Below are 50,931 nucleotides of genomic sequence, written 5' to 3'. Positions count from 1 at the left end.
CTGAAAGAAAAGCCAGGACTGTGTCTCAGTAGGTCGGCTGTCATGTTGAGATTCAATGCTGGAGGCGGCAGAAACGCGTGCCCATCTGTGATTGAATCAGTGACCGGCTCGTCTCAGTTATCTAGATGTGTCAGAGAGAGCTGCTCTGGGTGGCTGTCTTGCTGATAAGGCAGGTCACAACTGCCACAAGAAACAAACACACCTCACAGGTGATGCCAATACTGATGGGATCCTCTCAGATTACAGGCCTTATCATTTGCTGTGATTATGTGTTCACTTTATTTATGACCATATAAGTTTAACATAATATACCAACTCCCTAACTAATATCAAATTAAAATGTTAAAGATATGAAGGATGAAATATCTTTAAAACTACACTGGATAAGCAATTGGATTTATTTACATGATCGGAATTGGTACATGTCGCCAGGCACAAATTAATGAATAAATCAGTATGAATCAAAGTATTTTATTAGTTCTCATTGGGCCAGTCTGCACATTACATGCTATGGAGTTTATTTTCTGTGTGCCACAAGCTGCAAAGATCTGTCTACTTTGCTCACTTGATATTGCACATTGACATTCATATTGTTTTGTGGTGGAGTTTTTAATCACATCGGTATGTTACTTGTCCCTTGTCATCCAGCTTTCATTTTCATTGCTTAATAGTGTTTCTACTTGTAGATGGAACATGGCCCACAGACACGCTGTATTTTGGGCTGTTTGTTTTTCTTGATGAATTCCCCCATGTCTGTCTCTTTTTCAGTCTCCTATAATTAAGCTTGCATTTGGGAAATCAAGAACTAAAACACTTTGGCATGAAGAGTAAATAAGAAGTGGATTTTCTTCACTGACAACACCAGCATCCACCAATTGGAAGTTCAGAGGTTGAGATATTTTGTCTGCCGGCTGTCTCTCATGTTAGATGTTAGTTGTTCATGTTGACTTCCTCTCTGTTCCTCTCTGCTGAACTCGTTTCACACCTTCTTGCCTTGCTGAGAGCTGTCTTTGTTATGCCCTGTCTCAATCGGCTAACCCTGTAAGACCTGATTTAAAATTTAAACATCACCTTTAGCTCTCCAAAAAAGACATTTGCAAATAAGATTTTTTTGAACGACCACATTCACATTACCAGTGGGTCCTATTGTCTTGCCTTGCAATGTTTTTGAATAAATGTAGTCTTAAAAAAAAAAAGACGTTGTAATTTTACAACAAGGGCTCTTACCTAAGTCTCTGTGTCGGGGTCGGTGGAGTTTAAAGAGGAGGCCAGCATCCTACGAGTGTGTGGCTGAAATGGGGAATCAGCTCTGAAATGTATCTAACCTTGTCCTGTACATTTTGAGCTTGATTACAACAAATGCTTCTGTACCGAATGTCACTAATATGTCAGATATTGCAGCTTTATCACCAAGCCTCTGGAACAGCAAATACAATTCTTACATAATCCTACTGGTTTTATTGTTACAGTTATTTTTGTTCAAATCTCCACACTGCTGCCCTTTGTCTGAAGCTATCTAAACGTTCAGATAGTGTGACTATTTACTAGATCAGTCCTGCAGACATTTGTAGTGCTTGAGGAAAGGGAGCTACTGTATACTTTACGTCATTCTGCGCTAACTGTGTTTGCATTCAAATTTAATAGTATTACTAAATTGTTCTACATTAAAACCACATTAGTCCTCTTCCCTATCCATACCCATGTCTTGCAAATCATTCTCCCTCCTCTCTGTCTGCTTCTGCCACAGTATGTCTCTCCCCTCCATCCTCTCAGCGGCTGTTTCGGAGATCTCTCTGGACCTGTTGAAATAGCAAGTCTATCTGTAGGCTTATCTTGTTCCGTCTGAGAGCAGTAAACTCTCATCTTTGTGCCTGTCAGTTTAGGGAAGGCATGCAGCCAAGTGTAACTGCACTGCAATATCTGCTTCATTCCAAACAGTGAAAATAGAGCTGGCTCCAAAACTGTTGAATAGAGTTTGCTTCGAAGCTATGAAATTGTTCTGTCTTCCCTGAGAACATTGCTTATATATCCTGCTAACACCTACAACTCATTGATTTCAGTGGTATTGTTATTTGTATAGGCCTGCATTTCTTGTCCTTGAAGTTTGTGAAAAATAAAAAAGAATATTCTCTGCACTTGTACCGTACTTGAAATGAAAATAAATGCCTTTGCTCGCTGCTATTGAATTCTTGAAGGGTGAATGGATAGAGATTGTCCTTGCTTTAGTTTCAAAACGTTGCCTTTGTGTTTTCTTGGACATGTCCAATTAAAGATAACCTTAGAACAAGAACATCCTTTTAAAAACGTTGATCTTGAAAGTGTCAGCCATAACTGACAAGGACATTTCTGTTTGTGTGTATACATATATGAACCGTATAGATATATTCTATATTTACTGTGACGTTGCTTAAGGATAAGATTTACTGTTGCTAAATTATTGATTTGATTACTTTTATCGACACTGTCAATTTTTGACACTGTCAATTTTTGAGCCCAGTTCAAATTAATAATAATAAGAACTGCAATGCTGTGGGTTGGTCTGGTAAGAATAGGATGGTGATCTCTTTGATTGAAGGGGGGTGGATGCAGCATGCAATCCATCAGGGATGCAGACCACAGGCAGCGGCAGCTGCAGCGACAAGGTCCTTGATCTTCCCTAAAGCTGCCAGGCAGTGATAGGTCCCATGACTCCATGGGTCCGCCCCCATATTTCTTAATCTAATTGGATTGTGAGCTGTCAGCAGCTCATTTGTAACACAGAGGTCCCTGTCTCCAGTATCCCTGCCTCATCTGCCATGTGTTCCACTCAGGGCTCCCTAGTTGGAGGAGACAGAACATTGAACAGAGGTCTCTCTCTCGCGCCCGTCTATCTGTCCCAATCCATCAATATTTTACCACCTCCTTCTACCAGTTCTTTTCTTTAGTTGTCTGCTTATTAGCAGCCTACGGTTCCTCTTTTTCTCTATATACATTCAACCTTTTTTGCCTCTCACCCCTTCATTTCTTCCTGTTCTGCTTCCTGTACCACTGAGCTCTCCCATCATGCCTCATCGGTCCAGTTGAGTTTGATGTTTCGCTAGCAGGTGCCCACTGTTGCCAAGATTCAGTTGGAGCAGAATGTCTCTGCTTGTTTGGTTTTGATGTCTAGACATACGATTGGTAGAGACGGAGTAGGATGGAGATTTAGAGAGACAAGTAAAGCTGTGACTGGACTCAGACATCCCACTGCACTGTGCCGTGACTGACAGACCACTCCAGCACCTCAAGAGGATCAGTTCAACCATGTGGGATTCAATCGGATATAGGAAGAATGAAGCTGAACAAGCTGTGACAGTCAAGCTGATATAGAGATCTAAATAGTGTGTGTGTGGGTGATGGGTTATTGGAATTGCTACAACTAAACTGGGGTACTAATTACATATTATATTTCATACATTGTAGTATGTAGAGTAATCTTAACCCTCATTTTGACTTAAAAAATGTCCCAGTAATAGCCCTAAAAAGTTTCCCTTTGCCAAAACCCTTCTCTGCATTCATTCACAACTGACAGAAATGTGCACAATGGGTGTCCATACATGGCTTCTATCTTGAAAGTAGGTCTACACATCCTATTCAATTCCACCCTAATCCTGTTTGTGTGTTTGTTTTGTGAGGCTGCAAAACCAGATGCTTCTATTATGAAGTGAACTGAGCCCATTCACAGCTTATAACCAAAAAGCCTTTATGCTGATGTGATGGTGGTGGGTTTTACAGCGCTGCCAGACATTGTCCCTTCACTGTCTCCATTCAACACAAACATGCTAGCATGAAGTCAGAAATGGCAGCTGTTCCACCTGGCTGATGTAAAAACATATGCATCCAAAACAATCATCCACATCATATCCTCCTTAAAGGTTCATGTTCTACACCTCAAGTGATAATGACAAAAACCTGCAATAGATGCTGTTCTGAACCCTAAAGATTCCTTTTCAGTTAATGCCAGCTGTTCAGCTGTCTTTATTCTTTATCCACGCCAGACTTTTAAAAAACTGTATTCAGTAACTTGGTCCTGACCTGTGGATGCATCACCTATGGCCCAACATGGACACCTGCTGTTATTCAAATGTATTGTCCTACTTGGTTAAGTCTGACATGGATTTAAAAGCAAGTGTTAGGTCATGTTTTGCTCGAGTTACTTTCATTGTACATCCTTGGGTAGAAACAAGCACAGGAAAGGTTGAAAAGGAATAATTTGGGGAGGTTACACGAGGAGCATCCTCCTGATTTGAGATTTGTTTCTATTTTCCCCTCTCAGGATAATGAGATAATGAGGCCTGCAAATGAGAAGCGTAATGTTATCCATGTCTCCTCCTGAGCCTCACACCAAGAGCATGATTAGACTGCAAAGTGCTTGTTGATGACTCCTTTCCTCTGATGCCAGTGGGTGGTGCAAAACCTGCTGCGTGATGTCAGGAAAACAAAAAGACTGAAAACATTTTTTTTTATATTGATGGATTTAAAAGATTGCAGTCATTTGTCGACTGTAGCACTTTTTCTTTTTGTCAACACACCAACCCAATTGTTGTAGTGTTGTAATTGTGTTGTCACGTACAGCAAGAAGGGGAAGGATACTTTTTTAAGAAGTTACACTTACTAGAATGTTGTAAAAATGTGTATGCTCTGTTACATGGTTAAGATAATTTATTGAAGTACAACCTCATTTTATTACACCAATGTATGCACTGCATAAATCACTGCCCTGTCATTTGGTGTGCTGTACACTTTATGGCATTGTTGAGTGGTAGGGCTGCCAAACAAACTCCCATCACCTCTATTCCAGAGGGAATTCATTTGTTCACAGTGGTCCGTGTGAGCCTCTTTGGCTGTGAACATGACAGGGCCTCCAGCGTGCAGTTCTGAGACGAGTCTCTGAATCCTTATTGATGATTGCCCACAGTGAGCTCTTGCAGGCCCTGCCTCTCAGCAGTTGGCACAGAGAGCGAGGAAAAACTGAAATGAAAGCATGTCTGGATTAGAGCTTGTTAAAGGGGGGAGAAGAGACTTTAATTGCTCTGGCGTTGTATTGCCTCACAAAGAGCCAGTAAAGCTAATCTGCAGCTCAGGGGTGAGTGTTTGTAGCAAACAAATAAGAACACATACTGTATCTGGGGTAAAAGGCATAACAGGGGAAGGATTTAGGAAGAAATGCTGTAGAATTGCAGGATTTCAATTAGAGAAGCTACTGAATGAAGTCGATTCTGAAATCCCATTAAGAAATTGAGGGTGTACGTTCCTTGCCATTACTGTATGTCTGAGCGGGGTCAAAGTGGAGTGAAAATCTGCTTACGAACACAATTATCAGTTCATCTAGGGAGCTGTACATGTTGGCTTCAGAAGGGATTATAAACCTTGTTTGACTGAGCCCAATAATGTAACCTCCCCTTTGAGACTATTGAACACAAGACAATTGTTTTTGAGAGTGACCGCTGTACTTTTGCCTGCATCCATTATACCTGGGTAGACTTCTCTGGTCCTGTGTTGAGGGAAAGCAGACTCACATCAGCAGAGTGCATCACTTGGCGCCTCTCAGCTACAGATCAATGCAGCTCCACTGATAGCCAGTGTCCCTGTATCGATCTGCCCTGCCTTCTCTTTGTCCCCGGTCATTATGGAGATGGTAAAGTGACCTTTTCCAAAGGCGTCTGACCGCAGGAAAGGGGGGTGGGGGGCAGGCAAACCAACATTCTTAAATTAGAATCTGGCTCCTTATCTCGAAGCTGCTCGTGTGAAGTTTTGCAGTGGAGCTTCCGTGTGATGCGTTTATTCCCCTTGCAGCAGTTTGGGACTGGTTTTCTGCCTGCTATTGCGAGGTCTCATCTCTCACTAACATTGGTAGTCCCACCACATTGCTATTATAAAGCTTCACATTTCATGATAGAAAAGAGTGGTCAATTATTGATGCGAAATAGTAGATAATCAAACTCACTTTTAGCCTGTGTGTATTGGCTTGGCAGGACTATATATAGAGGCATGTGCTATACTGTACAAATACAGAATAGATATTAAGCCCTTGGGGGTGGTGTGTGCTTACCTGATGTTCTTGGATGGAATCCCATGGCAATTGTTTGGGGGTTCTCAAAAGCGTAAAAAAAAGGTGTAGGGTTATTTTACTGTATTGATACTTCACTCAAGATAAGACTAATCCTGTCGTGGGTCTTAGAAAACCCAAGTGATTAACATCAAAGTACCCCTCAAGGAAATTCCCCTCTCTTTTTTCCTTTGTATCAGCAAGGTGGTGTGAAAAGGTGTGAACTTGAAGATTAGAAACTTAAAAAGAAACGTAAAACACTACAATACAGTATCAGTATTTAATATTGAGGCTGTTTAGTGCTACAGTCTGCTAGTCTGTCTGGAAGCCAGTCTGTTGACTGACTGCTTCTTTCCCCTGTCTTTCATGTGTCATTTGCATGAGTATGACTGACAAGTGTTAGTGCAGGTTTGATGTAATCCCAGCAGTTGAGTCAATCCTTTTTTAAACTCCTGCTTCCTTGGGAAGGATAGATAGGCTCCTTGCGATTGTGACACCTCACAGAACCAGGAAGAAATACAGTCAGTCAGTTCCGTTAAATTGGAGATATGATCTTTTTTCATGGTTTCCCATCGTGTCGGATGTCTTTCGTTGCACTGAACAATTTGTGCTGCCAAAATGAAGAGGTGCTGGGTAGAGAATGTGATGCTGGTACAATAAGCCCTGATTGTTTGAAGCAGATTGCTATTAGCTCTCAGAGAGGGGGGAGCTATTATTGTGGAAATGAAGCATTGTTGAAGAACACTTCCCAAGGTAGATGACACCCTCCTGAAGGGCCTCAGATTAGATTTTACCAGGTGTGGGTAGAAAGAAAGCCACCCTTTCTACCTACACACATTAAATTTGTTCATTAAATCTGCTCAGGATTGAGCATTAAGTCCCATTAACATGGATGGGGGTGGAGCAGGATCACTAAAATGAGCAATTACGGAGTGTCAAAGCCATTATTATTGGTACTACTGCCTGGGTTTCCAAAGGACGTCTCTCATAGCACCGGTTCCACATCGCTATCAGTGCTCTTAGTGCCTCCAGCACTGTTACTTTGTGTGGATTCCAATGATAATGTTACTGTTGATAGCAAGGTGTCTGGAACCCACTCGGGGCTCAGTGTTTGTAAGCAGCACCACCACTGCTTGGCTTATTGAATTTTTATCAGTGCCATGAAAATAAACAGTGGGAGCGACAGATGTACGGTCTGCAAAGGTTCGGGGTGAGGTTGTGAGGTTCCGGGTTCCTGGTTGTGACGCAAATCCGTTATCAGCCTACTGTGGTGTGCTGGCTCATAGCTTTCACTGCTCTGTTTGTGGTACGCACCTCCTGGGATGTATTCCATCATTCTAAACCGGTTTAAATGGGCCCCGTAAAACACTTATTGTTAGTGGTTTAACTTATGGATTTCTCAATTTGGCAATTAAAGCATTCAAAGAAAGACAGTAAATGAATTCTCACAGTCAAATAGATGAGTCAGCTTTATACACTTGAATGAACAGTTACTCAAACTCTGCTCTCGAAAAATCACAAAAGAAGAAAAACGATGAAAGAATTTTCATATAAAAATGTTACACATAGAAAAATATTCTATTGGTTGATATTACCGATGTGTCACTGATGTGTTTTTTTACTTGGGCTTTCTTACAGGCTCCCTGTCTGAAGATGGTGTACCCTACACCCAGAGTGGCCAGTCTCGGAGAGGTGCCAGGTCCTACCCAACCACACAGGACACAGAGAGAAATCACCAGCTTCTGACTACAGCCCCGCCGCTCAATGTCCCCAACCACCACCCTCTTTTTGATGGCTTCCTTGTGCACCAGCCCCAACAGGCTCAGACCATCAGTGAAAGGCAACATGACTTTGAGGACAGTGGGGGAGCGGTCCATGATCCCACAATGTCAGCCCTGAACAACCCCTTCACAAAGAACCCTCCTACTCATGATACACCGGTTTTCTCTAACGTTGCCACAACCGCCGTTACTACGGCATCTACAGCGACAAAACAAGTTGACCCCGGAGTTGAGAACGGGGTACTGTCCGATGGAAAACAGACCGGCCCGGTTAGAGGAGATGGCACCCTGGATATCCTGACCACCCAGGTCATGCACACATCTGCACCACCCCCACGCACCTTCACCCTCAACTTCGCCACTCCAATCGCATCTCAACAGTTAGACATCCCAACCACAACCCCCCCTGCTCCCTCTGCCATGACCACTCCAGCTGAGAAGGATGCAGTGAGTACGGTTCAATCATTGACAGAGCGTGAACTTATCCCATCTGACAACTGTACATCGGTGTCACCACGAATATCTGTCGATATGGATGAAGAAACCACTACAACCACTATAACTACAACCACCATTACCACCACCATACAGACCCCAGGTAAAACCACTCTGTCACCCTCAGTAATTTACTGGAGATATTTATGTGAGTATAAAAATGCTGTGCTCCTGAAAATGTACAATTGTGGCTTCACACTCCCCCTTTTACATCTCACGTTACTAAACAGCAAGGGGGACTGAAATTAATTCTAACATTGGTATTCCTGTTCCACACACTCAGACAAGAGCTCCTGGAGTGGTGAGGGGCTTAGGGCCCCAGATGGCTGCAAGAGATCTTCAGACACTTTGTTATTGCAAGGAGGCAGAGGAGGGAGAGAGGAAGAGTCCCAGCTTAATTTATGGCTAACCCACAGACACCCCCTCAGAATTGATTGGTTGTATCTCAAGATATCCTTTGCGGGGATATTTAATCATGCTTACATGCACACATCCCTGTTCAGGGTACAATGATGTCACCTTGATATTTGGTGATGCAGTAGTGGCCAGTCCCATGAGAGACTTGGCAAAGGGAGTGTGTGATCACTGGTCTAACAAGTTCTTCCTGTGAGGAAAGTCCCCAGTGTATTCTGCTTATCAGGAAGTGATAAAGAAAGACGGTCAAGCAGAAAAAAACTAAAGGTGACCCCCTTCACCTTATCTAATTCTATAGCCACACATCTGAGGGGAAATGTGTTGATCCTAACACAAAATTAGGAAATGTATAGAAAGAAAAGGAGATTGACGTTGTGTTGAAGTGTGTGTGTGTGTATGTGTGTTGTAACGCTGCTATGGGGGTGTGGGGTGGGGGAGGTCCGCCTTTGATTGGCTCAGAGAGTCAGACGTTGACAAGAGACCTTTTAGGGAAGCTTTTAGCGAGAATTGCTTTCATATTTATGTTTCTATTTGTGTTCTGTTATTGTCTTTGCAGTACCTTGCCACTTCAACCTGACAGCACCAGATGGCTACATAGAGACTCCGCAGTCACCGGGTTCCTGGTATTATTCCACTGAGGACTGCGTCTACACTGTTACTGTCTACATGGGCTATGGTGTGGAGATACAGGTCAGAGCCCATTCTAAATATCTAGTTCCATGGTAGTAGTAGACGGAATGAGCATCCTCTCTGAATCTCTAGAGGCTGTGGATTACTCACTTTCTTTGATGTTTGTTTCTTCATTTAATTATTACATAGTGTCACATGCTAACCCATTTACCAGATTTCCACCCGGTATTCACTGACAACAGGGTACCCGTTTCCTGGCCATTTCCTAAAATGTTCTCTTTCCTGCATTTCCTGTCATTCTGCACTATATTTGTCACAATACAGCTGAAAGCCCCCCCTCACACACACACACACACACACACACACACTCTCACACACTCTCTCACACACACACACACACACACACACTCTCTCACACACACACACACACACACACACAATCCCCCCACCTCCAATGAATTCATGGGCTGACAAAAAAACCAGGGCCAATTGCAACCATTCATCTGATATGAGGTGTTTTATATACAACGACTGTGCAGAGGAGCATCATTGAGCCGTAAATACCCAAGATGACGTTTTGTTGCTCTGATTGGTTGTGTCCAATTCTATCCAATTGCGTCCAGGGGCATTCAGGTCTGGGTCCATTGATAACACCCCTTGGAAATCATAAATGAACTGAGAGGTTCCAGACTAATACACATTTGCTAATTGGTCTGGCGATGCCAGACTATTAGAGCCTCTGCCCAGCACCACAAATTATTATGATCTCCCCTCCCCATCTGTACGCTATTTACTGTCATTGTACGGCAACTGACCTTTGGCAGGCTGGCTCAATGATTTAAAGAGTGAGTCTGTCTCTACCTGAATAAGCTCATCCTCAATGATTAAGTTCTGAGCAAGTCATTCTGCACTCATAAACTATACAATAGCCATTACCCTGCTGACCTTCCAGCTGCTCGGGCTAATATATTTTGCCTGAAAATTTATATGCAGCAGCAAATCATCCTCAATGATGCATCACAACGTTAATATTTTCAGTAAGGGGGGGAGGGATGAGCAAAGGGGTGGGTACCAAGGCATCCTCTCCTTACCATGGCTTGTTAATGCCAGGTACAATGTATCTGAATGCGTTCTTCTTCACTTCAATTATTCAAAGTGATGTACAGACAGCGCAGTTTCACCTCCTAATGAATTGTTTATGGATTACCCGTCTCCTTGCTTTTGTTTGTTTACAGGTCTTTTGAAATGCCCTTCTGTTGAACTGTCTCCCAAGTTCCTCTTTACCTAATTAAAGGAGCCTCATCATCATGCTGATTGACAAAATTCAGACAGAGAAGGACACTTAAAATGTTTTAAGACCTTAGTCTATAGTCAACAAATGTCCCTCTGCTTCTAGCATTCATGATACAAATTCTTCTTTTTCTGAAATGATCTGGAATAAAGTTCTTCAAAGGTTTTTGCTGGACCGGGGGGCTTGACAGAATCTTAGCAGAATCTTAAAGCCCTTCTTTGCAATCAAGTACATGAAAAAGGCTATTTCTTTTCTTAGACTGGGTTGGATTATTTTTTGAGCAGCATTTGTCTCTTTCTTAAGGAGCTTTATTGTATGGCCTCCAACACATGCTGCGGTGGCACAGTTGCTTTGGGCATCAGGGTATTTTATAATGACTGTACTTGGGGCAGGCAATAAAGAGGCCATGCTCATGCACCAAGTAGAAAAGTCTCAAGACTCAGAGTAATAACACAACTAATTTAAGCCTCACTTCAAATTCACACACAGACTTTTCCAGGAAATGTAGGTCTCAGCTTGGGGTGGACTGTGGCAAGGATTGTGCATGGGACCAGGTGTTCACACACTCTTGTCTTTCAAGATTTATAGGAAGGCAATAGAGAAAGAGAATGGGTAAAAGGTGTCGATGGAGAAAGGGAATTGGTTGAGAGGAGGTAGAGAAAAGAAATGGGGTGAAAAGGAGCCACACCAGGAGAGCGGGCTCAGCTTCAAGACAGGTGTGACCCTGAGGTGAGCCCTGATCTCCAGTCTTCCACCTGGGCACTTCTCTCTCTATTACTCTCTTTCTGTCTGGCAGTCTCCCTCTTTATATATATATATATATATATATATATATATATATATATATATATATATATATATATATATATATATATATATATATATATATATACATACATATATTCTCTCTATCTTTCTTACTCTCCAAGGGGGTATTTTATAATGGCATAGTGCTACTCATCAACACTACAGTAGCTGTGGTGCACTATAGCTGTCAAGACAGCCTAAGAATTTCCTGACTAATAAACTGTCTATGAAACAGATTGGGATGTATTTTTGTAATTTGGTTAATCTCTGGTCCCTGCTACTTTAAAAGGTTAAGATTTTGCAATGCGAAAATGTGAGTATTTTTTTTAATTATTTTTTTTATAAGCGTCTACATTTTTAGTGCAGCCTTGTCTGATTTTATTTTTTTCTCAGCATCATACACCTTTCAAGATGCCTTGAAGGGCTTATGCAGTAAGCACAGTGCTTTGACTCAGCTTACTGTGGGTTTTCACACTCAGTTCATCACTAAATCCACATCTTTTTTCTCTCTGAGGCTTTGGTTATTCCCTGAGATGGGCTTGGAAGTACATGGATTTTTATTGTGTTTCAGACTTAAAACCCTAAAGGGGGAGGTAACCAACACTTGAATCAGAACATAGCTGGAGAGAAAATCTATTCGTCTTCCCTGAAGCCAAGATGAAGATCCAACTAAACGTACCATAAAGTTTGAAATAACATTTCTGCCTGGATTAATATAATTTGTTTAGGAGGCTTTTGTATGTAGCTGTATGTTAAAGTGTTTTTTCAGAGAAGAGAGGCTTGTTTCACTTGGCATATATTTAGATGTGTTAAATGTCCGTAATTAAATGCATGTTCAAGAAAAAAAGGACTGTAAAATGTGATCAGCTGTACTGATGTCGATTAAAGAAGGTCACTAAGCGGAGGAAGCTAGAGATAACTGATTTGAATGAAGCTGCCCACTATGAGCATGACCATCATCCATGGGGATCATTCTTTGTCTATGGCCTTTGGCTCATTCATTAATGGGTCGTCTGAGACAGAGGATGACATTTATGTCTGCAGAGTCAACCATGGGGAGAGCTGGTCATACTTTACTGGATGCAAATGATGGTGTTGAAACCAAGTTCTAGATTAGAAAAGACCAGGGGCATGTTTGGTAGATTACATGATCAAAGCTCAAGACCTGATTACATCTCTAACACCGTAACACACAGCTCAAGTGGATTTATCTGTCTGATAGCCTGCCACAAGACACAGCCAGGTCTGTGTGCCTGTAGGTGTGTGTACCTCATGGAAATGTGTTTGTTGTCAGCTGCTACACAGTGATAAAAATAATGTTACCTATTCTGTGTGAGAACTACATCCAGTATATGATATCAGATTGCACTTTTATTTTGAAAATGCCTTTCTGTAAATGCAAAATCATTGTGTCAGTTATGACTTATATTTCCAAACACATGTAGACAATGACTTAATTATGATGTTTTAACATATCTTAAAACTGATAAATTATGTTCTTGTCATTGTTTCCCTCTCCTACCCTGAATACTGGATATCAGTCAAAGATGCGCAATGAAAGGTCCTTCAAATGAGTCACGCAGCTTAAAGCTCATTGCCTGAAACGACTATTAAAAGTGTCTTGCGCTCAGTGTTTGCCTCCCTGGAAAGGAATTCGAAGGTGGCAAAAGATTGTATCTGCGGATTAGAGCAAGATTAGATAGCAAGAGCTTGCCAGGATTTCACTGACCTTTGGAAGGAAGATGTTTTTGGGTTGTCCATGCAACAGTTCCACAAAAGTACTCGCTCTGTTTGTTTTCAAACAGCAAGTCATTTTTATGCCACACCAAAATTCTAATATTTTCTAAACCAAACAGTTAGATGGGTTACTCACAAAGACAACTTTTGGTTTTTGACATGTTTGCTTATTTCCTTGAAGGCCGTATTCTTATTTTAACGTTTAACAATAGGACAAATGAAAACCTAAACTATAACTGCATAAAAATTGAGCATTTTAACATTTGGATCTTAGTTCTCTCCCACACCAGGAAGTCTCAATACAGAGCAACTCTAACATAATACAACATAGACCACTAACCTCAATACAGTCACTAGCTAAAAAAGAACATCCCATAATATCCCATAAGCCCCAAGTAGGCTGCTGGAGGGTCCTGGTACTTTAGATGATGTTCCCTATCTCTGTCTAAAGTGTCGGGTAAGCCCTCTGCTATAATCCAGCAGAGCACCTGCATCTCTCTTCCCAAAATAAAATGCCTCTGCCTCTCCCTCATGACTAAGATGGACTCACTCAGCCAGGAACCACACACATTGAATGACAGCAGAGCCTCGCATCAACCCCATGCGGTCAAAGAAAGACAACCACTTTTGCTTTTCTTTTACATCTGTGTCTTGATGTCAGACAGACCTCACCCTCTCCCGGTCTTCCCTTTACAGCCAGCTGCTATTCCTGGCCTGAGAAACTTGCTCTTCTCCTCAATTTCATTGATTGATTTTCCCACCTGTCTGCTTTTTTTTCCGTCCGGTTTTGCTAGGAACAGAAACAAAGTTACAAGAAGTGAAATGACAACAGGTTCCCTCCAGAATCCTTGTTAACATCACACCAGGGAACAGAGAAACACACTTATGCACTTTGGATGGCATCAAGACCTCTCTGGTCACCATGTAATTGTCCACTTGTCAACACTACTCGCATCCCAATACTCAGAGCTCAGGCTTCTTCCCATTAGTCTCAAGTCTCAAGTCTTTATTTGTCAGGTACACAGAACCACACAAGGTCAGACTGGGCATTGAAATTCACAAGACAAGACAAGACAACGCAAGCACCTGCCATAACATAACGTACACAGAACATAATTAACATCTATGCTGAGCTTAAATAAGTGAAACTTTCTAAATATAAAGATAGCAATAAATAATCCACTATACTAACCCTAATACTAAAACTTCCCAAATATACAGATAACAATAATTAATACACTATACTAACTCTGAATGCACATACAATCTATTCAACCCATAACCTATTCTAACCTAGGTGGAGTACAGTACAATAGAGCAAAATTACAGATAGTGTAAAATTACAGATAGTGCAACCAGAGTGACAGTGTGTAAGTAACTAAGAGGATCTAACATGCAAGAGTAGTTTTTGACGCACACCACCGTGACTATGACCAATGCTGCTACTGTCTGACAGGCTATGACATATTAACGTGCTACTCAGTCTACATAGTTTGGGTAAAAATGGAGATCTCACTGATTGTACTAAATGGTTCTCGGTGCTTCTTGTTTCCTCGTCAGCATACGTGTCAGCATACATCCTGGGTGTCCTGCCACATTCTGCCATGTGTATAATGTGATGACTAGGGGCATAGGTACAGTAGCAGATGTGAGCACTGTGCTCTCTCACTGACACATATGACACCAAAGCCACCATTTTGGAATAGTTGTTGGCTTCATCATCCACCTTTATGGCATGCTGTCACACAGGGAGGAAAGGAGAGAGAAAGAAAGACAAAGAGAAATTGAAAGAGAAAGACAAAATTATTCTTTCCCCAACATGTGTCACTTTTCTATCCCTGTGCCTTGCACTTTTGTACTGCTTTATTGTAAGGAGCCACATGTGCAGTTATGGGTACTGCTGAGATAAAGGTTTTTAAATGATAAAGGAGACTGCGGCTACTCAGACTTTTGATGTGTGTTTTTTTTGTTTGAGGTTTTCGCCAGTCTTCAATCGTCACTTTTTGTAGACTCCCACTCTCATTTTGCTGAATGTAGTCTGAAATTTGAAATATGAGGAGGATGATAAAGAGAATTGAAAGAAATTAAATAAGTGGAGTCTACCTCAAGAAAGACTGAAATAACAGAAAGACTAGCTCCGTGTAAATAGAGCCTGCATCTGGATCCTACTTGAAAGGAGTTGTTCAATCAATATGTGTTTTCAGAATAATTAACCTCATTCCATTCAAAGCTATGTTGTTGGCTATTAACCTCTGTATGACAAAAAGGAAAAAAACTATTAGATCAATCTTAGGGGAAGTTGTTTTAGTTTTAAGTCTTGGAAAGGCTATGAGATCATCCAAATGTTTTTTTCTTTCTGGAAATAGAAGACTCAGGTTGTACACAATTTTTTTCAGTGCATTTGACCATAATGACACAGATACAGTACATAATGCAGACTCAGTAGATACTGGCAAGTGTAATGATGTTGATGAAGATGGTGATGGTGATAATGGTGACAAGGGGGGGGATGATGTAGTGGTGGTGGATAAAACCACACTTTATGTGTGTATTTTTATTATTATTGATAACTATAAGATAATTCAATACATTCTCATTTAACCAATTATCAGTCCTTCTTGTTACAATGCTGGTATAGTACAAACTTCAAATTTTATGGAACAGGCCACTTTGTCATACTGTATACTGCAGCACATCTAAATGTTTTTAATTTACCTTATATACCTTCTGTTGTTGTTTTACACTGCTAACTGTTCTTCCTCTGCAATTGTTCTTCCTTCACAATTCTCCAGCTTCACTCAGGCATATTGCATAAAACCAATTTTAGCGACTGGCGTGCAGAGATTGTGGCGATAATGAAAAAACCTAGGTGAGGTGACTGTTAAAATGAGTTAAATGGAGACAAGGAGAGCATGTGAATGTGTTGTGTCACAGGAGGAAACAAATGATGGGAAGAACAAAACTCTACCATATGGCTACTCTACCATTATGTTCTAGTTTAATCCCATTTATTTTTATGTGTATCTACAGAGCATATTTTGGCTTTCCTTTGCTCCATCTCACCGACTAGTAGAAATTTCACATACAATTTGAATTATCTGCAACTTCAAACTTTATCTTGCAAAATCCAGTCTTCACATATATCCTCTTTCATGACTGTGAGTGCAAAGTGTGTTCTTGCTTGCCATTCTGAGCTTCTTACTTTACATTTACATTACATTTACTTACAGATGTATAGTCCAACCACTTAGCTCTTGGCCTTCATTTTTAGTCTGGTACAGCCAGGATGACCTCCTGCAGATATACATTGAAGCTACCCCTGGAACAAGGATTACTCTTGTGTTGGAATACAAAAGTGCTCCAATAAAAGACCGACTCAGCTGAATCTGACACAATGTCCAATTTCATTTCAAAGAGGCCAAGTAATTAAAGTGCTTTCCTTTGTTGTTCATCTGGCTTCAGAGAGGGACTGTTTAGTACTTCAAGGACTACAGATGAATGCAAGATATTTTTCCCATCTCCAGTGTTTCCTTTTTGTATTCTCTGCCAAGAGAGTGGGCTGGCTGTGTTAAACATCATTTCCGACCTGTCTCCCTCTATCAGTAGATGTGGCATTAACACACCACTGAAATGGTCTATGATCCTCTCTGAAGTTGTACTATATACATCTAACCAGGAAACCTATTTTTTCCTTATCAGATACACTGATGTTTCACTTCCACAGGTCTCTCTTCGAATAGAATCTAGAATAGTATTGCTTCATCCAATGGTTCAGACATTTCCTTATTAGAAATACTGCGGATGATGATAGTTTCCCCACAGGCAGCCCCCTCTGTGGGGCCGGAGGGACCACGTCTGTGTTTCTTTCTATATCTGTCTCTGCTTACCATGGCCCCGCTCTTCTGTCTGGAACAGATGTTCTGTCTAGTGCTCCATCATTTCTTCACCTCCTCTTAATCAGTACTTTTAATTAGCAAGCCTCACATGCGTGCACACACATATATACTGTACTGTAGATACCCATACCAACACACACACACACACACACACACACACACACAGAAGTGGGCCACTAAGATAGGGGATGAGCCACCTAATTAGAGTAGACTCCATCTTGTTTTCTGTCTCTCTTTCCTGCAGCACTGCACACCATGGGTGCCTGAGAGGAGGACAAAGAACATTAGTTTGAGGCTGGGGGTGCTCTATGTTGCGACACGTTGTTGGCAGTATTTTCATGTACTTGGGTGTGTGTTTGTGTGTGGGAGGGGGAGAAGACAAAGGAACCTACTTTATTTATTGGTAGTGTCAGATTTACACACATGCATACAGAATTGAAGATGCTCTTCATCCATAAACATGTTATTAAAAACTGTGTTGTTATCAGTGGTATGAATTACGTAATTTAATTCTCTGTTCTCTTTGAAATAAAGTTTTTGAATCAATTGAATTGTATAAATCCAACTTAAGGTTAACATTGCTAAACTAAGTGGTTTAAATCACTTAATTGAGAAATATAATACATTTCATGGAGTAGTTTGATACATTTATTTGGGATTCTAATCAATTATTCTATTCAAATTAATACATTAAATAATTTAAAACCAATACATCTAATGACATTTCACATTTGACCTTGTTAAATATAACCAGAGCCGGGAAAACATTATTATTATTTAACATGTTTTGACTCCCTCTGTATACTGCATGTTACACATGCACAACACATGTCTGTCAGTAATACAGATTTTAGTTTTTCTTGACTTCAATGTCAAGCTAATTCAAATGTTATTCTGAGCAAGTTAAATAAGTAACTAGTTAAGTTATAACTACTCAACCACAGATCATTTATGAATCAAGTTATTTTAGCTAGCTGTAGTATTGCCATTCTGCCTATTTAGCCTTTATGGTTGTAATGTCAACTAGGGATGTTTTGGTTAGATACTGCAATTAGCCAGTGGCTTGAATCACAAAAAGTTGGGAAACAAATAAAATAAAATATGAACCCTTGCAGTCAATATGTGGATTCCATAATTCACTGTCACCTTCTCTTATGGTACAAGGTGTGGTTGTAGGGTACATGAATTTGGGTTCGACCAAAAAGTTCTGGAAAAAAAAGTATTTTGTTATATTGTTATACATTTTTTGTTATAGTTTTTTGTTACATTTTCCTTACAAGGTATGCCACACTGTTATGTTGAGTAAAATAAATAAATAGGCTATTCAATGACGGTGCCATTTTGTTTATACCTTGGTCAATTTAACATTAAGGTATAATTGGTCTTTTAAGGTGCGGTTGACCTTGTGATTGCATGTTAATTAAGCAATAACATTGTTGTGGTTGTTCTTATAGTCTGACGTGTGTATTCATCTTGGGGATTATGCATGTTTGAGGTACTGTGGGGGTTTGGGACTCATGCCAGCACAAATTGGATTAAGTCTCTCAATGTTATGGAATTGCTTTATTATCATGGGGTGCTCTGCATAATGTGATTACTCAGTGATGCCCCTTGTCTGGCTATGTATTACCCACTAGCCTGTTCATGAGTCCATTAACAGTCTGTTATGGGTTGGTGTTGTGCATGGCTCCATCTTGATATTTGGTAATGTACATGACACAGTGATGGTAGATACCAAATTAATGAAGAACATTGTCCCTGTTGCTTTGGACAAATAAACTCTGTTTATCTGTTTATCTGTAGTGCAATGGAAGTCTTTTAGTGTATTTTTGAGAAACAGCCATTGAGTGAGTGATGGCTACTGTCTGCTACCTGTCTGCGCAGACTTAATAAACCCATGTCGGACTGTCCCTCCTGTCGTCCTCGCTCACTGCAACCAGGCAGTTTGGACAGGGCATATTTCACATTCTTTGTTCTCCCATTTGACCCAGGTCAATCCAATTCTTCTCGTTCTGCTGGCTTTCATTTTCTTCGTTGCCCCAACTGCCATGTCAATTCCCCCGAGGAAAACCAGGCTGCACAAGGCAGTCGGATTCCTTCACTCACAGGTCAAGCCCAGGATCTGTCAACCGCACCACAAAGCAGTGCATCCTGATAGCCCAGACTCAGAACTTGCCAGATCTTTCATTCCCTAAAAACATAACCCTAACACTTTTTCACTTCCTCCGAGATGTAAAAGTGCCAAGTACTGAATAGCTACTCATACTGTATGTGTATCTTCAGCTGGGGACGGGCTAACTGATTCCATCTAGTGTGTGGTGAAAGAGACGAAGGGATATCTTTTAAGTGGTTTCACATGAGTGTTAACCCAGCGGAGAGACATGGAGCTATATCTATCAGAATGTGTGGCCCATATGATGGAAATCTTTGTGTGGGGGAGAGGTGTGCTCCTGTCACTAAGCTAAGCAACTTTAATCCCCATTATCTTGAGGTGAGAAAACAGACGGTTTATCACAACACATGGTACCGTTTGTTCTTATCACTTGTTGTCACTGATGTGCGTTCTGATACCATAAATATCTCTGTCGAAACGTTGGTTATTTGTCTTGGCGGACTGATTTCCTCAAATGCTGTACAGTATACAGCACGTCTACTTAGAACAGGGAATGGCTGTGTGTCAACACATACATATATTTATACATGTACAGACGTCCTCTAATATTGGCTTCTGATCGTCGTGCCCACCCAGCCCACCGCAAGTGTGTCTCCATTGCTGAACCAGTTCTCTCTCCCTTTCTCTGTTCTCTCTTTCTTTGCCTCTCTCACCCCCAGATTATGAACGTGAGTCTGTCCGAGGGTGACAGAGTGACATTTGAGGACCTGGGAGGAAGGGAGCCTGTCATGTTGGCCAACGAGTCCATCCTGATGAAGGGTCTGGTGGTACGGAGTCACAGCAACCAGATCTCCCTCCGTTTCCACAGCGCACGGCAGGACACCGCCGGGTCCCTCCTGCTACGCTACCAAGGTGTGTTCCAGAAAATGCATTCGTAATACGGCAACGATCACACGAATGCCATGTGGTTAGGCCTGCAACCAACAAGCAATGTCACAATACCTGCACTGCAAACAGATAAGCAGAACTGCTAGAATTGTGACAAGTCCAAAACCGAAACAGGGGTGTCAAGGGTGTTACAGTTTGGAGAAGGTGGAGATGAATGTCAGTTGAGTTTAGCTTAGACCATGCATAGGATACAAACACTACCAACACCAACAGTGGACCAGCTACCTTGATTGCTGGCGAGTCTTACTCCCTGCCTGTCACTAAAGGCAGATGGAAGAAACATAAATGACTTCTGTCCTCTGTGCGCCAATTCCATCTGCACATTGGCCCAACTCCTCCTCCACACCTGTTTTCTCTTGTCAACATAACGTGTTCATGTCAGCCTGAAAATGACAACGGTTGTCAATTGGCCGTGTAATTAGATGGGCAAAGTGCTGTGATAATCTGTTTCTAATTGTATTCAACCAGATATTTCAAAAGGAGAATTAATAGTCTTGGAAAGGTTATGAGCCTATTCCAACATTACTGTAATAACATGATTTTGTTTATTTTTTCTTAACCCAGATCTTTTTTGTCTTTAAGAACTAATGACGCGTGGTGTTATTGTAGTGCAAAGAGAACTTGTTGAATGCCATGCAAAATGTTTATGTTCCTGGTTTGTTCTCCATAGCCATAATGTCTACATATTTCTCCCTTCTCTTCATCTCTCCCCCAGGGAAGTGTGTGGGTGGCATATGCCACCTGTTGCAGAAAATGTGAGAGGTCCTCTATTAAAGAACATAGTCATGATACATACTGTAGTGTATTTGACAGAGTATGGCAACATATTGCCTGTAATAACTTCCTGTTTCTAAGCACAACCATTGATGGCTTCACCTCGCTCATGCAGAGGATAAATTAAGAGCATACGCAGTCTTGTGAGATAATGATGATTGCTATTAACCATGTCTGTTTGCCATGTGCCACTATGCAGCAATGCACCACAGTGTGCTGTAAAGTTTGGTAGTTTCAATTACATTTTCTGCAAATCATGTTTGTCATCATGCAAACCCTCTTTGAAGCCTGCTCAGAACATTCATGATGATCATGATTTAATCATGGATTGACATAACCTGTAGCAGCTAACTGAGATTAGATGCTGTGAGTTTGATTATAGCAGAAAACCTCCATCATAGACAGAAGTAATTGTAATCAGACTCCATGCAGGGAGAGAATCCCACAAGGCTCCTTTCCACTAAGGAGGAGCAGATTGACCCATCCACCAAATTGGACTGAACACCTTGAAACCAATGAAATGCTGACAAATACCAGATCCTGGCTAGACTTCTGTCTTTGTCAGACTGATTAGGAAATGACAAGTTAAGGACATTCTTGGATTACAACTTCTATATTTCCCTTTTTTTAACATTATCCCCCACTTTCCCTTTACTTATTTCCCGCTTTATTTATGTGTTCTCTTTCCACATCTCCCTTTCTCTCACCTCCCCCATCCTATGCCTGTACACTCTTCATGTCTTTCAAGTCAAACACAATATTATTACTCCACTGGGGTAAATGTGGTTTCAGATTATGTCTTTGTTATCTATATTCTCTTCCTTTTTCTCCTTGTCTCTTTCTGTCTAACTCTCTCCTTGTCACTTTCTCTCTTTCACTGTGTGATAGTGTCAATCTATGTAAACTCCTGCTCTGCCACTGAACAACTACTTCAAGCAATTTATATTTGTTCTCAGTACTGTTATTTTTGCAAGTCTATTTCTGGCGTATATATTTATTTGCAAAGAGACACAGTGATTAGAGTAGCTTGTCCTGCAGTTCTGGAAGCTGAAACATGCAGATGCTTTCAACTCATGGTTTAAACTTAAGTCAGAATTTATTACGGGCAAGGTTGTCTTTACCAGCAACCCTGGAAGAAAGAACTTTGAGGTGATAGAACTTTCTTAAAGCGCTTACTTTAACACATTTTTAAGATTTAAGTTGACAATTAAGAGCTTGTTCCAAAACCTCCTTTTGGCAGCTGTTCATTAGAAAATGCTTCAAACAAAAATAGCTCCTCTTACATTTCTGTTCTGCTTCACTTGAAAGCAGAACACTGGGATGTGATGTTCCACAGTGTTCTAAATTTCTCACCCTTGTGGTCTAAGTGAGTGAATGAATGTGTGACTGAGTGAGAGTGAGCAGAAACAAAAGGAGTGAGCGAGCGAGAGAGTGGGAGAGAGAAAGCCATTTGACGAAAAACAAGAATTAAGTCAAAACAATCATCCATCCCCATGAGTCTGTCACCCCCAGCAAGGTTTCAGTCTTGACAGTCACATCTGTGTGTGTCACCACCCCGTCTCAAAGCCCCACAGGCAGTCTCCAGCGCTGGGGAGCCAAGCTGCTGTCTCTGTCACACTTCAGTTTAATAGTAGGTACTTGTTTCCCCCGACTGAGACGGCAGTGCTTGTCCAGTGAGGGTCTGAATCAATGACAGAGTGAGGAACTATCCAAGACCTTTGTCAACACATGTAGGTGCATGCACGTACACATTAACACACACACACACAAGCTCGACATCTGTGTGTCATTGCCCTTTTGCCCTTGTGGATTGATCGGAAGGAATATAAAGCATCACCTCTCTCCCTTCCTCTCTCTGTCTCGAACGTCCGTCTTGCCCTGCCGTTTGTCAACTACCAGATGATGCTCTTTGTCTCTCTGCGTTTCCCGTCAGTAAATACATCTCAATTAATCCACGGATGAAATATGCTGGAGGGCATAGTCCATTGGAAAAGCAGTCGTAACTTGGCTCGATTTTAAAACCAGACCAATGTAAAAAAGAAAAGTGCTCTAGGATATTGGTATCAGTGTTAATAGTAGTAATGGGTTTTGCATGTCAGTGAAGGGCAATGTGAATTTCATACCAGGTTTCTGCAAGATGGTGGTCTCACCATAATCCTTATTGGATGAAAATCACTCAAATGTGAGAAATTGATTTCAAACTTGGATGTGTTTAATGACCTTTAAGACTCCTCTTCCAGTAATAGTGACCATCTCTACTATAGAAAAGTCATTACAGTTAAATGATTCTCCTTAAGCTAATTAGAGGAGACAGAATAGATTATTTACTCATTTAAATTACCACCATATTACACTTTAATAGGAAATATATTGCTTAAATTGCAGCAGCTGCAAACTGGATTAAGTAAGTAAGCGTGTCAGAAAAGAACAAGACATGGACCGCACCCTTCTCAGCCACGAGAAATGCTGATTGTCTATGAACTACAGGAAAAGGAATACATTGTGATCAGCAGGAGCTACAAGTCCAATTTTGTGAGTTTGATGAAAATCACTGGGTTTTTAAGCAACTCATTATATTTTGCTGGAATTGACCATGTGTTAGATTATACTGTGAATTAGAAGATTAAAGGTGACACAACACGTGATGAAACCACGGCTCGTGATGAAACCAGGGCTAGCCAAATTGTTACCTTTGTGTTTTGCCACTTTGTATAGCTGTTAAAATAGAAGGTGTTGATGTTATTTCCATGGAAACAAGGGTTTTTGCATCTCAGGAGAATGTATACAGCCTTGTTTGTGTTTATTGTTCAGTGCAATATGAGCCTCATCCAATCCTTACTTTAACTGTCTCCCATCATTAAATGTATGATGCTACATCAAAACAGCAGGAATACCCCCCAAAAGTCATATGACAAATGATATTTCTTACAATGTGACTTGATGTGTGATCGGTTGTGATACAGCTGAAACATTATCAACCTTTTGGGTAATGTTTTATGGAAGTGCCAACCAAACAACACATATGGATGATCAATGCTTTGTGTTTTGAAACATCATTATTTATATAGGTTTTTAGAGGCATTACTGCTTTTAAAAAATTATTGACAGACAGAGTAATTATGGAGATAACTGAAAACGTGGGAGAGAGAGAGAATTATATGTGGTGAAGGGCCTGGGCTGGATTTGAACCGAGGCCGCCGCAGACTAAATGGGGCGTGCATCAGTATCAATATCATCTATTTTAAAATGTTTAGCACCTAAACTAACATGGGGGCCAACAATAGGCTAGCATAATCAATCCTCACTGGTTGAAACCTGTTAAGTAGACATGAAGTAGGTGGTATGAGTGTGCCCTTGAGCAAGCAGTGAGTGCAAGTGGAAAGCCTGCATCCCAACCTGCAAATTCTTAAGCTTGACACTATCGCAGTGTGAAATCCAATCTTGTGACTAAAAGAGATTTTTCCATATGCCAGTGTCCTCTCTGAGTGAACTTGTCAGAGATCGTTATTCTCAATGAACTCTGATGAGCCAAGCACAAATGAATCCCCTCTGTGCTTTATAATTAATGTCAGGGCATGAAGGAGGATGTATCTTTCAACTGGTCATGTAAAATACAGGAGACTTAATAGACCATTCGTCTCTGTTAGCGGGTAACCTCAAGAGCGAGATGACGCCGAGCCAAGCACGTCACGTGTCACTTCCCTTTCTCACAGCCACATAAGCCGTCTTTCATCTTGCATGTCTGGTTACAGCAGGACAATGACAATCCACCAAAATGTGGGATTTGCTAGGTCAAGTATTGTTTTGTCTCTTGCGCTCAGCTAGTTTGTGAATAGCATAAGCAAATAAGTCCTAGCATCACTAAAGCTCTTTATAAATGACAGCAATGTGTCACTTCCAACCTGGCATGTTCCTCATGTTTTTAAGCGGGACACAAAAACCTTTTTGTTAATGTATTTACTTTACTATATACAATTTCAAAGTGTTGTGCAATTTGGGAAACTCTAGAATACAAAGTAAAAAAAACAAATAAATTCTTGCCGTAGTTTCCGCCATTTTGCCATTGAGGGATGACGGCCAAAGTCTAAATAAGATTAAGGCCTAAATTACTGGGTTTGTGATCAGTTAACCAAGAAGAAGCTGGACAGTCTCTGTGATAGGCGTCCTCAATGGGTATTTTCCTCGTCATTACAACAAGTCAACGGTACCCAAGAGTGCCACACATAATTTTCAATAAATTATTTTGGTGCTCTTAAAGTCCTAAAGACATTTCAAAACCATTTCTTGATGGCCAGGACGTCTGCTAATCTCTCTGACGCCAGCTGCTGCTACAAGGTTATAGCCCCAGTGAAACCATCTCCATTAGTTGAGCCCTCAGCACACATTGCAGCATGACACCAAGGAGTGTGGAGTGAGGAGACAGAGCTGGAAGTGCCAGTGATTTAGTATAAGCGGGTCTTATGTCTCTCTATAAGGCTGGCGTCCAGTGTCCCCTCTGTATTAGTCTAATAGAACCAAGAATGACAGGGTGATAATGCTGTAACAACACCCCGACGTCTTCGCCCCCAAGCCCCGCTGCGCTGATACGCATCCGCAATAAAGCATAAATAAAATGGATGGCCGGGGGAGTGTCTGAGCCTTACTCATTGGCTCATTGACTCTGAAAGAGGAGCGCTATGGAAAGATTAGAAAGCAGTCAGCAGGCCCTGTCGCTCTTTCTCTCAATTTCACTGTAGTGCTCTGCTTCCTGCCTTTACTTGCTGTTGTTCTTCCGGGGGGATAATTCACCCCCAGCAGGCTCTCCTTAAGAATGACAGGTCCCTCTCTCCTGCTCCCCCATTCTCCTTCTTCCTCCACCACTTCCCCTCTGAATAGCTGTCTCTAGCTCTACCACCTAGTCAGCAGGGCTCCTAGGATTACAGGGCTTTTCTCACTCACGTAGATGTCCCAAACAAAATGTGATGAAAGAAGATGGCGCTCAAGCAACCTTGAGCTTGGGAAAGGCGATGTCAAAATGTTACTTATTATTTATTATTTTTATTCTGTTAGGAAAAGGTTCAAGATACTGAAAACCAAGTGTAACCAAGTAACACATTACAGATTTGTGCTCATTTTGGTGTATTTTACATGCAGGTTATTGTGGTTGGGTGTAGGGTTTGATGTTCTTGGAGAAATGCCATTAACTACTGTCTGCCTGACCTTAGGAGCCAGGCACTTTATTGCACTGCCTGGATTACCTCCCTTGGGAAACACTTAGGCACCAGGACCATCATTTCAAAAATGACCTCTCGGTGACGTTGCCATCTGCAATTGTTAATGGCAACAGGGTGTTGCTGTAATAGGTGAAGGTACATGCAGACATACTCCTGTACCACATTCTGATTATCTCTCTGTTATCTGAGCAGAAATGTCCTCAACAGTAAGTGTGACAGAGCTGTGGCAGGTCAAAGGTTATGATTTATTGGCCTCTTTATGCCCTGTACATATTTTCTCACCCAAGGCGCAGCGATGTCTTCTCTACACAAAATCAATATGATGGTCCCAAAGCCGTTTTTCAAACCAGCGGTGCACAATAAAGCAGCAACAATTATAGAAAGATCAGATGAACTAACAGAAATATCTCTGCTCTGAATGGCCAAAAACACCTGGAGGATGAAGGAAGAACGATTGTTGGTTGTAATAGAGTAGATAGTTAAATGGTCACTTGTGGGCCAGCCTGGATATAATCCTTGCAGCCTTTGTTATGTAAAATGATTGCTAAATCTCTGTTGAAGTAAAGTCACAGTAGCCTACTAATGCTTCAGTATATAAGCTCTCTCTCTTTATCTCTCTCTCTCTTTGTCTCTCTCTCTCTCTTTATCTCTCTCTCTCTCTCTCTCTCTCTCTGTCTGCCCCACCCAGCCTTTGTGCTGAGCTGTACCTTCCCTCAACGTCCGGCCTATGGGGATGTGTCAGTGAGCAGCCTGCACTCAGGGGGAGAGGCCTACTTTTCCTGTCTAATAGGCTACCAGCTCCAGGGCCCCAATACCCTCACCTGTCGCAACGCTAGCACCCCCTATTGGAGCGGCAATGAACCACAGTGCCTTGGTAAGTGCGACAGCTACAACATTCCCCCTAACTATATTATAGATAACCGGAGCGAATAACCTTTTTACAGTCAAGCTGTATGGCTTAGGAAATCGTCCTGGCTTCATGAATCAGAAATATCGTAGATAAATTATCTGTGTTTCTGTGTGTCTTGAGACTTTGGGGAGGAATTAACCTATACAATGTGACCTACTCACACATGACTTGGATTTTGGTTCATTTTGAGATTCACTGTTTGATTTGGTTGGCAGTTAATCCTAAACAAACTCCCCTCCAAAGGCATTCTGGAATGGCCTCGAAGAATATAACCTTGAGAGTGTTGCCTTAACCTGCACAGTAATTCTGGGGAGAGGATTTAGATTTAGTTTCCTAATCACAGTTAGAATGCAGTTTTGCATTGTTCCCCAATGATGAATAGTAAGAAGCCAAAAGTCTACATTACAAATAATCACTAATTTTAAGCATGCAAGGGTCTCCATTCCATATTCCAAAATGACGTGTCTATATGTGTGTGGGGAGGAGGGGGAGTGCCGGATGCTGAATTGGTCTGGGCGCTTTAGAGCTCTGCGGGTGTCTGTCGGAGTCTGATTACTGAAGCATGGGCACCGTGCCACAGGGCAAAAGCACCTGCTCAGCTTTAATTAAGCTTTGTCTGCAGCCCTAACCTTTCCGTGATCTCCTGTGATACCAATACCTGAACCACTGCCAAGACCTCTGCTTTTACTCCTATTAATCCCCTGCCTCTTTCTTTCCTTCCTTCTTCCTTTCTCTGGTTCTTTCCTTCTTTCTTCATTTTTTTTGTTCAATTTTCCTTGTTCTTCTTTGGTTTTTCAACATGTTCTCTCTCTCTCCGTCAGCTGCTTGTGGTGGCATGGTCAAGAATGCCACAGTCGGCCGTATTGTGTCACCCGGTTTTCCGAGCAACTACAGCAACAACCTTACCTGCCATTGGCTGATGGAGGCCCCTGAGGGACAGCGGCTTCACGTCCACTTTGAGAAAGTGGCCCTTGCAGAGGATGATGACAGGTGAGGGGCTACAGTCCTTCATTATCGTATGAGTTGTTCACTTTAATAGAGAGTTCATGGTCATTTTTTTGAGGGCAGTAACTATCGTAGGGACTCTAAATCAAGTATAATAATGAATGAGCATGTAGCATGAAAGATGTATTTAATTCTTATGTTGCAATCTAAGCAACCTCCAACTTAATGACATTGACAGGCTTCGCTACAACTCTAAGTTCTATTGCATTTTTAACAGGGCAATAATGTGATGTTATGTAATGATAACTTGTAGTATTAATATTGAATACAATTTGATAATAGGGTAATTATCAAGAAGGTATGTCAGTGCTGAAAAGGGAAGAAAAAAAATCCACCAATAAAGATGATCCTTCAGAATAGCAAGTTTGGTTTTGATGGAGCGCTTCAGTGGCTTGTCAGACTCGTACTGTCAGTTATGTGACAGCTGGACACAAGATCCCACCCAAGGCTCGGGCGATGCTGTCACAGAGCCATTAGAAAACCATTCTTTAGTTACACTTCAGGGCATTGTCTCATCATTGGAAAGAAGAGAACATCTGTGTGTCTGTCTGAGAAAGTGGAACACACTTGGAAGAAACAGAGAGGGGGATGTCAAGAAGAGGATTGCCCTTGCCTAATTCAAAGAGAGTGGGGAAGACAGGACGAAGAAAATTGTGAATTAAAGTTATTTTCCCATGAACTTTTATCAAGTAGTTTACCACCACACACTAGCAGCAGAGCTCACTAACAGTGAGATCATTAGCTTTTACGAAAATCAGCCAGTCCTCTGTTATTATATTCCTGGTGCTTTTCTGAATTAATGGCAGAAGTCCAGATGGCTCATAGTTATTTGACTAGACAAAGTGAGCTGCGTAATAAAGCTGCAGTTTAGGACTTGCCTTGGGCTTTCAGGTTGATGATCAAAAACGGGAACAGCATCGACTCTCCAACAATGTACGACTCGTACGAGGTGGAATACCTCCCCAACGAGGGTTTGGTGAGCACGTTCAGACACCTCTTCATAGAACTCACCACGGACGCTTCCGGAACCTCCACGGGCGTCGCCATCAGATACCAAGGTTTAGAACCTCTCTATAGACCTACATATATAAGGCCACCAAATAGGGTGGCAATGGATCAAAATCTCAACCTAACCCCAATCCTCCACCTGTTCTCAGCATTTGCGGCCGGTCACTGCTACGAGCCATTTGTCAAGTATGGGAACTTCACCAGCAGTGACAGCACCTGGGCGGTGGGGACAGTGGTGGAGTTCACCTGCGAGCCTGGCTACACACTGGAGCAGGGCTCGGTCATCATCGAGTGCATGGACCCCAGCAACCCCCAATGGAATGAGACAGAGCCGGCTTGTAGAGGTGTGTGAGATAAGACTTCTCTGTTGATTTTGTTTGATTCTGTACGTCTTCTGGCTTTCTGCTGTTCTTTTTTCTAACATGTGTGCATGCATGCGTGTGTGTGTTTGTGTACTGTACGTGTTGCAGCTGTGTGCAGTGGAGAGATGACAGACTCTGCAGGGGTGGTCCTATCCCCTAACTGGCCTGAGGCTTATGACAAGGGGCAGGATTGCATCTGGGGCATCCATGTGGAGGAGGACAAGAGGATCATGCTGGACATCCAAGTGTAGGTACATCTGAGCAGGAGTGTGTATTTCAGCTAGCCTGGCTGCCAGCCCAACTTATCCCCGCCCACAAAAAAATTTGGTTGGGAAGGTGGGTCTGGAGGGGCTCGATTGCAGAAAAACTATATCTGAACAGGAGCTGTTCGGACCAATTAAATTGTCAGGGCGGGCTTTATACGATGATGGACATATGACCAACAGTAACGTAATCAACAACGTCACCAAAGAGCGCTTGGGTTGAATTTGTTTTCAACAAACAACATATTACGATGCTCTGATTGGTTGTAGGTCTATCCAATTGAGCGAAGAGGCATTTGTTTTACGAGCTCGGTTGACACACGCCCCATAGTCACAGCCCAACGGAGAGTTTTCAGACTCATAATCTGACTAGAATTATGAGTATGACAATGTCAGGCTATATTTCAGCCAGAAGACTACCAAAGCACACTGACTGATTCATCACTGACAGCATCTGAGCTACAGACAGTGCCCACTTTTTGTGCTTTTGTGTGAGTTTGATTGTGTCTTTCCAAAGCTCACTGGAGTGGTCACTGACCTACATTGAGTGCACACAAGACAGTAAAAATATATTTTTTTGTGTAGCACATAATGTTTCATAATGAACAATTGTATCACAAGTCTTTTTTTTGTATAAGCATATCTTGAAGTGATCCAAATTCTCTCTCTCCTCATGTATAGCATCTCACTCTATGTGAACCTGGATTTAGATTGTTACCTGGCTAAAACTGAAATTCAAAGGTGTTAAAAGCCATCCTCTGTGACTGGTTGAACCGCATCAATAGAAAAGGCAAAGGACAAAAGAACATTTTTTGTACTTGGATGAGACACATAAGTACGACCAGACAAAGGTTAATTACTAGCTTATGAGAAAACTAATTATTTCAGAAGGGTTCAGCTGAAGGTTGTTTTTTTCCCCAAGTCTGTTATGTCAAGCAGAGACGCAAGTGTTTTTTGTGATAGTGGTGTCAGGTAGGGCGGGAGAACAGACAATGCTGCCATGTCAGGACCTGATAGATTATTCATGCGTGCAATCATTCGTTTTCTTTAATTAAGAACCACTCATTTGCATACGGATCCTTTCTTGTTCTCCGAGCTTTTCTCTAGTATTTCTGGCTCCCGCTCTGGTTGTACTGTTAGAACTGTCATCCCTCCTTGTCTAATACACAATGCTGTCACAATAATGAATTTCCTGGTCACCGAGAGGACTGAGTGACACGTGCGTTCTGTGTGCGTGTGCATGTGCGTGACAGTGTGTGAGAGAAATTGAGCGAATGTGTACACTGTGTTCTTAATGCAGCTCGTGTTCAGCCCTAAACCTTCTTTACTATCACGGTCAAATAAGAGATTTTTTAGTCGTTGTCTACTGCTAAAAGCAGATCCCACAAGTCCTGTTGTAATCCTTCTGGACTTGTAGTCAGACCCTGGAAGCTTAGCTTCTGCCATTGCACCAGCCTGTGTTGCAAGTGTCTGCTCTACTGACATTCCCCTTTTTACCACCCAACAACACAGAGGCTCTATGTGCCTCAGGCTCATTCCTGGGGTTTTGGAACCCCTCCACTGCAGTAATGAGAACATTCTAACTCGCCCCATAATCATTCATCAGTGCCGTCTGGTACGAACACTGAGTAACACAAGTTCTAATGACGACTGATTCCTTCATTCAGCCTAGTCTAGCTTAATCTAGCAAGTGGGGCATTGTGACGAGATTGTGAACCAAAGATGGTAGTCCATGGTAGGTTTTACATATTCAATGCATTGCATTTAGAAATTGTGATTTAAAACTTATGCATGGTAGCTGGTGGTTGTCTACATTGCAGATGTATGTATTCAGTGAGTAAACTTCAGTGATTACAAATATAGAGGTTGGCCTTCTCATGACACATATACAAGTATACTGTATACGAACATAAATAGCACTGTACATTCAGACAACCATACTTTGGAAGCCCCACACGTCAATCGCAGTAAGAGTTGTTGCTGCTAGGTCCTATGTAAATCATTAGTCTTTCACAAGGAACCAAATATGTACACAATTCTAGAATAGTCCAAATTCTATATATTGTACTTTGCAAGTCAAAATGGATGAAAAATGTGTAATGAGTAATTGTGAATTGTGGCAGATTCAAACAGTGGCTTTTGCTTGTGGGGTCCCTGCTAGTATTATTCATCAATGCATTTAATAGTAGTTATACTCCTTATTTTATTATTAGATTTGCCTTCTTGGGCTGCCATGAAATTTAGTTGCAGAGGTCTTTACAATACCACTGTTAGATACCAAAACAAGGCTTAATAAAGTAAATGTATTCCACACACTCACTGATTCCTGGTACCGCTTTGGCCATGGACCTGAACTTGTCTTATCCTCATTTTGAATGGGCCGAAAACCAAACCTCTCATATTCTAGTTTGAGGCATATGTTCCTTAAGAACCTGCTTCATTGTGCTTTCATTGGTATGAGATGTGATGACAGTGTTCTAGCAAGAACAGATGCACTTCTCTGATCTTCCTTGTTTGATAAAGACATTTTGAACTTCCTCCAAAGATCTGTTCATTTACAGATCAGTTCCTCTGATGCTGGCACAGCACAGCATAGCAATATTTTGCTGTATTCTGAGCACAAACGCAAGACTTTTCTTTATCTCTTACTCTTTGGGAAGAGAAAATGCCATTGCAGATCAAGAGCCGTTAAGAATAATGCTTTGTGAAGGCACAGGGAGCCAGCTGAGCCTGTGGGCCAAGTCAAGCTGAGCCTGTTTTTCAGATTAAACTAAATTGAATTAGTGTCAGCAATTGGAAAGCATGATTGATTTTCCTGCGCACACACAAGGCGAGGCTATGCAAAGGCTTGTTTAATTTAACACATATGACCTATCCAACAACAGCCAACAACATTTCTCTCTCTGGCTTGCCATTAAACCAGGTGTGAGGTTTTTGTTGATCAGATCTTTTTTTTTTCTACACCTGAGTAGACGTAAAGTATTGCAGGTGTAAACGTGTTTACTCTTCTTAGGGAAGTAACCGCATGAGTATCCACACCAGTGACCTGTGAGAGTATTTATTCTCGTTAACTCTCCTTCTCATTCCAAAAGATCAGAATATCTATGCACTTAATAGTTTGTTTTACTTCACAGCCGGGAAACCTGGAGATGGGGGTTAGTTGCTCTGTTTTGTCCCTATTGGAATTATAAATAATAATTGCCGTAAACATACATGATAATAAATATTGTCAGTTTCTGAATTGATTTCCTTATATTCTATCTGGATTTCAGCTGTCTCCAAAGTGATTTATAGTCCCATTTCTTGCCTTTTAATGAGTTTTATCAGGCACCACTTGTGATTAATTAGAGACAGGAAAGAGGTTTCATGTCTCTTCATTCTGGCTGAGTCATTTCCTTTACGCTATAAATTCTCCCTGTGCTAAAGCAGAGATCTCTGTCCCAGGTGACATCTGATTGTTAAAGATAGTAGTTTCAATTTCAGATGGAAATAAATAGATACAATTGAGTAAAAGAGTATTCATTGCAATGCTTTCAATTAACACTGTTTGTTGACACTCTTTCCTGTGGTTCTGACACAGCTTGTGGAGTCGAGCACTGACTCCACACAAAGAAAGGAGAATTTCACTTTTTGATGAAGTAGTGCCATAAGTCCTAACACTCCCACTCTCAACAGTTAAGCCACTTAAAAGCCAATAGAGTTGTGGAGGCTTCATGACAAAATGATCGACAAAACAGAATGTGCCAACATTTGGAAAAACCCACAGTGACTGAGGCTTTGTGGAGATGGCTGCACAATGGAGTGACAGACAGGCTTTTAAAGAACTGTGTAGAGAATATAAGCATTTCCTGTAGTAGTACATAGGCAGGGGAGAGAAGGTCTTGTGTTCCACAGAAAATGGAACTGAACAGTCTTCATGAACTTGTTCATTCTTGATTATGGAGGGGCAGGATTTGAATTTCATAAATTTCCAAACGGAACTGAATGTGTTGAATAATTACAAAACACAAGGGAAAACAATGGGGTTCAAATATACATACATAATTTATTAATAATGGATTTGCTTGTTATCTTGTTTCAGACTCAACGTTGGCAAGAACGACTTGCTGACATTCTATGACGGAGATGACCTGACAGCAAAAGTGCTGGGCCAGTACGGTGGCACTCGGCCCCGCTTCAAACTCTACACCTCCATGGGTGACGTGACCATCCAGTTCCAGTCTGACCCTGCCACCAACATATACGGCTACAACAATGGCTTTGTGGTGCACTTCTTTGGTAAGGACAGAAAGGAGAGAGTGAGGCAAAGAGAGGGAGAATAAGGGAAGTGTGACTGAAGAAGAATAGAGTATAAGGAGGCATTAGTATGAATGCAGGGAGAGGAGGAGTGGGACTGCTTGAGCATAAAGAGGCTTTCGGAGGTCTGAGAAACCATTTCATCAGCACAGTAACATGCCAGAGCCAAACCATAAAGCAGCGATCAGATAAGCCGTAACGAATTCCATGCAGACAGAGGACAAGAAGGGCGGCAGCATGCAGATGACTAGGAAGGAGAACAAAATAACTAAATTTGTAGTTTCTTCACACCCCTCGGTGAAGGAAGGAAAACAAGACCTGGCCAACTGATCCAGGTGTCTCAGATATTACCTGTTGGGATGCCCAAACACAATTACTGTGTGTGTTTGTCTACATTAGCCTCGTTTTGCAGCAAGCCCTGGCCTTGGTTGCTTCTGCCATCGGAAGAGCATGGCACCCGCCCAGCTCCCTGGCAGGAAGCCATCTCAACAGCACTTGTCAATCAGAGAAATCCCCACAAATATTGAAACACTGCAGTTTATTTCAGAAACCAAGCCTGGCAATTTATTTTAAATGCATATAGTGTACATTTATGTTGTTTTCCATATCATTTTTACATTGTCTTATATCGTGCACCTTGGAAAAGTATTTGCACTTTGTTACACTTAACCTGTAAGTGTCCTGGTAATGCCCCACAAATTATTTCCAAATCACATATCTCCTTTCTCTATTTCTCATCCATCTCTTTTGTCTATCTCCAAATCTCTTGCTCTTCCTCCCTGTCGCGGTCACAGAGGTTCCTCGTAACGACACGTGTCCTGAGCTCCCAGAGATCACCAATGGCTGGAAAAGCACGTCCCACCCCGAGCTGGTCCACGGCACCGTGGTGACATACCAGTGCTACCCGGGGTACCAGCTGGTTGGCACAGAGCTGCTCATGTGCCAGTGGGACTTGACCTGGAGTGGAGATCTGCCCAGCTGTGAAAGAGGTGAAACATTGACATGCAAACACACACGTACACAAAGGTACAAAACACAACACACATGCAATCACATGACCTCTGCACCCTCCCTTTCTTTTGATCCTTTTGCCATCCAAGCAGCCAGGCTGTGCTTATAAAAAGATTGGGATTGGGTGACCGGGGTTCAGATCCTCTCTCTCTCAAACACTGACAACAATCTATAGAGCAGTGTCCAAAATGGTTGACTCACAGTGTTGTCATTAACATACTGCCCTCTTTCCTACTGTGCCAAGAATTGGGTTTGTGGAACCCTGCTGGGAGAGGCAGATGCAAAGCCAGTGTCTTAAATCTGCAGCCCTGCGGGTTTGTGTTTCCGGGTTCAGGGAAAGGATAGAGACTCTTATCAATGCATCAGGATGGCAGTGAGATATCAGATTCCAAATATAATCCCTGTGTGTGTTTTGTTGAGCAGTTATGTCCTGTGCTGATCCTGGAACTGTGGAGCACAGTCGCAGGGTGATGTCTGGACCGCACCTCACCGTGGGCTCCTCCGTCCAGTACATCTGCAACCAGGGCTACATCCTCTCTGGAAACAGCCTGCTCACCTGCTACAAACACGGCTCCTCTGAGCCCAAGTGGAGCCAAAGGCTACCCAGATGTGTCCGTACGTAACTCTTCTGGGGATACCAATGACTGATCAAGGGCTAGGGAGTCGTTTCCAAAAATATACTTAAATGCATGCAGGAAGTGCAAAGTGCATCAAGCAATGACAAGAATCTGTATATAAATTAGGTACAGTATATTTAGATATTCCTTTTTTATTCACGCCTGTTTTCTTAGTTTGATTTTGAATTCACTCCAACCCCTATGGGAAGTAAAGTTAGGTAAATACCTTTTAAAAACCTTGAGAAATGAAGAGGTTTTGAGCAGCTTTACTGAAAAGCGCAGTGCTGGAGGTCAGGAGACCCTGACGAGAAACATGATGCTGCCCTTGCAGACTTGGGGTTAGCACACTCAAGAGTGCAGGAGTTTTGAAACATCTGTGCTCTGATTGGTCTTACACATCCGTATGGAGATCCAAAAGTTGAGCTTTTAGAGTTAAACCCAAGTGCAAAAGGATTGCAATGAATTGCTCCATACAGTGCCAAAACAATTCCCAAATGTGAGTGTATGGGGTAAGTTTGTAAAAAGTGTGAAAAAAAAAATAAGATGCTAAGATGAATTAATGTATGCACCTTCCTGCCAAAGCAAATTCCTTGTCTGTGAAAACTTTCATGGCGATTAAACCCTGTCTGATTCTAAAATCTGCAAAGAAATGTCTAGCTAGTACAACCCTACTACTTTCTCTCATGCACATATTCTTGCATAAGGCTTGAATGACAAGACAGACACTCAAAATTACTTTGAGACACTTCCCCCAGTTTGTATTTAATCACTTTAATCACAATCTCATGCATAATAATGCCTTGTGGTTATAGCCTCTCAAGCTACACACATTCCTGAATTGATGTAATTTTAACAGCATTGTCCTCAATAAATTACATTTTTTTCTGTCAGATTAGCTTCAAATGTATGGTACCGTCTGCTTGCTTACTACAGATAGGACCTGTTCCAATTATACAATGCAAAGAAAGTTGTTCAGGCTGTTAAATTAGGACATTATGTTCTCATCATATTCTTAGGTTTATCATTGGACAGCCTTACTTTCACACAAAGGCCGGTTTGTTAATTCAAATCTGTGTTTGAAGACTGGTTTGTTTTCGTGTAGTTTCACACATGTGTGGGGTGTGGGTCAACATTTAGAATGCCTGTTATTGTGTCTGTACTGTATGTATGTGTCTGGTTTGTAGGTATTAATCCTTTCTCTTCTGTCCTCAGTGGAGACCTATGAGCCCTGCAGGAACCCAGGCACTCCCACCTTCAGTATCCCCAGCTCAGAAAAGCCCTCCTACCAGGCCAATGAGATACTGCGCTTCTCCTGCCTCACTGGCCATGAGCTGCTGGGGGAGCCTGTCCTCCGATGCGTCCCTGGACACCCGTCTCAGTGGAGCAGCCTGCCCCCTGTCTGCAGAGGTAGGGATTCCATTACTGTTCATGGCTGGCCTTTGTTTTATTAAATGATCTGATTTATCTAGGTAGAAATCGGTTGCTTGTTAAAATGCAAGACTAAGTCTAAACACGTGCTTTGTGTTGTGCCATTGAGTGTGATTTTAGGCCATTTCTTTCTTTTTTAGCCGAAACACTGGAGTATATCAATGAGCGCAGGCTAGACCGTAAGTGCCATTATGCCCAGAATAAAAACGAATGCTATCGATCACATGTTCACACCAGAATCATTTTCAACCAAAGTGCCCATGTAGTTAAATATGTTTTCAACAGTTATGTGAAGTATTCCCAATTAAAGAGTGTAAGTATGGCTTACAGGAGCCTTCCAGGATGAATCCCTTTTGAATATTTTTACACTTTGTCTTTACTAGTTGCCGATGCAGAACTCAGGATGGATTCGGCCAATGTAGCCATAGCAGTCCTCATCCCAGTGGCTCTCATCTTGGTCCTTATCTTGGGGATCTACCTATACATTTCAAAGTAGGTATAACATATATCCTTATGAATGAGCCTTATATTTGGTGTAAGTTCTACCAAGCATTCTGTTGTATACTTGATATACAACAGATGATGACGTGTGTGTGTGTGTTCACTGTGGTGCTCTGCAGGGTTCAAGGGAAGTCTATACGTCTCCCCATTGCCTCCACTTTGCCATACAACCACATTGCAGCAGAATCTACCTTTGACAACTCTGTCTATGAGACTGCAGTAAGTGTACACTGAGCATGATGAATCTGAAGCATGTGTGTGTATACTGTACACTTGTCTGTGTATATTCATGCATGTATGTGTGTTGACAGTTGTCAAGAATGTAAGGGTGGCTTAGTCAATATCAGTACAGACTGATGTACAAAATTAATGAATGAATAAATATGTAGATAAAAGCCTAAACAACATTATATTGGCATTGAGTGAACTTGAATGCAAGAAGCCCTCAGCAATATCTTCCACCTGTTCTTCCAGAACATATCCATTGGCTTTGTCCCCAAAACCAGGTTAGGTTTAGTTGCTGTCAGTTTTCTTTTTTTATACATACAAAAAAAGAGTCCATGAATATGAAGTACCATCTGTGTTCCAGATTCCAGGTTTATTCACCAAACCTAATCTACTGTAAAGTGACAATATGGAAATTAAACAGACTGATGTACAACCACAATCCGTTCACCATCAGTTACTGACAAGTGCTGTGTCATTTAATCTGATGGTTCCAACGTGTTGCTCTTGCACTTGAAACTGTGGCCGTAACAACGCATAGTGACAACTTTTATTGTGTAGGAAAGAGTGACCTGTTCATTCACCTTGCTTTCATACTGGTTGGTTGCCTCCAAAACATATTTATGACAAGAGGGTATTTTAAAGTACAAGGAGCAAAGTTCCCTTCATATTCGGAATAAGCCTCACTTCATGATTTATCAGACGACACTATGCTCTTCTCTTTCAGAGTGATTATCTGCTTATTCAATGACAGCTTTTTTTAATAGAAAACCCTGCAGAATATCATGTATTTCTTGTCCAGTACAGCTTGGAACAACTTCACAATATTCAAGTGATACATCGTTATAACAATTTATGATGATACCAGCGGATTCATGCCTCAATAAGACTAGTAATTTTGTGTCTCTCCATTTCTTTTTTGTTCATGTCATGATCGCCCTTCTGAAGAACAATGAGGTGAGAACCCTCCATTTTTATATTTCATCTGTTTCATCCCACTGAATAAATGTATGAGTATATAAGTTTAGAAATCAGTTTTGTCCATCATGCTTCATTTTCATATTTAGTGCAATAACAAAGGACCAAAATCCCCATTATCACTTACAGTAATAGCAATAACATTATGTGTGCGGGTATATATGGACAGGGAAGCAGTCCCAGCAGAATGCATTAAGTGATGCAGAGACCTCTGGAACTATGCTGCTTTAAAACGGATTAGAATTTTGCAGCCTGAACCTCAAAGCTCATTTCATTAACACCCTAGTGTCAGATAGACCATATTCTAGGGGGTCAGTGAGGAATGTGGAATTGAATTTAATATGTCACCTCTGCTCGTGAAAATAGAGCACCTCCTCTTCTCTGCTGTATTTCTGTCATATTCCTCATTCAAACAGCCATAGGTGTTCATAGGGCAGACACTGGATGTTTTTTTAATCTTGCATCTGTAGAAATATGTCAGTCTGGACATTTATATTGCAAGATCTAGTTAACTTTTTTTTTTACAAGGGTTACCTTAATAATACCTGTTGAATCACAATACAATGAGGAATAAAATGTACTGAAAAAACCCTTATAGTAATAAGGTAGGGCTTCTTTGGGATAAAAGGTCGGCGGAACAAGGGCATATATTGAGAATTTAACTATGCGAATACTTAGATGGTCAACCAAAACAAATGAGGAAATGTAAATGAAATCGCATTTTTATGAGTGAATGTGTCAATAAGTCTGGTCTGGTTTAACCAAGCATCAGCAGTGATATGATGTTCGATTGTTGGACACCTCTATATTTAATCAAATACTGCCCTCTGCTGGTATGATCAAATACATAAAAACTGTTGTTCCATATTCTGTTTCTCATCAAAGTTTGCATTGTTGTCTATTAATTGAATTGCAATACATTCACTGACAGTATTTATTATATATTATTGACTTTCAGTAATAAAATACTTTGTATTTATATTTCACAGGAGATACGAGAGTATGAGGTTTCTATCTAGAGGCCCATTGAAGCATGGACAGATATCAAGCCTGTTTGCCTTTTGGAATTTTCTCTGCACTTCTCAACCCTCCGAAGATTCACGAGTCCTACAACTTTTCCAACCCCTTCCTCCACCATGTCCTCTCCACTGAACGTTGTCTTCGAGGACCCCTAGCCACACCACAGCAGAGATTGGGCCACAGTATTATTTTTCTAGAGCATCAACAGCAACGGCCTAGCAGCAGCATTTATACAGTTTTTATCCTGTAAAATTAAAGACTTAAGTACATTATGTCGTCACAGAAAAAGAAGAAGGCAATGCTCGTGGAACAAATGTAAGCTTGTACCCAATAGTCCCAAATGCAAAAGTGTTTTTTCCTCCTGTGTGTCTAACACAAAAATATAGCTAAAATGTGTTGTTTAAACTGTGTTTCATTGGATATACAGTATTGTTTACTCTATATAATAAGCTTCAAATAAGCTTTGTATGTCACTATCATAATAATTTAAAAACATTCTTGTTTGAAATTTGTTTTCAGAATGTGCCTTAAATGTAAGGCACTAACTAAGCAATGCTTGCATCAGTTGCAGTCTGTTCTATACATTTCAAACACATGTTTATTGTTTTTGTTTGCATAAAGATCATGGTGGAGGTGGAAGCCAGAATTATGTTCATTTTACAACCTTACCACTTTTCGGTAAATTCCCAAACTGTGTTATTAGTGTTGTAAATGTTTCCTACATCTTAGCCACCATTGTGATCATCAAAGGGATTCTGCATATTGATGCAATATATTGGTTGATACAACCAAGCTGAATCTATTAGTATATGGCATCACCATTCAAATTATCGGTCTTCTAACATTGCCAAATGTGAATATTTATTATTGCAAGATGGTGTGATGACAATGATGATTCTGTAATCTATTTTTGATTCATTGTATATAGTGTGCTGATGAAGCCACCTCACGAACAAACACATCTTCAATAAAAATTATTATTCAAAAAATGGGAAATTGACAAATGCTTTGTTTCATTTGTTTAAGGAGATGTGTACACAACAGGGGCGTAGTCCTCATCCCCCGCCCCCCAACTAGATTTCTGATTGCTTACAATAAAAACTAAAGGGATTGTTGATATACGGTTACATTTTTCACGCTGTCTGCTTTTCTTGAAAGTTAAGTCAAATCGACCAGCAGGTGGCCATGTGAACACGAATGCATAGTTTGTAAAAATAAAAAAATAAATAAAAAAACGTGCATTGAGTGCAGAGGCAGAGTGCGCGCAGTTGGTAGACAGACAGGTAGCCAGTCCAATCATTAGTCTCGGTCTGAATGATTTGTCATGTTTATTACAGTCCTATGACGCCCACAGATGTCGGATTGTTTTCATATTGCCATCAAACCTTTATGCATCGGTTGTGAAGTTTATTTTGGCAAATATGACACAAAAGTGCTTCCCAACAGCATTGCCTACACCATCTTTAATCAGGCTGTGGCATTTATCTTTTTAGAAATAGTTAAATAAAACTGTTTGCTATAGTAGCCTAGTTATTAGAATCGACGAATGATATGCTTAATTTGTGCAGAAAAATGCTTTCTTATTTTACATATTATATGTTTCGATTAAGTTTACGAGCGAAAACTGCGAGGCTAGTGATCGTTTTTGATTCTCCACTGCGCAGTGTTGATCCTTCCGACATCTTTCGCGCATGCCGAAACGACATTTCCTGTTGCGCCAACTCAGTGGAGGATGTTGCTAGCTTTCAATGTTGATGCTTAATGCACAGGATTTTTCACAACAATAATAGCAACATCTCTTGAGATACCTGCCTTATATACCTATTAACCAATGCTTTACAAAAACCGTGCACCGCAAGTGGCTCGCAGATTGTTTTAGTTTGCTTGATTTTGTGGATCCTTTTGTTCGACAATGAAATCTGACGGGTTTACAATTTTTCCAAGTCTCTACTCGAGCAGCTACTGCAGAAGCAGAAACAAGTACCATGGCTAGCTAACGATAACAAGTGGTTTTGCTGGCTAGCAAAAATCTGATTTCATGCTTTCGTGTAATCGACAACTTTTAAGAGAAGAAACTAGACTGTCTGCATAGCTGAAGTAACGTGGATGTTGGTTGACGTTTGTTTTTGCTGGGCAGCGGTGCATCGTGAATACTGCTGGTTTGGTTGCTATCCTATCCTACTACTGCCATCTGAAGGAGCTGAGCTAGCTAGCTAGCCATATATTCTGTGTGTAGTAGAAGCCGGGTGGCAGTTCGATGATCTTCAGCCCTCAACCTTTGACTGGTGTGTTTTTACCCACAATAATAGCCAAGTTAGACAACGTCAACAAATTGGCGTAGTTGCTCATTGAAACACTCCCTGAAAAAGTGTCACGCACGGATATATTTGCATAGCAAGTTAGCTAGTTAACTGGCAAGAAGTCATCGACTGCTGGATGAATGTGGGACAAAATGGAGACCCCGACGATTGTGTACGACTTGGATACTTCTGGGGGTTTAATGGAGGTGAGGCTATGTAGCTCCTATAGGCCTGACGACCGTGCTTTAGTAAAGTAACAAGCATGTCACCTCGTTTAATGTCAATGTCAACTACCGTCCTGCAAAGCAATTGTCCCAACCATGAATGTTTCTTAGGCAAGCTATATTATTTAGTTCCAGCATGTACTGGGTGTAAAATTGTAACTGTTCCCGTTATGAGCTGCAGTTACCATCACAGTAAACGTAACATTTGCCAGGACTGGATAGTGCCTCTTGGAACTGCAACGTACGATAAACCAGACTGACAAATGCCGGGCGGATGTCAGGGCCGTTTCAAGCCAGAGTCACATTGTCAAGCCAAATGTCAAATGTTGAATTGTAATAACCTACACATGCCAAATGTTTTTAACAAACGGTAATGTTTAATGGTTTGACGAACCTATGCAATCATACTACTTATTAAATCCCTAGAACTGGGGTAGTAATTGACAACTCATCAAGTATGTTGTTATAAAGGCAAGTTTGCTTTTTCCAGCAAATCCAAACGCTGCTCTCGCCCCCTAAATCGATGGACGGGCAGAATACTAGTCGGAAGTCCGAAAGAGAGACCAGAAAAAGCGGCAGGGCTACCAACCACAACACCTGTGATAGTTGCCGAGAGGGAGGGGACTTATTGTGCTGTGACCATTGTCCTGCTGCCTTCCATCCACAATGTTGGTGAGTATTTTATTGATAACTGTAACTATGCTGTTGCAATAATCATGCAGTAATTGGATTAACACTTAAACAAAAATACGTTGGAGGGTCTTTTTCGCTGGATATACTTGCTAAAGGCGAAATATTGTGCTCCCAGACGAGCTTCTTAGTGGTTCTGACAGTCGGCACCTGGTGGTTAAAATTTGCCGCGGAATGATTGCAACCAGTTCCTCCCCCGCCTCTCGCGGTCGGCAAGATAGAACGCAGACATTCCGTCTCCCTCGTACTAGGGAACGGGCAGCTAAAAATGGAGTCGGACGAAGCTTCTCTCTCGTGTGCCTCTGTTTACAATATGGCGATCCCCTGAAAATGTTTTCTGTCAGCGCCATCTTGCCAAATTGTATTTGCCAGCGTTTTCTCCGTTTTTCAGCATTTTGTTAAACGGTTTGCAACATGCTGTCATAATTGCTGTGGTAAGATGCAAACAGTCGAATGGTGTGCAATATATAAATTTAAAATAATTCAGTTGACATAACCCAGTGCTGTGCTATATGGTAATGTCAGATTTAAGAGTAACGAAGACACATTGAATGTAGCCAAATTCATTTGACTGTAACAAAAGGAGAAAATACATTCTGAAATGAATCCTTCGATACATTTGGTCTTATATACAGTACTGTACGGTCATCTAGACCGGCGAATGATATGCTGTAAGCATTCCAATATTTACTGTTATGTACGGGGCCAAACAATGACAGCAACAAAACAACCTGGCTAGCCTAAACTGAACGTAACAGAGTTCCTAACAAGCCGCCGAATACAAAAGAGCGCATGATACATCAACTTCTATCCTAAATGCAGCCACTCCCCCTTGACCCCTGTCTCCCTGCCCGTCAAGCAAACCCTCCTAGTTCACCCACTAAGTAGTATCAATAGCAACTTTTCTTATATACTTATTACACCCTCATAACGTTCCTCAGTATCCCTAACCAGTAGTTGCAGCTAAACACAAGTGACTAGACTGGACATTGCCACTTTATTAATCTCTAATGGTGCATTAAACCTCAGACTAGTATATACCAGTTTGTGAGTTAGTGAACTGTGGACATTGCAGTTGTACTAGACTGGTGAAAGCCAATGTGATGGTTACATAACTGTCCAACTTAACACTAATCTGTGCAAGCCATCCATTGTGATTATTTATTGGTGTCACATGTGCTACCACCACACATGTGATTTATGGAAGGGTGCAAATGTAATGCTTATTGTTCAGGTCTGGATCTTGTGAATAAGCCAATCGCCTTGTTCTCATTCATTCCCTTGGACAAAAGCAAAACAGACATTTTGGGAAAACTTTTCTGAATATGACCAGAAGCCTTGGGCACTGGTGACATGGCAACAGAGCCATGTTTGATTTGAACGCTTATTATAGTTTATTCTTCTTCCCGTAGTAATCCACCATTAAGTGAAGAAAAGCTGCCCCCTGGTGACTGGATTTGTCATCGCTGTAATGTCAGGAGCAAGGTAAGCAGTCTTCAATATTAAGCTTCTTTATTCTCTTTTTTTTACGTGCTACTCTTCAATTTCATGTCTCAATGTTTTTTTTGGCTTTATTTGAAAATATGTTGAGTTCATAGTGGAAATCTGGTGTAACCCCAACCACAACAGTAGGGTGTACAGGTTAAATAAACTGCTAGAAAGACTGTCAGGCTACATTGTTTTATCAGAATTATTTGCTTTACTGTAAACTTACTTTAATATGCCTAAATATTAACCACTATCTAAAAAAAACAACAACAGTCATATTAGGTGTGTCCAAAAATCAATAATTAGTACTGTAGGTGCTGCAGTTAGTAACTTATTCCCCTTTTTATTTATACAAACACTACTAAAGGGGGATGCTATTACTTATAGACTATGTCGAACTCTCACTTTCCAGAAGCGGGATCAGAAGGCAGAACAGACCAATGGACTCTTAGAGAGGCCCAACTCCAGGCGTTCCTCTTCCCCAGCGCTAGAACTGAACCATGGACCCGGTCCACTGCATCTTGACGGGTTAACCACTGAAGCTGGTGCTGCAGGACCTGTACTGAGGATGGCAGCCGTGGCGCAGGTCCGCCTCCTAGAGCGCAGGTGCAGTAGCCGGACCAACAGCCGGCCCGGCACGCCCACCTCCAATGCCTCCTCCACACCTACTCCCTCGGAGGAGCAGAATGAGGTGGGGGAGGACACGGCAGAGACTGAAGAGGAGGCGCACGGCTCTGAACCGGAGGGCTTAACCCCCTCAACACCCACTCCACGCCTCCTTAAGAGGCCCTTTCAACTGCTGATTGCTGCCGCCATGGAGAGAAACCCCACACAATTCCAGCTGCCAAACGAGTTCACCTCCTCCAGTGCACTACCAGGTTAGTTAGTCCATCAGTGCCTTACTTCAAAACAAGGACATAGGGTTTTTAGTTAGGCTATATCCCCCAACTCCAGTTTTAATGGTTGCAACTTTGAGTTTGAGACAGTTGGCAAAAGTGTGTCAGTATAGCCCTGCTTGGAAACACATGTCTGCAGTTAAATAATCTATACTGTGTGTCTTTAGGCAGTAGCAAAAGGAGGAAGAGAGAGGAGTTGATTGAAAAGGTTTTCAAGAAGCCTCAGCCTGAATCAGACCCCAATGGGCCGCTCCCCCTGCCCGTAAAAGTATGCTTCAACTGCACCAGGTAAATAAGTGCTTGTTTATGTGTCTGCGTCTACATGGGTATGAAGAAGTTTGTCTCTTGCTCAGTTTGACCCCAACTCTGCATCCCTCTTCTCTTAACAGGAGCTGCAGAATGGCCCCTCTGATCCAGTGTGACTCCTGCCCCCTCCTCTTCCACATGGAGTGTCTCGACCCACCGCTCTCGGCAATGCCCCCAGGGAGTTGGATGTGTCCCAACCACATGGAGCATTTGGTGGTAAGAGCCAAGCATTTTACATCACCCAGCCGGGTTTCCAAGCGGTTCCCAGACAAATCAGTGTGTGTTTAATAAAGGTTATATTTAACATGCATAGCTTGTTATTTCCCTGTCTTATAATCTTTGAGATAAACAGCACTTTGGTGTGAATGGGAGTGGGTAGTAGGAGCGTTTGATTGACGATATAACAAATTACTTTATTTGCACAAAAAAACAGTGAACATCAGAGGTTCTACATTCACAGTCTCTGATTTCGGGTGACCCGAACCCAACAAACATGCTTTCTTGTTCACCAGCTGAACCAGAGGAACCCAAACCTCACCAACCGCTGCCAGCTCTTCGACCAGTTTCAGGACCGGATGTCCCAGCATGCTGTTAAGGTGGACTTCCTGCGACGGGTCCATAGACAAAACCCGCCCAACCACCAGCACAGGAAAAAGACAATCAAGGTTCACACAGAAGAATAAACTAATCTGCATTAAATCCTAGATCAACAAAGAGCTATCTGTAATGATCTATAGCATTCTCCTTATTTATTTGTAATGTGTGCCCACCTAGGTACCAGATGGCATTAAATCCCAATACAACAGCCCTCCTGTGTTGGCCCCCAGAGGCATCCGTAATGGGGAGCTTGTATGCAACGGAAATCCTAAACAAGAGCACCCTACACAACATTTAACCAGCGAGGTTGAGCAACAGGAGGTAGGTACCCCTGCTTGTAGCACCTACAGTATATCTCATTATTTATTGATCTTATCTATGATTTAACACAATTTGAATGTATTGTTAAAATAGCTGCCAATGATCTCTTGTTTTACCACGACACACTTGTGGCAAATAGACACCCATGGCGCAAATGGTCTCTGTAGAGGGATATTCTCTTGACTATATTGGACATCATTTGGACATGATTTATAAAAGCATCCTTTTGCCTTGTTTAGTGGCTTCAAGACGTCATTGCTCTCCAGTGCAGCATCATGCGACATCTATCATCCGAGCAGAAGTTGTCGTTGTCAGACTGGGAACATACAGAGAAAGCTGACCTGAAACCCTGCTTAGGGACTGGGGAGCAGAGCTCGCTGCCTCCCCCAGCAAGAACGGCTTGTTTAAAACCATGCAGTACCCTTGGCCACCCCCAGGGTGCTTCTGAACTGAATAGCCCCATGGAGGAAGGACATTGTCAAAACTATCACAGAAAACCGAATGGCCCCCTTGCCGAACAGTCACTTACTAAAGGCTGCAGGTCTGAAACAGGTGATTCTGTTGCTGATTTGAGTAGCCAGGCTGAGCTCCACAACAGACTGAAACCCTCGCAAACCCCACCTTCATCAACTCATACCCCTTCCCAAGGCCTCTCCAACCACATCGGAGACATGGCTGTTAAAATGGAGGGTACCAACCGCTTAGAGTCATGTGCTTTGCGAGACTGCACCCCTTCCCACACAATACGCCCAGACATTGGGCAAAACGACCAAACTCAGATCCAAGGCCTAGGTCAAGTAATACATGTTGAGAGGCCCTCTTTTGATGGCGCCCCTATCTTCACCCCACCCAGAGCTGCCAGTGACGCATCCAAGCTACTCACATTCTCACCTTCCCTAGGTAAGAAACTCAGACATCTTCCTTCCTTAATTGTCAATGAATGGGATCTTTTAGTATGGTCGCCAAAATACGAACAATAATTGTATTTTAAATAAATAGATTAATTGAATGATGAATTAAATGGTTTCAGCCAATTGAATACATCATTTTAGTGACATAAAACCATTTGTCCAATCTGTGCACAGGTTCCACCCCAGGCATAAAGACCAGCCCCGAGGTGGTTGTCACTCCGCCCCCCTGCTCTCTCCTTCCCTCCGTTACTGACCTCTCTGGATGCATGATGACCGCAATAGGTGGGGATGAATGTACAGCTTGAGAATCCTCTAGTGTTTTGTATACACACGTGTCTTTTAGTGTGGATGATTTTGAAGACTTGCTTTAGGCTTCAACGAATTTACATCAGTTCATTTTTTGTTTTTGCTTTTTTTTTCTCCAGAATTCGAGATGAGCAAGCTAGATGAGGAGTTGGTCAAACTTCTAGCTTTGCAGAGAATACAGCAGCTGTTTCCCCCCAAAGCACCACCCACCCTTCCAAGCAGCTTGGCAGCCCCTGCACCCACCACCATCGCACTCAAGCCTCAGACGCCACACGAAGAACGTAAGGCTGTCTTCTTTAACCTGCACTTCCTCTTCTGGTTCTTAATGTAAATTGGTATCATGTGTAGCATGTCAGAATCTTACTTTTGAAATTGAAGCGCAAAAGTCATTTTGAAAAAATGTGTCCATATAGGTGCAATTTGAAAGTCTAAAATAATTTGAAAACAAATCTGATCTAAAAGGGAGATCTCAATGTAATGTATGTGGATGTGCATAGGTTGAGATGTTTGTTCTGTTCCTCTCACAGCCCAGAAGAAGGAAGTGCAGGCCAGAGCTATGTTCTACCCCCTGATGGGAAAGGGTGTAGCCGTCAGCATGTGTTATAGGGCTCTCTACATCGGCTCTGGTGAGGAGACGTCAAATGAGCATTTGGGGGGAAGGGGGGAGTCACAGCATCAGGTTTCACTGAGGTCTTGAGTCTAACTGGACTGACTTCAACCTTCTGCAGGTGCTGACATGGATGTGTGCCTTACAAACTATGGACAATGCAATTATGTGTCGGGGAAACACGCATGTATCTTCTATGATGAGGTACAGTGATGAGTTTTTTTTTATCGCACCATTATCATCAGTACGTGATGCAAACAAATATTTTAGGCACATTGATTGCAAAGTATATCCAATGTGTCTGATATTTAGTATTTGGCCTTTTTGCCGTTGTTATAAACGATCAAAGTGTTCAATTCTTCCTGTGTTTTTGTCTTCTGTGTAAATCACTCGGTTTGTTTGTCCAGAATACGAAGCATTACGAGTTGCTCAACTACAGTGAGCACGGGACTACAGTGGACAACGTCCTCTACTCCTGTGACTTTTCTGAGAAGCCTCCGCCATCTCCGGCCTGCAGTCCAGTGGCAAAAGTGCCAGGCGTCGCTCGTGAGTACTACTTAAATGCACTCGGTCACATATTGTCAACACCCATGCATACTCACATTATTTTTTTTGCTATCTCACCAAATTACAATAAGTTGTGTACACACATATTGTATCAGCAGAAGGACCTTGCTAGTAGAGCACGGTATGATGCTTTCCTCTCCCTTGTTGTCTTTGCAGGCCGCTGCAAGGTAAAGGAGCAGGAGGAGAAGTCTGGTTCCCTTGTAGGGCTGATGCCAGCAGGGGGGGTGATGAGCAGCCAGCCCCAGGGAGGATCCAGGCTCTCCTGCAACTGCAAGGCCAGTAGCTCAAGCCTAATCGGGGGCAGTGGAGCGGGTTGGGAGGGCACGGCTCTGCTCCACCACGGCAGCTACATTAAACTGGGCTGCTTGCAGTTTGTCTTCAGTATTGCTGAGTTAGCCAGCAAGCTGCCAAAAGAGGAGACTGTCAACAAAGCCACTTGTACAGACAGTACCACGCCTGACCAAGAGGGGGCAGACAAAACGACTCTCTCACACAAAGTGCCCATACAGAGCGCCAATCCCATTCCGTAGCCCCCCCCCTTTCCCCCCTTTGATCTCTTTTCAGTCAAAACAAAGGGAATCTTAGAGACGTTTGCTTAACAGGGAATGGAAAAACCCCTTTGACTCTATTTAAACTCTTTATATGTTTGCATGAAACTGAAGTATTATTGATATCTCATGAACAGACTGAAAACATTTATTCACATTGCTCCGTGACCACCGGACTGAATTTATCTGTACTCTATATCTTTTGCCAGGGCAATTATATTTTCTATAACATTTTCTTAGTTCTTAAACCAGCTAATTTATCCCAGGCCTTTTTTTTTTTTTTTTTTTTATCATGTTATTGTAGTACAGTGAAACGTGTTCATACATACATACATAGCTACCTGTGGTTCATAAGTATACACTCATACTTGTTCATATGCCTCTTTATGTACAGTAGGTTGCAAAAGTCTGAGACCACATTTTAATGTTTTAATGGGGGAATTGAATACTGAGAAAGCTAAGCTTTTAGTTATGTCAGAATGAGCTCTTTGTAACATTGTGAGATTGTGCTGGGATAACTTGAGTGATCAGGTATTGAACAATCTTGTGAAAACCATGCATACTGTCATTAAAGCAAAAAGAGGGGACACATGCCAAAAACTGAGATATTCAGAAATTTGTGTATATTTGTCAAAGATTCAACTTTTCACTGACATTAAGTCAGACATTACTGACATTTATTACAAATGTAAACATTTGTCTTACTTTCAAATGCAAACAAATGCAAAATAGAAGTATCTTGACTAGTGGTCTCAGACTAACCCAGACTGTGTGTCTACACATCATTGTGAACTTAAGTGCTTTTCTGTTGGACAAAGATATGCCTGGACATACACACACCATTGTGTTTTTAGTGGACAGCTATTTTAAAGACTCTGTGTGATACCTGCTAGTATGACTTAAGTTGTAACACTTGTTTAAAGTCTTGTCCTCAATGCTGTAGTCATTTTGTATATAGACCTGTCATTTTAGCTCTCATTTCAAATGTCTTTTTGTACCTATAATCCTGTATATATGCATTCTATATTGTGTTTTATCTGTTAAATGTAAATACAGAAAGATTTTTTTAAGAACATTTTAAAACTGCTATACATTCTGCATTATTTGAATGACTGTTAAAGTCAAATGCCACCATGCAACAATATACATTTAAGTAACATTTGTTAAATACTCCATAGGCCAAAAATGAAAACTTAATATTCATGCAGTATTACTACTCAGTTGATTAATTCATTAATGGGTAATACTTTTCAGAATACGAGTATTTGGCTCTTAAAACACAAAAAAATACAAAATAATGATACAGACCTTTGATGTTGATGTACTTTACTGAGTGCAGGTAAGTAACACAATGATTTTAGTTAAGAAATTACAAGTTCT

General features: G+C 41.6%; 2 protein-coding genes across 3 annotated transcripts; both read left to right on the top strand.

Moving 5' to 3' along the window:
* Nucleotides 1-7,227: 7,227 nt before the first annotated feature.
* LOC146257467 (seizure protein 6-like) lies at nt 7,228-39,789 on the top strand. Its single transcript, XM_084674741.1, has 17 exons — nt 7,228-7,255; nt 7,706-8,446; nt 9,314-9,447; nt 19,951-20,143; nt 26,855-27,040; nt 27,898-28,066; nt 28,973-29,139; nt 29,239-29,433; nt 29,560-29,698; nt 33,796-33,992; nt 34,805-34,999; nt 35,445-35,636; nt 36,851-37,045; nt 37,207-37,245; nt 37,450-37,558; nt 37,687-37,786; nt 39,760-39,789. Exons 1-17 carry the CDS (start codon nt 7,228-7,230, stop codon nt 39,787-39,789), a joined length of 3,009 nt encoding a protein of 1,002 aa, XP_084530867.1.
* Nucleotides 39,790-41,523: 1,734 nt separating this feature from the next.
* On the top strand, nt 41,524-50,630 carry LOC146257466 (PHD finger protein 12-like). Of its 2 annotated transcripts, XM_084675111.1 has the most exons (15): nt 41,524-42,296; nt 42,805-42,986; nt 44,417-44,489; nt 44,905-45,370; nt 45,556-45,676; nt 45,778-45,910; nt 46,207-46,359; nt 46,469-46,612; nt 46,852-47,512; nt 47,698-47,805; nt 47,949-48,110; nt 48,357-48,455; nt 48,558-48,640; nt 48,844-48,982; nt 49,160-50,630. In XM_084675111.1, exons 1-15 carry the CDS (start codon nt 42,231-42,233, stop codon nt 49,531-49,533), a joined length of 2,964 nt encoding a protein of 987 aa, XP_084531237.1. In that variant the 5' UTR covers nt 41,524-42,230; the 3' UTR covers nt 49,534-50,630. The 2 variants fall into 2 exon arrangements, with proteins under 2 accessions (XP_084531237.1, XP_084531238.1); XM_084675112.1 differs by lacking the exons at nt 41,524-42,296; nt 42,805-42,986 and adding an exon at nt 43,194-43,438.
* The last annotated feature ends 301 nt before the right edge of the window (nt 50,631-50,931 follow it).

The sequence above is a fragment of the Hypomesus nipponensis genome, chromosome 15 (assembly GCF_054491055.1).
Source record: "Hypomesus nipponensis isolate SF chromosome 15, ASM5449105v1, whole genome shotgun sequence".
Taxonomy (NCBI): Eukaryota; Metazoa; Chordata; class Actinopteri; order Osmeriformes; family Osmeridae; genus Hypomesus; species Hypomesus nipponensis.
This window is presented reverse-complemented; position numbering and strand designations above follow the sequence as displayed.

What these genes read in the sequence shown, in the direction of transcription:
- LOC146257467 (XM_084674741.1), top strand. Translation starts at nt 7,228, where the DNA reads ATGAAAATAAACAGTGGGAGCGACAGAT. An exon ending in CGTCGCCATCAGATACCAAG is followed by an intron (nt 29,140 to 29,238) that starts GTTTAGAACCTC and finishes ACCTGTTCTCAG; the next exon opens with CATTTGCGGCCGGTCACTGC. An exon ending in ATCTACCTATACATTTCAAA is followed by an intron (nt 37,559 to 37,686) that starts GTAGGTATAACA and finishes GGTGCTCTGCAG; the next exon opens with GGTTCAAGGGAAGTCTATAC.
- LOC146257466 (XM_084675111.1), top strand. Translation starts at nt 42,231, where the DNA reads ATGTGGGACAAAATGGAGACCCCGACGATTGTGTACGACTTGGATACT. An exon ending in CTTCTGGGGGTTTAATGGAG is followed by an intron (nt 42,297 to 42,804) that starts GTGAGGCTATGT and finishes TGCTTTTTCCAG; the next exon opens with CAAATCCAAACGCTGCTCTC. An exon ending in GCCTTCCATCCACAATGTTG is followed by an intron (nt 42,987 to 44,416) that starts GTGAGTATTTTA and finishes TTCTTCCCGTAG; the next exon opens with TAATCCACCATTAAGTGAAG.